Raw genomic sequence first — 72,089 nt, 5'->3', positions numbered from 1 at the left:
AGGGTTAACCAACCGGCTACTTTATCCGATCTGTGGTCAACTGTTATTCAGCTGGACTTCCGCATCTCAGAACGACGGTCTGAACGTCGAAAACAACGTGGTTTTCCTGCTACACTTGATCCTGGACTGCCGCCCTCCCCTCCCGCCTGTACGTCAAAAGAGGAACCAATGCAGATAGGTACTACCCGAGGGCCACTCACCCCGGAAGAAAGAAGAAGACGCAGAGATCACAACCTGTGTATGTATTGTGGATCCAATCAACATATGCTAAGAGACTGTCCTAACGTGCCTCCCAGACGTTCGGGAAACGCCAGTCCTCGGAACTAGTTGGGGCAAGTTACCGAGGAGGATTACCTGGTCCCTTCGTCTCTTTATCGGTCACACCCACGCCGTCCACAATAGAAGACAACCGTCTTATGGTGGTTGGAGTGGAGTTGAGCCTCTCTCACCAGTCCTATGAGGTTTTGGCACTACTGGACTGTGGTGCTGCCGGTTGCTTTATGGATTTGGTTTGGGCTGAAAAGGTTGGTATTCACCGTTTGCAAAAGGACGAGGATCTAAAAGTGGAGGGCGTAGATGGTAGGCCACTCAGCTCGGGACTTATCACCCATACTACACCGCCTATGCAGATGAAGATCCTACATCACAACGAGACCATTCAATTCGACCTCATCCGAGCCGCACATTTTCCGTTGATCCTAGGAATCTCGTGGCTTCGGAAGCATAATCCGACCATAGACTGGACAAGGAATCAACTGTCCTTTGCATCAGCATTTTGTCGTGGTTCATGTTCCTCGCAGACCCAACAGACTACGGTTCATGTTTGTCCGGAATCAGACTCTAGTTCAGAGGCACTTAAGGTAAACAGTATTCCCAGAGAGTATCTTCGCTACCAGGAGGTGTTTACGGACGATGGTCCTCAGAAGTTACCACCTCATAGACCAGAGGACTGTCAGATTGTTCTCCAGCCCAATGCTGTTGTACCTTTTGGAAGGATGTTTTCTCTTTCTCTTAAAGAAAAGAAAGCACTCAAAGAATACCTGGATGCTAATACACAACATGGCCTGATCCGGCCTTCGTTTTCTCCTGCTGGGGCTTCGCTTTTTTTTGTCCCAAAGAAGGGTTCCGATGAACTTCGCCCTTGCATTGACTACAGGGGTCTTAACCAAGTCACCCTCAGAGATAGGTATCCCATGCCACTTATCGGAGACATCCTAGAAGCCGTTCAAGGGGCGAAGATCTTCTCTAAGATTGATTTAAGAAGAGCCTACCACCTTTTGAGGATACGATCCGGTGACGAATGGAAGACGGCTTTTCGCACTCCCTTCGGACACTATGAATATTGTGTTATGCCTTTTGGGCTTGTCAATGCTCCGTCTGTATTTCAGAGATTCATGGACCGCATTTTCTCCGATCTACTTTTTCATTCTGCTGTCGTCTACCTCGACGACATTTTGGTGTATTCTAAAAACACTCAGCTTCATGCTAAACATCTCCACCAAGAACTTCAAAGATTGCAAGACAATCTACTCAAGGCCAACGCTGACAAGTGCATTTTTCAGGTCTCCGAGGTCAACTATCTTGGCTTTATCCTGTCTTCAGAAGGTATTCGCATGGATTCCACTAAGACCGACGCCATCTTGCAATGGCCAACACCCAATACCATCAAAGACGTCCAAAGGTTTTTAGGTCTAGCCAATTTTTATCGCAAATTCATCCAAGGTTTCTCGGATCGAGTACTTCCCATTACAAGGTTGCTAAAGAAGTCATCCATGCCCTTCTCCTGGTCTTCTGAGGCAGACCGAGCTTTCCAACTTCTCAAGAAGGAATTCTGCTCTGCCCCGGTACTACATCAACCAGATCAGAATCTGAGATTCATTGTGGAGACTGACGCCTCTTCTGCAGCAATCGGAGCAGCTCTCCTACAGGAACACGGGGAGCTAGAACATCCCGTTGCCTACATGTCCAAAACACTGAACGACAGTCAAACGCATTATTCGGTGATTGAAAAAGAACTTCTGGCCATGAAGTCCGCATGCGAAGAATGGCGACATCTCCTACAGTGAGCTACTCATCCTTTTGAGATCAGAACAGATCATAAAAACCTTAAGATTCTGCAGAAGATGGAATGCGTCAACTCACGTCAGGCTCGCTGGGCCCATTTTTTCTCCCAATACGATTTTGTACTTACTTACTTACCAGGTTCCAAGAACATACTTGCTGATGCCCTTTCCAGAAGACCAGTACCAGACAGGGTTCTGAAGGAATTTCCCAGCCTCATGCTACCAGACGTCAAAGTGATCGGTTCTGTGGATTCGTTTCTGGACAGAGTCCGTGAGGTCACACGATCCACTAACCCTCTTCCGAAGGATTCATCCATGCAAGGTGGTTTATGTTTTCAACAACAACGTCTATTTCTACCAGACGGTATCTCCCGTCAGGCAGCATTAAGATGGTGCCATGATGATCCAACAGCGGGACACAGAGGTATAAAGAACACCTTGGAGTTGCTTCTTCGCAGGTTCTGGTGGCCTGGGATGGCCAAAGAAGTTACGACCTACATCGAGTCATGCCCGGTATGTTGTCGATCAAAGTACAGCACTCAAAAGGCAATAGGGCTTCTCCAACAACAGGACCTTCCGAAGAGACCCTGGTGCGTTATTTCTACAGATTTCATCGTGGAACTGCCACCTTCAGAAGGTTGTTCATGCATCATGGTGACGGTCGATTGCTTCACCAAGATGGCACATTTTACTCCTTTGGCGGGTCTTCCTACTGCAGCCGAGATGGCGGCAGTGTTTGCCAGAGAAATATTCCGCTTACATGGTATTCCGGACAAGATTATCTCTGACAGGGGATCTCAGTACACCTCGAAGTTCTGGAAAGAACTTTGTGAAAGACTGGGTATGGAACGAGCTTTGTCATCCGGTTTCCACCCACAGACCAATGGGCAGACAGAAAGAACGAACGCCACGCTGGAGCAATATCTTCGATGTTTCACTAATGCCCAACAGGACGATTGGGTTAGTCTGTTGGTTACTGCAGAATTTGCCTATAACAATGCAGAGCACAGTGCCACTGGTCTCAGTCCTTTCTTTTGTTCCTATGGTTTCCATCCCAGCTTTATTCCTTCTCTCTCTTTTCTTCCTTCTACTACTCCATCTGTCGATGCACTACTTACCAATATCTCGGAATCTCACAAGTCTGCCACGAGTTGCTTACGAGCTAGCAGTCTCCGGTACCGATCTTACTGCAACCTTAAGCGACAGCCGGTTCCGGCATGGCGTAAGGGCACCAAGGTCTGGTTGTCTACTAGGTTTCTACCTCGTTGGCTACACCCCTCTAAACTTTCACCTCGCTATCTGGGTCCTTTCCCTATTCTACGCCAGATCAATCCTGTGGCCTTTCGTCTCCAGTTGCCGAAACATATGCACCGTCTCCATCCGGTGTTTCATTCCTCCCTCCTTAGGGAATACAAGAGTGATCCCTACCTTCGCACCTTGCCGCATGATCCGGTTCCCAAAGTGGTTCCTTCTGATGAGTATGAGGTGGCCTCCATTCGGGACTCTCGCTATCATCAGGGCCGCTTGGAGTATCTTATCCACTGGAAGGGATATCCGCACTCAGAGGACTCCTGGGAACCGGTGTCTCATGTTCACGCTCCAGCATTGATTCAGCGGTTTCACCGTATATTCCCGGGTAAACCGGGGGGGGTGCCGCTTGGGAGGAGGCATACTGTCATGCCGCCGTCCTTTGGTGGCCGCTGGCGGTTATGGAAGGCTTGGCGTTGGCGGCGCCATTAGTTGTTCCGCGTGTTTTTTCTTTTCACTTCCTGGTTTGGTGGTCTAGTCTTTTTCTTCTGTGTTGTATTTTCCTTCCGCTTCCGGGTTATCGGTCTAGCCTTTTCTCTTGTTTCCGTATTTAACCACGCCCCTCTCTGGGCTCTGTGCGTTGCAACTTGTTTCTTTCGTTTGTTGCCGTGCTACTGTGTTTCCTTCACTACTCCTATTACTCGATTCTTTCAGTAACTACAGCAGTGTGTACTATCTACTGCTTCTTCCCTTCCTTTTATCCTGTTTACTCCGTTCTAAAGCTTCCTGTGCTTTTCGGGGCTCTTCTGTTCCTCCCTGTTTTCCGGATCTCGCTCCGGTATCTGGCAGTGGTGTGTACTCCTCCATCCCGAGTTTTCCCGGCTTCTCATGCTACCACTTCTAATCCGACAGCTTGACTGCTTCGGAAGGACTATCCTGCCTGTCACCTGCACTCCGGACTCTCCAGTCAACTCCTCCAGCACGCATCGGTTATCATCAACATCCGGCGAGAGGTTTTTTAAGCGGCTGCTTTTTCCTCTCTTCCTGGCGTCTTCGGGACGGGGCCGGTTGTTTTCCTGTCTATCAGGGAATCAGGGTGGCTTCTTCCCGCGGACGACCTTATCTCTTCACAAAGAAGAAAAGACCAAAGAACAAGTCCTACAAACGAGGAACTCTTCTGGAAGAAACAGGTGAGGAGAAAGGGGAGGAGGACATAGACATATCTGAATCGGAGGAATCTCCGTTACATCCCTACACTTGTGACACTGGGTGTCGCTTACTATTACAAGTATGCAATTTCTGTTTACTTACAGTTCCTGTCTTTGGCAGATGCTGGTTGTGGCTGACGTGCAGAAAGAAGACAAATTGGATTACATCCCCCAAAATATCCAGAGGCCAATAAATGGGCTCTGTGCACCTCGGGGGCAGCACCCTTGGGAAACCCTTTTGGGGAAGAAAACCCAATGTACTTGAATCAGGGCAAGGCTCCAGGTTCAGGTGGAAGCGTTTGGGGTACTGTTGTAGAATTGTAGAGGAATGGAAAGGTAGCAATCCAATTGGAACAGGTAATCAGCCAGAATCCAAGTTGCCCAGAAGTAAACCGCTGCGGTCTTAGAGCGCCGTGTAGTCGAGATCCAAAAAGAATGTGCCGCCGAAGGGAGCACAACGGACGTCACTAGAATAAAGTGGAGAAAAGAGAACAGCGGAGACAGAGTGAAGGAAGGCTGAGAATAAGGAGAAGTCTAGCGGAACAAACAAAGGCAGGAAAGGCAAAAATAGAATAAGGGAACCGCAGAGGGAAAAGTGCGGTGAAGAGAGAGGGTGGGGGGGGAATAACAGAACCACGAGGTGGCGCAGTGAAGAAAGGTAAGCTGGAAAGTATTAAAAGAGTAGAATCAGCAAAGAAATAGGTGATAAGAAGTAGAACTGAGGAACAATGCTGAGGCAAAAAGCATAGGCACACGGAGCGAAACAGAAGCGACGCACCTACCTGTACATAGTGTTGAAAGATATAGAACGGGGAAGGTGCAGGTCACCATTTTGAAAAAGACTAGACCGCTCATTGGGAATCATGGTGATGGAACCGAGGAGGCACCATCTTGCCTTCCATTGTCCATAACGTGGATGGTGCTTCCTCCATCTTCTCCACAGCAATCCTGAAGGAATCCTAACAGTATAGTGCATTTTAAAGCACATTTGTTCAGTAGCTTAGTAGTAACTCACCAAATTGCACTAAAACTGGCCCACTCTAGCATGTTGTGCCTACTCTTCGGAAATTGACCTCCATAGGCCATTCCAAGCCTGCCTCTCATCTTAGCCTCTGGATGTTTAATTCCAGGCAGAGGTGCATAGGCGTGGATTTCCACAACACTGAGCATTGAAAATTAAAGAATCTACCCAGAAGCAGCTGTACCTTACTGGTTGATGGGTAAGTTGGCTTTGTAGGCACCTGGCCCTCATGTGGTGAGGTTAATGTCCTGGCTTCATGGATGGGGAGATGTCCTCACATCTCTTGAATCCAAGAAACTCGGTAGTTCGAGAAATTATGGTGTTACATTGCGCCGCAGCGCAAAAACAAGGAGGCGTAGAAAGGTACTCTTCATTAGTCCTAAATGGAAGAACAGTGATGGTTACAATACTATATTTGTTGTGTGAGTCCTATGTTTTTGGGTGTGCCTAATGTTATCCACACTCTTTCCATCCCGCAATGTGGGAAATCTCCTGTCCATAGGATTCAATGGTAAAATTACTCCTACCGGGCGAAGGGATTCCATGACCTTACTGGAGACGGGACTTGTGTGCGTCAACTTCCAGCCCCACTTCCTGCTGCTACCTGGGCCAAAATGTATAGTGGGTTCGGAGCATAGTGCGCGTGCAGGGGGATGGGGTTGAAGTGTCTTTTGTGTGTGGTGGTGCAAGGGTGTAATCTTGCAAAGTGTAGACGCTGCAGATATGGGCAATGCAATCACAACTGTTCTTACAGTGGGCAGCTACTGATATTTTGGAGTAAAGCCATCAGAGGTGTGGTCTAACAGGGGCAAGAACTGTCCTTTTGTGGCAATGCCAACACAGATGTTGTCTTACAAAGGCTTGGGGCAAAACCATCATAGACGTGTTCTTAAAAGGGCAAATTCTGACATTCTCAGGCAAAGTCATCACAGAAGCATTATGACAGGGGCAAGTGCTGCAATTCTTGGGCAAAACCATCATAGGTGTGGTCACAGCCACCACCAATGTGTTCTGACCAATGTTCTCTCTAAATATTTGTCTCTGTGCGGAATGGGTTTGCTGTTGTGCGCACATTATTTTCCATGTGCGCAACTGACTAATGAGGTAAGCCACTTTGTGACCATGTGCATTTAGTGAGCTACCATCGCACAAGAGAGTTGGAAAGGAATTTCTTCTTCCCAGCCACTGCAATTCTCAACAAATCTTACAACACTTTTTCCAAACACATAGGCTAAAATGAAACATGTCATATGTGATTAAACAGAAAACTCATCTTCAACATCTGCCACAGTACCTTGCAAATGTTTTATGCCGCTGGAAAATCACTAATATGTACTACAAAACATAAATATCTCTTGTCATGAACTGATGTGGCTGTCACGAAATTCAGACAGAATACATTTGCCAATTAATTAATGGCAATTAAAAGCAATGTGTCAAAAAACATACTGATAGCAGTTCAAGTGCCACTTTAATGAAGTAATTCACGGTCCAGGAGAACATGCTTCTAATAAATGTGTGTAAGGATGATTATTGCATCGGAATAACTGCACCTCAGAATATGATGAAAAACAATTCCTGTGCCTCTGCTTACCATCCTGTGAGTAGTGATAAAACCAGCCTTACAGCTAAGAGACATATACACCATCCATTTTTACTCCCTAAAAAAAATGAAAATGTGCCCAACAAAAATGAGAAACCATGAAAATGTTGTTGCTTCAACCCACAAAGCTCCACTGATCTTTTTTCGAATTAGTGACCAATAGAGCAGTGGCATAGTAAGGAACTCTAATAATATTAACAACTGATCTCAACAGGAATTTTAATGGGAAGAACAGCTTTTAATAAGCAGAAAGTATACCTATTGGCAGAGCTAATTACTTTTTTACTCCCTGAAACATCGTTTGATTCCAAGTAGGGAGCAAAATCTGATTAGAGCCCTGCTTATACCCCTGACACAGGAAGTTAAATGACAGGGCACATAATAAAGTCTATAGTTTTGCCCACCCTTCCGCACCACAGCATAGATAAAATTAAATAAGTGCCTTACTGAGGTTTATTACGGAGATATTTGCAGAACCACAATACTTTGCAAGCAAGGCATATTTAATGCATCAACATATTATGTGCATTTTAAGAATGTCACGACTTTGCATGTACGCAATTATTTTGCAGCGCATACAAGATTGTTTTCAACATACTCCACCCTTATATCACTGTGTAGGATTACACAGTGCTCAGTGAAACAGTTTTTGTATAGCAGCGAGTTACCATAAAATGTGTGAAGGTCTATTCCCAAAGGAACTCTAAACACTTGGAAACGAGGCAGATTGTGTGAAAAGAATTCTCCTATCTGAATATCCGGTGCCCTGATACTATGGACGAGCAATCCCAGGCATAGTCCATACCCATAAGTCAATTATATTGCAATGTTGCTCTCCACGTATAGGGTAATGTTAGTAATACAACAGTAGGAGACACTGAGCATCACATTTGTCTTCTCAAAATCCTTACAGGGCAAATTCATATTTGAGTTTTATAATGTGTTAACCTGCAAGGGGGAGTGCTTCAAAACACTTGTGTGACACATTTACAAAGAAGAGGAAGTATGGGATAAGGTTACACATCCAGGTAGCCTGCTTACTTACAGTCAGTAGCCGATATTTGAGCAGGTAGTTCGAGTGTATCGTGTGGGTGATGCTTTTTGTAAGGCACAATGAGTAACAGAAATTCTGGCATTTTTATGTTATTCATATTTTCATATTGCAACAAACATAAAAAGTGGTGTAGGTACACATCTGCTAATCTTTCGCAGAGCCAAGAGAGGAAGAATCAAGGTTGTCCGGTTCCATCTTAATGTGTTCTGGGGCAGAAGTTAGAGTCATAAGGTAAACGTATGGTAGAATCAAGCTTAGGAGTCATGGGTAGGGAGAGAACATTATCAGGTTAAGGTGTGCAGGAATATCTTGGTTAGATTCTTCTGTTCATGGAGCCAGTTTTTCATATTAGCTTTTCACCTCTTATGTGTGTATTTTGCTGTTAGGGATTTTGGGTGTTTACAGTCACTCTTGCATAGCAGTGTAATGCAAATGAGCAGAATATCAAGACTAGTTGCTTATTTTAAGAGAAAGAACATTTCAAGTAATGGCTGTGACTTGTGCCTTATTACATTTTTTTTAATAGGTGAGAATTGTCTGTGTGCGCTGCTAAAAATCTTCTGAGCAGCGCCCAGAAGGAAGCTGGGCAAGCGCACATGCGCACAGCTTAGAGGGAGCACTGATGAGGACTACTGCCAATAAGCCTAAATCAGAACTACTGCAATAAGCCTAAATCAGGACTACTGCCAATAAGCCTAAATCAAAACTACTGCCAGTAAGCCTAAATCAGGACTACTGCCAGTAAGCCTAATTCAGGACGATTGCCAATAAGAAGTCAAGACTAATCTGAACTACTGCCAATAAGGTTAAATCAGGACTACTGTCAATAAGCCTAAATCAGGACTACTGCCAATAAGCCTAAATCAAAACTACTGCCAGTAAGCCTAAATCAGGACTACTGCCAGTAAGCCTAATTCAGGACGATTGCCAATAAGAAGTCAAGACTAATCTGAACTACTGCCAATAAGGTTAAATCAGCACTACTGTCAATAAGCCTAAATCAGGACTACTGCCAATAAGAAGTCAAGACTAATCAGAACTACTGCCAATAAGCCTAAATCGGAAGGGCTATTGTCAATACAAAGTCAAGACTAAATCAGGGCTACTGCCAATATGCCTAAATCAGGACTACTGCCAATAATAAGTCAAGACTAAATCATAACTACTGCCAATAAGCAAAAATCAGAAGGACTGTTGTCAATTAGTAATCAAGACTAGATCAGAAAGACTAGTGTCATTATGAAATCAGTACTAGATCAGAAGGATTACTGGCAGCATGGAATCAAGAGCAAATCAGGACTACTGTCAGGAAGAAGTCGTGGGTAGATGCGAAGGACTACTACTGATAGGAAACCAGAATATTCATTAATGGAAATATTAAGCATGTTATGGTGGCTGTGGTGCTTTGCTTTAAAGAGGGTCTTATTGTCGTCCCATCAGTTATTATAGCTGCCTTCACTTGCCACCCGTATAAACACATATTACATGCCACGTGCAATAGTAATCACGGAATGCCTTTTCCCAGATGGAGCAGATTTTTAGCGTTCTCTAATATTAAATTAGAAAATCAAGTACAATTAGATCATGTGAGGTCATCCATAAGCCCCAAGTTTTGAATATTGCAAAGAAAGCTCAATGGGCTAGGTGACTCTTAAGGAAGGTGGGACAGGTGAGAAAAACATAACAAACATCACTAAGTAGGGATTATAATAATTTCACCAGCTATTTACACCACTTCAAAGCTGGCGGCACGTTGCAGTAAGCATTTTATATACGTATAAATGTCACAATATAACTAACTGCTCTTTACAACTCTGACGGATTTGCGTCCCAGCAGGCCTTTTTCCACCCACAGGTCTTTGAATCCTATGGCACTGTTAAGATGGATTTCTGAACTCTGTCCTGGAGGGGCAGAGGTTCAGAAGGGCAGCCTAGTTTCTTGGAACAGGGTAACCTCTGGACAAGCCAGACCAATCAGGGTAGCGATGGAGGCGGTCAAGACTAGGTCTCAAGAGGGGTGAGGGTGACTGAAAGCCCGCAATCAGCACAGAAAGCAAGGACGCTTACAAATTACTCCAGACAGGTGTTATATTAAAAATATAGACACATTTATTACAAGGCCTTTGTGACATCGACCATAGTAAAGAATCACGGAAAAACTCCAATAAACCAACACATCACAAGCAATACAATGTATATGCAAGACCAAGGGGTCTAAAGAGTTAGAAGCATGAAATATGCAGACCACCTAGATGGGGAGGAAAGCAGGCGGTGCAAGTAATTGTTAGACCCAGTTCGACATCAGAGGCCACCTAATTAGAAGGAAGTCCGAGCCCTACGAAGAGTGGAGCCTTGTGCTCAAAAGAACCTACACACGCGGGTGCCAACGGGCAAAGGGGAGTCTCTTCAGGGAAATCAGGCAGTTCAGAGAGGTGAAAAAATGATGAACAGTTACCCGCTACTCCAGCGTGGCCTCCACTTGTGGGCAGAAGCAGGGCGCGAGAGTGGAAAAGGGTTGCTGTTTACGACAGCGGTGGAGAGCCACAGGCTCCTGCGGGAGTGCGACCGGTTAGGGTATTGACTACTCACCGGTCCCCGATGCAGGCAGACCCAGGCTTCTCCGGTTCCATTTCGGTACTGGCAGGTTCAGATGCGATCAGCAGGATGTCTCGACGCCGTATAGATTCCGCGACAGCAGGAGTCAGGGTCGAGGGTGTCCCACATGCAGCGAACACGCACAGGTTTGTTACCACAGCAGGGCAACTCGGCAACTGCAGGTATTCCGGTCCCAAAGCACACGTCTCACTTCAGATCTGGGAAGGCCACGTGTACGAATCGTGTGAGAGTGCCGAGGACACGGGATTTGCAGTAAGCCAAATGGCGGTGACAGAGCAAGGTTCTTGTGTAGGCTGGTCAGTCCACTGGATGGCCGAGGGACGCTTCCGAAGGCTTACGTACAGGATTTGGTGAAGATGCCGAGAATAGTTGTTCCCACTATTCTAAAGGGTCGAAGGACCAGTACAGGCCTTCTCGTTCGATCAGAGGCAGAGGGGTCTCATAGGACGACAGCAGTGCAGGGTGCCAAACCTTCAGCGGGTCACCAGCTATTCCTCGACTCAGCTTCTTAGTTGCAGGATACTTGGCTCCTTTATCCTTTGTTCGTGAGAACTCAGGAGATCGACATGGTAGTAGTGTTTCCAACCTCCTCTTATCCAGAGTTCTCTTCGCGCCAAAACGGAGAGGACCCAATGGGAGATCTGCTCACAAAACACTCACACCATACTTGGACCTATCACGGACCATGGTGGTCCCAGGCATTCAAGACACTCTAGACTCTCTGTCACCCAGGATGTGTATTGGGAACAGACATCCCAGCCCACATCCTGGAGGCACACACAAGGCATGCAGAAGCCCGCAAAAGCGCTGTGTTTCGCGGGAAAGTGCATGACCAAATAAGGACTGCCCCGGGTTGGCTCGACCTGGGGGAAGGTGAAGGGGCAAGACGGTCAGTGGACAGGACAAAGAACCTCGTGGCATGGCCATTTTGGAGGCCAGGCCACCCATTTGGGCCAAACGCGGGAAGCGCGGTTAACATGGCAAAAAGGGGTTCTAAACACAAAGAAACGATAGCTGCCACCAGTCCCGTCTGTGACACACTTGCACATTTCATGATAAGTCCAGCGAGAGTTTCTAGGGCCATTGGAATGACTAGAGACCCAAGAGCGCGGTAATGTAAGTTACGGTGCACTCTTGTTTCATGTTGCTCAAAAGCTGCAACATGAGGAAAGGACTAAGGGAAACGAGCCTCCCGGTACTTACGGTCTTAAGGGCATGTCAGTTTCCCTGTAAGAATGGAGCGAAAGCCCAGAGGAGTGCGGCGGAAGGCTGCACTTCTCTAGCAAAGTCTAGATCAGGGTGTAAAACAACAGCAAAAAGTTTGGGGGTTGCCACATGGAAGGAAAATTACCTACAATTATGAAATCTTTCCTAACAGGCACATTAGGTGAACTTACCTTTCATCTGATCCTTTGACCTATATTAATGTGTTGACCGTGTGGACTTCAAAGCCTGTATATTAAGTAGAATATCCCACCTCATTGAATGTTTGATTTTGCAGGACAGCAGTGGGCCATGTCCAGTAGCGGCAGCAGTTTTAAGAACAGGTGTGTCTCGGTCCTATACTGCGCCTTCTGCCGTAATGTGCTCAGCGCCAGGGGGATGAAGGCTGTGCTGCTGGCGGATACTGACACTGACTTCTACTCCACCGATATTCCTCCACAGAAGTGAGTGTCATGTGTACAGATATCCCTCCGCCCAGGGCAGGGGACAGGTCTCCCAATGCTGAAGACTTGCTATCACAATCTGGCAAGTTTCTCCCGAATCTTGTTCGGTCATCAGTACGCGCCTACCGAAACTTGTGAAAATCCACTATGGGCCACTTTAAAGATTTTCAGCGATAGGTGTGTTTTTTTCAAAATTAGTCTCAATGGGCCTCATTACACGTTAGGCGGTAGGGATTTACCGTTACCGGTAAGGGATTACCGGTATCGGTAAATCCCCTCCCCAATTACGACCCGGACATATCGCCATTAGCGGCACCGCTAAGTACGGTGGCACTATTAGCGGCAAGTCCGTGAGCGCGCGCCCCCTCAGTCCGGAAATAGCGGCATAGCGCTAATAGCACGCCATCACGAGCCATGCGGACATGGCAATACCGGCATGTAGTAGACCCAAAAACCCCTTACCGGCAAGGCGCTAATACCGGCATCGCGAACCACACGTTAAAAGAGCACAGCAGTGTTCCCACCTGCCACAGGTTGACAAAATCAACACAGGTGGAGGCAATGGAGACTGGCAGCACAAAAGAGCACACCACACCCCTTCCCACACCCATTCCCACACCAAGATGGATGCAATGCTAGCAGCATTACATGGGCTAGAGGACATGATTGCAGTGCAGCAGCTACAACAACAGGCAGCACAGAGGAGACGCAGGAGGAGGAGGAGGAGGAGGGCAAGACAGGCACAGCAAGCACCACCAGTGCACCTAGTGATACCACAGAGGCAGCCACCAATTCCCAGGATCAGAGCCAGTCCAGTCAACCTAACCCCTGAGCAGATACACACCCTGTACCGTCTGGACCGGGATACCATCACCACCATTGTAGACATGATATACAACGACATTGTGAGTCTCATTGACATCCGTACTGCCATCCCCCCTCTACTGAAGGTGGTAACTGTGCTCCACTTCTTGGCCACAGGCACCTACCAGCATACGGTAGGTCAGATGCATGGCATATCACAACCAGTATTCTCACGCACACTGAACCAGGTGCTCGATGCCCTCCTGAAGCACACAAGTCAACACATATACATGCCACGGACTGCTCAGGAGATCTCCAACACCAAAGTTGGCTTCCATTCACTGGCAGGCATCCCAAGTTGCATCGGGGCCATCGACTGTACCCATGTTGAACTGGTGGTCCCACATGCCAATGAGGTAGTGTACCGTAACAGAAAGCAATACCACTCCATCAACGTCCAAATGGTATGTGACTCCAACAAGATCATCACACATTGCTGTGCCCGATATCCCGGTTCAACCCATGATGCAATGGTCCTGCGGAACTCGACAATACCACGATACATGGAGCGACATGCTGGACAACGTTCGTGGCTACTTGGTGAGTAGCAGGCCAACCACATGGCAGTGTGATGTGGATTGTGAGTGGGGGGGTAGATGCATACTCCAACTGGGCGTGATTGGGGGGGGGAAATGCATACTCCAACTGGGCGTGATTGGGGGGGGAGATGCATACTCCAACTGGGCGTGATTGGGGGGTGGGAGATGCATACTCCAACTGGGCGTGAACTGGTGTCAGGAGAAGAATGGACACACATATTTGCATCACTGTACAGTGAGGCAGCCCACAATGGACCAGACACAAAACCACATGCTAGAAGTGAGTGCCACGACAAACATATCAATCCATTACGCCAAACAGGCCATTCCAAACAACATGCACACCGCACAACACACCATTCCCCCCATTACACAAATCAGCAACATGCATATAAAAATCACATCTGAAATTTACGCTGAACAACATCAGAAATGATCCGCGCACATGAGTGCATACAAATGGATCTCCTGTAGCCATCGTAGTGAGCCACACCCGTAACCCACCACTGAATTGCCATTGAACAGCATGGGGACATCAACTAAGGAATGGCAGTGTGCTAGCAGTGTGGCACTAACGTTGCCAGGGCCAGGAAACACAAATGACTTAAACTCAGGCGGGACATGGCAATCCCTGCTGTATGCATGCATGGTGCATTCCACTTACAAGGACCACCTCACCTTCCCACATTGCAGTTACCCTGATTGCCATGCGTGCTTGGATCAGTGGATGTCGTTGAAAATGCTATGTTTGTTTGTGTGAGATGTGCAGGCTCCACTTTATGTAGACACTTACACATACCCATTGTTGGACCCATGCAGGTGATGCAGGTTATCCCCTGAAGAGGTGGCTCCTTACCCCTGTGCGGAACCCACAGAACAGGCACGAAGAGGACTACAATCATGCACACACCCGTACCCGCGTGGTGATCGAGCAGACATTCGGCCTATTGAAGGAACGCTTCCAGTGCCTCAGCAGGTCGGGCGGGGCACTCCTGTACGGGCATGAGAAGGTGGCCAAGATCACCATGGCATGTGTCATGCTGCACAATATGTGTATCAGACGGAATGTGCCAATGCCCCCTGACATTGAACTGCAGCCACCGTCTGAGGATGATGACGGGGATGAGGATGGAGGAGAGGGGGCTGCAGGTCATGCAGGTGGCGATGCCCATGAGGGACGTGCTGTGCGGCAGCACCTGATAGACCATTGTTTCTGATGCACATGGATTAGGAGGGTGCAATTGATGTGGAGCTCAGGGCACGGGGTGTATGGAGGACATTAACACAGTGCACCCTTCAACAATAAAGCACACATACACAATAATCAATGTCCAGTCATGTGATTATCCATGCCATTACGTGTGTATTGAGCATTATGTCATTCAAACGTGCATGTACCCTCCACCCCAAACACCCTCACCCCCCTCCCCCCACAACTCCACCAAACACCCTCACCCCCCTCCCCCCACAACTCCACCAAACACCCTCACCCCCTCCCCCCACAACTCCACCAAACACCCTCACTCCCCTCCCCCCACAACTCCACCAAACACCCTCACCCCCCTCCCCCCACAACTCCACCAAACACCCTCACCCCCCTCCCCCCACAACTCCACCAAACATGGTGTGCACATCAGTGCTGCATTACTCTCCAAGTGTCAACAGTGACAGGCTGGCCCTACTTCCCTCCTCCACTACCACCATTGGGGGGTTGTGAGTCTGACCGCCGCAAGGACCGGCTGGACCTGCGCAGGATGGTTGTTTGGTCGGAGCTAGTAGACGAGGGGGTGGCTGGTTGATCTGCTCCTTGTGTGTGACGCATGCTCTCCATCGCCTCAGCAATGCGCGTTAGGACCTGCCTCACAGCGGCCATCTCGTCACATAGGCGCGTCGTGTTGCTGTCTAAGGCAGCTTTCATGTCCCTTGATAACCCCCGGATCTCCTCCCTGGTCGAGGCAGCCTCGCTCACTTGCCGGGCAACCAGGGCATTGAGCTCCTCCTGGCTGTCGCGTTTCGAGGGTTCCACGATCAGTCTGAGGAATCACTTGGGTCAGATGCCGCTAAAGTAATTCAGACTTCCTTCCTGAGAGCACAGCTTGCAGGGAAAAGAAACACCTGTCAGGCCAAGGGCTCAGGCAAAAAGGCAGAACGCACAGCGGAGCTAGAGGGAAGAAAACAAACAAAGCAAATATTACATACCGTTTGTTGACAATTCCAGTCCCTCTACCCCCTCCGAGCCCCACAAGCTTACCTGTGTATTCTTTTCCTTCAGGCGGAATACCTACTTGTGACAATACACAAGAATGGGAATGCGTGAAGGTCAGAGGAAATTTTCTTGCTTGAATGAAGGGGGACCATAGAGTTCCCTCAATGATGGATTAGTGATGTCAAAAGTAGAGCGTCCCTCATTCCAATGAGTGAAAACAAAATCAAATGTTCCAAGAGCAAGTAGGCAAAAGAAAACAGCAGAGCGTCCCACTATCCAAGGAGTGAAGCCAAGTGTCTCAAGATCCAAGAGGGCGGAGTAAATGATGAGCACAGCGAAGCGTCCCAAAAAATTCCACAAGTGATGAACACAGCAAAGCGTCCCAAAAAATCCCACAAGTGATGAGCACAGCAAAGCGTCCCAAAAAATCCCACAAGTGATGAGCACAGCAAAGCGTCCCAACAATAACCAAGAAGTGAGGTTTCTCCACTCGGGGAGCGGGTGGCCAGGAGTGATGACTACGGGGTTGAAGGGAGCCGGAAACCAGACATGAGAAGCAGAATCCAAAACAAGTCCGAGGTGTATTCCGTGGTCGAGCAGGGGAGTTGATCAAACGAAGGTCTAAGGCAGAACCAAGGAGACGATAACAAGGTCCAAGGTCCAAGGTAAGCATAGAATTCAGGAACCAGAAAGGCAAGAAAAAGGGGAGAAGGAACTTATTCCAAGAGCGTAGCTCGCGTAACGCAATGGTTTAGGAGCACCGGCTTACTGGGGGCGTGGCCAATTATAGGAAGTGAAATGCAAGCGAGGCGTGGAACGCACGCAAAAAGAAAGTAAAAAACGTTCCAAAGGTTCCTTGCGGGCATCGTCCTCTTGGGAGATGTAGTTGATTACCGGCGGTGGCGTCGGCGTTGTCGCAAACGCCAAGTTAAACGCCACGGGCTTCTCCCCTGGGCATAAGAATACCCTAAGAAACCGGGGGACGTGACAGTACCCCTCCTCAAAGATGGGCCTCCCCCGGGTCTCGAACCATTAGACCGGAGAAACGCCCGCAAAAGACGCGGAGCGTGAAGATTTGAGGCGGGTTCCCAGGTACGATCTTCGGGGCCATAGCCTTTCCAGTCTACTAGATAATGCCGGGTGCCCCGGATTACTCGAGTATCTAATATGGCCTGAACCTCATATTCCTCTTCCCCCTGAATCGCAATGGGAGCGGGACGATCACCCAAACGTGTACCGGCAACATAAGGCCGTAATAGGGAGACGTGGAACACGGGGTGGATCTTCCAAGCCGAGGGTATGCCCAAACGATAGGCCACTGCGTTGATGCATCGCGTGATGGTATAGGGACCCACGTAGCGGGGATTCAGCTTACGTTTGCCTGGTATGCGAAGGTGCACAGTGGATAGCCAGACCTTGTCCCCCAGGTGATACTCCGGGGCTGTCCTACGATGCCTATCAGCATTTCGTTTCGTGCGATCCTGTGCTTGGTGTAGATGCTGAAGCACAGCGGCACGGATAGATCGTAAGGACTGGGCTGTTGCCTGAGCTGCGGGTACTCGTGCCACCGAAGGAAGGGTGGATGGTAGAACTCGAGGATGTAATCCATACATGGCATAGAAGGGTGAACAACCAGCCGATGCATGGCAGGCATTGTTGTAAGCGAATTCCGCAGCCCCCAATACAGACAGCCAGTCCGATTGATATTGTAGACACAAACATCGGAGATACTGCTCCATTGTGGCATTGAGACGTTCTGTCTGCCCGTCCGTCTGAGGATGGTATGCTGAAGATAGGCGAACGTCAATGCCAAGAAATCGAGTGAGAGCCACCCAAAAATGCGAGGTGAATTGGGATCCACGATCTGAGATAAGGATCAGAGGGAGGCCGAATAGGCGAACCACCTGTTCGAAGAACAACTTGGCCAATGTAGGAGCAGAAGGAACACCATTGCAGGGGACAAAGCGTGCCATCTTGGTGAAGGCATCTACCACCACCAAGATAGTGGTAAACCCCTGGACTGGTGGTAGCTCTACCACAAAATCAAGTGACACAGTGTGCCATGGGCGTGATGGGATGGGCATTTTCTGGAGAAGCCCCACCGGTTTTCCAGGTACCGTTTTGCATTGTGTACATACGGCACATTTAGATACATAGTCTGCCACATCTCGTTTCATATTGGGCCACCAACACCACCGGAGGAGTAGATCAGTAGTCTTAGTTTGTCCTGGATGGGCCGCCAGGCGAGTATCATGGGACCAGTTTAGGGCCTGTAACCGAGTCCGAGCATCAGGGATATATAGACGTTCCTGTACATAAGGTAATCCCGATATCAATTGTGCTTTTAGCCCTTGAAGTACCTCCCCATGGTCAGCAGCCCAGTGACGGATCCGTTCTAATAAGGAACCGGTTGCAGCACAGACACACATAACCGTGTTGTGTGGCAAGACAGGAAGAACTGCCTCCTCGAAGGGGATATCAACTCCGATACGAGAAAGTGCATCGGCCTTGCCATGCAAGGGGCCCGGTCGATAAGAAACCGTGAAATTGAATTGTGCAAAAAACAAATGCCATCTGATTTGTCTAGAGTTGGTACATTTCACCGTGGATAGAGCTTGTAGATTACGGTGGTCCGTGTAAACCGTGACAGGGTGTCGACCCCCCAGTAGATGGTGTCTCCACTCCTTAAAAGCAGCTCGAATAGCCAATAGCTCACGTTCCATTATAGTATAATGTTTCTCCGGAGAAGTCAATTTCCTGGAAAAGAAGGCTACTGGGTGTAGTTGCCGAGTCGTGGGGCATTTTTGAGATAAGATCGCCCCAAGGGCAAGGGCAGAGGCATCAGCTTCGATGATGAAAGGTAATAGGGGGTTTGGATGTAGCAAGACCGGAGCCGTAGTGAACGCCTCTTTCAAGGCCTGAAAGGCGTCCTGAGCCTGAATGTCCCAACAAAAGGGAACTGAGGGACTGGTAAGGCGTGTCAATGGGACTACAATGGCTGAAAAGGATGCAATAAAGCGTCTATAAAAGTTAGCAAATCCTAGGAAAGATTGCAAACCCTTAAGCGAAGTAGGAGCAGGCCAATCAAGGACTGCTCGTATCTTTGCATCATGCATATGAACACCCTGAGAGGAAATCACGAATCCTAGAAACTCCACAGAGGAAACATGAAAGACACATTTTTCAGCCTTTGCATATAAGCCATGTTCCCGAAGACGGAGTAACACCATCCGGACATGGTTCTCATGTTGTGATAACGTTTCCGAGAATATTAATATATCATCCAGATATATCACAACAAAAACATCCAACAGGTCTCGGAAGATGTCATTGACAAAGTGTTGGAAGGTTGCGGGGGCGTTACATAGACCAAACGGCATTACTAGGTATTCAAAAAGGCCGTATTTGCACTTGAAGGCAGTCTTCCACTCGTCGCCCGCACGCACTCTCACCAGATTGTAGGCCCCCCTTAGATCTAGTTTCGTAAAGAGTTTGGCGGTAGAGAGACGATCCAACAACTCCGAAATGAGGGGTAATGGGTACTGGTTTTTTATTGTCACAGCATTAAGTGTACGATAATCTACACAAGGCCGGAGATCCCCTTCCTTTTTTGGGACAAAAAAAATCGGAGAAGCAGCTGGAGAACGGGAAGGTTTTATATGGCCCAATCTCAGAGATTTCTCAACGTACTCCTTTAGGAGTTCTTCCTCAGGCCGAGCCAAAGAATATATCCTTCCATGGGGGAGAATGGCATTGGGTACCAAATCAATCGGACAGTCATATTCCCGATGTGGCGGCAGTTGTTCAGACAAACCTTTGTCAAACACTTCAATCAGGTCCTGATATGCAGAAGGGATTTCCACCGTCATCCTAGTAGTAGCGTTACAAGTGAGGATACTTGAAATCAGAGCCTTACATGGAGATGGGTGAGATGTCCCGTGAAGTGGAAAGCAGTCCCTCAAACACAGGGGAGAAGAAAAAAGCACTGTTTGCTCCACCCAATCAATGATAGGGTTATGTTTGCGCAACCATGGGAGGCCCAAGATGACCCCAAATTGTGGTGTGGAAATGATATCGAAGGACAGGTATTCTGCATGCCCTTCCGTTGTGCTCATCCGCAAGGGTTGTGTTTGTTTTACAACATGACCCGAAACCAAACAGGAGCCGTCTACTGCATAGACAAGTTCTGGTGACTCCTTAGGGTCTACCGGGATACCATAGGTTGCTGCCAGATGTTCATCCATATAATTACCTGTTGCCCCGGAATCTATCATGACTGGACTAGAAAAGACTTGAGAGTTGGGCAACATAAAAGACATATCTAAATATATGTGCGCGGCAGCTGTTTGAAGGAATGAGCCGTTGGAAGGCTGACCCGTCACGTCGGCTCGATTTAGGGACGGGTCGTGGCGTTTCCCGCCCGTTTAACAGGGCGTTTAGGGCAGACACGAATGAAATGTCCCGTTTGTCCACAATACAGACACAGATTGTTTTGCATTCTTCTCTCCCTCTCTGCTTTTGAGAGGGGACCTTTTACTGCCCCAATTTGCATGGGTTCTACCTCTCCAGAGGTTGGAGAAGATCCTAATTCGGATTTGCCAGGGCGAGGATCAAGGTGACGGCGTTCTCCACGCCTTTGTTGCATCCGAGCATCGACCTGTAATACCAAATCAAGCAATTCAGGAAATACTGAAGGGATAGAAGGGACAACGGACAATGCGTCCTTAAGTTCGTCTGATAACCCCTTATAAAAGACTGCCGCCTTTTTTGATTCAGGCCAAGAGGTTTCTGCGGCCAGCTGATTAAATCGGGCTAAATACGCCAAAAGAGGTTGTTTCCCCTGGGATATTGCCAAAAACTCTAAATCCGAAGCCTGAGCCTTATATCTGGTGTCAAAGACCAGATTCATGGCGACTAGTAGGGCATCGAAATCGTACAAGACCGGGTCATTGGACTCCAACAATGGATTCGCCCAGGCCGCAGCCATACCCCCTAGATGAGAGAGCACAAAAGCTGCTTTTGTTTCAGAATTAGGGAATGCCAAGGGACGGCATAGGAAATGTAAACGACATTGATTGACAAATGTCCTATACGTTTTTGGGTCTCCCGTGAAGCGTTCCGGTGGTGCCAATGGAAAAGGACCCGGCAACACCACAGGGGCTAGGGGTGTCGGAGGAACTGGTGGTGGTACAGGAGCGGGAACATCCCCAAACTCCTCATCCACCGGCAAGGGTTGCACAAAGCTTTGCATGACATCCATGCGTTGGTGCAAAGCGGCATGTGCTGCTGCCATGTCTGTGCGTAACGTGGTAAAGGCTTGCATCATAGCAGCCATAGGATCTGCATTAGGATCCATCTCGGACAGACAGTATTGGGCTCCTAAATCTGTCGCGTTTCGAGGGTTCCACGATCAGTCTGAGGAATCACTTGGGTCAGATGCCACTAAAGTAATTCAGACTTCCTTCCTGAGAGCACAGCTTGCAGGGAAAAGAAACACCTGTCAGGCCAAGGGCTCAGGCAAAAAGGCAGAACGCACAGCGGAGCTAGAGGGAAGAAAACAAACAAAGCAAATATTACATACCGTTTGTTGACAATTCCAGTCCCTCTACCCCCTCCGAGCCCCACAAGCTTACCTGTGTATTCTTTTCCTTCAGGCGGAATACCTACTTGTGACAATACACAAGAATGGGAATGCGTGAAGGTCAGAGGAAATTTTCTTGCTTGAATGAAGGGGGACCATAGAGTTCCCTCAATGATGGATTAGTGATGTCAAAAGTAGAGCGTCCCTCATTCCAATGAGTGAAAACAAAATCAAATGTTCCAAGAGCAAGTAGGCAAAAGAAAACAGCAGAGCGTCCCACTATCCAAGGAGTGAAGCCAAGTGTCTCAAGATCCAAGGGGGCGGAGTAAATGATGAGCACAGCGAAGCGTCCCAAAAAATTCCACAAGTGATGAACACAGCAAAGCGTCCCAAAAAATCCCACAAGTGATGAGCACAGCAAAGCGTCCCAAAAAATCCCACAAGTGATGAGCACAGCAAAGCGTCCCAACAATAACCAAGAAGTGAGGTTTCTCCACTCGGGGAGCGGGTGGCCAGGAGTGATGACTACGGGGTTGAAGGGAGCCGGAAACCAGACATGAGAAGCAGAATCCAAAACAAGTCCGAGGTGTATTCCGTGGTCGAGCAGGGGAGTTGATCAAACGAAGGTCTAAGGCAGAACCAAGGAGACGATAACAAGGTCCAAGGTCCAAGGTAAGCATAGAATTCAGGAACCAGAAAGGCAAGAAAAAGGGGAGAAGGAACTTATTCCAAGAGCGTAGCTCGCGTAACGCAATGGTTTAGGAGCACCGGCTTACTGGGGGCGTGGCCAATTATAGGAAGTGAAATGCAAGCGAGGCGTGGAACGCACGCAAAAAGAAAGTAAAAAACGTTCCAAAGGTTCCTTGCGGGCATCGTCCTCTTGGGAGATGTAGTTGATTACCGGCGGTGGCGTCGGCGTTGTCGCAAACGCCAAGTTAAACGCCACGGGCTTCTCCCCTGGGCATAAGAATACCCTAAGAAACCGGGGGACGTGACAGTGGCGCTGTCGTATCAGGCTCATGCTGTCGTCTGCGGCCCTGCCCCTGTTACTCCTCGGCGCAGCTTGCTGCATGTGGCCGACATCAGGTGAGCTCGCCACGGGACTGAATGACCCATCCATTGAATCTCCGGCATGCACCTCATGGATGCTGCCATTGGATGTGTTGCATGGGCTGTGGTGTGGGGACAGCTGGGTGCTGGGTGTACGCTGCCCTTCCGGTGTCGGACATGGGTCGTCCACATCACTCATGGGTGCCGTGGCTGCTGCTTCCCCGACGGAGCTATTGGCTGCGGACGGCGTGCCTTCTGGCACTGGCTCCTGAGTGGTGGGGGTGGGTGGTGTGGGTGCTACCACAGTGTCGGATAGCATTTCGACCCTTGGTGTGGTCGGTGCGTGTGTGGCTTGTGAACGCTGGGCCACTCCAGATTTCCCAGTGCCCCTTGATGTACTGGGCCTGGTGCCTGCATCCTTTCCCTTGGCCTGCTTCTTGGGTGGTGGGGCCTGCGTTGCAGAGTCCAGCTCCTCACTGTCAGAATGTGACCCTGTGGGGGAGCAAGACAGGGATAGCATCAGTGATGGGTCAACGTGCATCATGCATATGTTGTTGTTGCTGCAGTTCTTTGGATTTGGACATCTAGTTTGGACATGCAGGTTGTTGGCCAGATGGGTGGGTCATCCGGACATGAGTCAGGGTGACACGTGTGTGAGGTGCTGCATGCATGTGGTTGTGTGGGGATGTGCACGGCATATATGCAGGGTTGTGTACATGTGTGTGTGATGACCCCATCCATTAGCTAATTCCCATTTCACATTTGGGGGAGGAACTCATGCTTTGCATTGCAGTGTTTTGCGTGGACACTCACCTCCGTCTGACGTTGTTGCCACACCGCACTCCATTTGGCCCACTCCCTCGATGGATTCAATGCCAATGGTGCTGGCACATGTCTCCTCCCACTCCTGCATCTTCATCGGGGATCCTCCTCCGCCTCCTGTGCCCAAGGCCAGATTCCTGTTGGCCGATAATATGCTGCGTACACGGAGGCGCAGATCCTCCCACCGCTTGCGCACGTCCTTTACGGTGCGGGGGGTGGAGCCCACCGCACTGACTTTCTGCGCCACCTCAGCCCAGATCTCCTTTTTTCGCAGGAGTGCTGGGCGCCGCATGTCGCTAGCAAACACTACGTCTGCATTTGCAGCCAGGGTGTCTGCCAGCATTTTCAATTCTTCGTTTGAAAAGCGTTCTTTGCGCTGGCGCGCATCGGCTTTCTTTAGGGCCTTGGGCATTGTTTGTTATTGTGGGAAGTGGTTTTGCCAGTTGTGGTGTTGCTGCAGGTCCTGAGTGCAGGGGATGGCAATGGATTGTGTTTTTAAAGATGGCCGCCGGGCTCTTTCCCGTTCCTGTGCGATGACGCTATTTCCGGTTCCGGTGTTTTACAGTGACCGCTAATAGCAGTGACCGCTAATAGCGGTGACCGCTAATAGCATGCAGCATGAGGGCGGAGGTGCTATCAGCACTTTGGTCGGAGCCGGAAAGGTGCTTTTGCGCCATGGCGGTAGGGTCATTTACCGGCATGGCCCTATGCGCGTGTCCGCTTACTCGTAATGGAACGCTATTAGCGGTCTCCTGCGAGGGCAGACACGCTAATAGCGCCATGCCGGTAAATCGCATTTTTTACCACCTAACGTGTAATGAGGCCCAATGTACCTGATTTTTAAAACATGTTTACCCATTTGTAATGGTATGAAGTAAAATTTGTGATAAATCATTACCAGATTTGTTCATGCACCGTGCAAAACTCATAACAAGGCCGGACATGCAGACTGTTTTGAAGTAATCTATTTTGCGCATGTCTTTCCCGCACTACAGCACTTGTGAGAATGTTCATGGGTGGATTTGGTGCTTGTAAAGGGTTCTTTTCTTCCTTGAGAGTACATTGGGCAGAAGTTCCCCTCAGCCCCCTCCACCTACTCCCCAAAAGCATGGGTCACTCTGATCAGCAGTGCCCATCCCTTTTGGTCAGACGGGTACGACGGAGTCTCGACTCCACCCACACTCTTGCAGGATTCAGACCTCTGACAAGGAGGTGAACGGCTCTCCAAATCAAGGGTAATCCACATCACTTCCATGTTGCCAATCACTCAACATCGGCAAAAGTAGAAATCTGACTCCAATTATAATTATTGGTGTACTGTTTAAGTAAGCTTATTGACACGTATGAGAGAGAAAAAGACACCTCAGAGGGTGGTAAGCATTGGAGGGTTTCAAAGGGCATCATGGAGGCAGTAGCTACTGACACCAAAAGGCGTGAGGCCCTGAGAGCATGACTCCCTTCTCCTGGTCTATCTGGAAGAGCTTTGGAGACTGTCTCTGGATAGTTCTTTGTACACATTTTTAAAAGTCTATTCACTTCCTTGCAAGGTTTTGCAAACAACAGAGTTAAGGTATTATCACTTCTTTGTTTTATTGCTGGCACTTTATCTGGACTTTTTATGTTTACCAAAATATACTTCGAGCAGGAGAATGACTCTCTTCTCCTGGTCTAGCTGAAAGAGTTTTGGAGACTATCCCTGGATAGCCCTTTGCACGAGTCTTCAGAAGTCGATTTACTTCCTCCCAAGGATTTGTGAACGATGCTGTTGGGGCTGAATCCACTCCTTTTCTTATTTCTGATGCTTTATATTCTATCCTGACTTTTGGAGAGCTTGCTCCCTGACACTTGTGTCTCCTTTTGGTATTTTTCACATATGCAGTTTCCCACTGTGACGAGGGAGAGTTGGCCATGAAAAAAACAGATTTGCAAAACCAATGGGCGAATGACCGAAATCTTTAAGTCGAAAAAAAACAAAGTTCCTACTTGCTTTTTTAAATAATGCAGGGGGAGATCCCTGCTCCCTCCTCTCACCCCCTACCTTAACTAATACCCGCACTTCACCCCACACCTTATATATTAATGAAACTGTGCCAACATTTTGAAACAAATCAGCCAAATAAATTTGAGCCTTTCTTCCTCGATTTCTTTCCAGATTCGTTTTTTCTATGGATGCTACAAGGGAGTTCACTCCCAAGGGCCTCTTGAGATTTATGGTTTCATGTGTCACCACTGTGATGAGGGAGATTACTCCCGAGAAATACTTGACTCTTGATTCTCTTGGTATCACCACTGTGATCAGGGCGATTACTCCCGAGAAATACTTGGCTCTTGATTCTCTTGGTATCAGTACTGTGGTGAGGGAGATTACTGCTGAGTAATACTTGGCTCTTGATTCTCTTGGTATCACTACTGTGGTGAGGGAGATTACTGCTGAGTAGTACTTGGCTCTTGATTTTCTTGGTATCACTAATGTGGTGAGGGAGATTACTGCTGAGTAGTACTTGGCTCTTGATTCTCTTGGTATCACTACTGTGGTGAGGGAGATTACTGCTGAGTAATACTTGACTCTTGATTCTCTTGGTATCACTAGTGTGGTGAGGGAGATTACTGCTGAGTAATACTTGGCTCTTGATTCTCTTGGTATCACTACTGTGGTGAGGGAGATTACTGCTGAGTAATACTTGGCTCTTGATTCTCTTGGTACTCCTGCTGAGTAATACTTGGCTCTTGATTCTCTTGGTATCACTACTGTGGTGAGGGCGCTCACTCCCGAGTGTAAGGTCTCTCTGCCCTTGAGATGTGATGCCCTGATAGTACAGTTGCTGTTGAAGAACATGTTATGGGCAACCTGTACAGAGAATGTAGGTTCAGGCATACACCTTACCACGCACATGTGCGAGTTGTGAAATTTGGGAGGGGGTTTATAAAGAAACTAGTCCTGTCACTTGAACTTAAGTGCCCACCCCAGGGTTAAAAAAAAAAGTCTGGCCCTCAGATTCCCTCTTTTTTTCTTTTTGTTCTGTGAGAAGCGACACCAGGCAGTGCCCTGATTTGGAGTTTATGAACTGAGTGAATGTTCTATTGGTGAGGAATGAATAGTCTACACAAATGCAGTCGTGAGCCTGTATGGGCAGCTTTACATCACCATAGCAATAAATAAATCTGTCAACACCACCTTGGCAATGCTATGTACATTGTAGTTATAAATAATACTCTCTGAACCTACAATTCAAGCACACAGTAGAATCGTTGTGTACATATTGATCCATGACCATGGTACTAGGTGCTAGGCAGGGCTCAAGTCGAGGGTACACGCGGGTGGACGGCGTCCACCCACTATTTTCAGAGGGTGGACTCCATCCCCCCTGTGTATTTTAGATGCCTGGCCATGTGCATAATAATATAAATTACATTTAATTTTTTAAATCTGCCATCCCCAGGACTCGAACCATGTTCGCAAGATTAACAGGCTGCAGTCTTCACCATTGCACCAAGTATGCAATGCTCAAGAACAGGCAGGCAAACACAGTGTTAAAAGCAGACAGGCCAGACCTGGATCTGCGTAACAGAAATACTTTAATTTCATTGGCTGTTTACCAGCCAATTAAATTTGTCAATCACTGAGTGTGGGTGGGTGCAGTGGCTCACGAGAGCCAGAAAGGAGAAAAGTAGACCTGTGCGTGCGTGTGGCCTTCCTTGCCTGCTGCCTGGTAAGCAAACACCCCTTTCCTTTGTTTCTTTCATACTTCACGTTTTGTTTGTAAAACGTGTGTTTTTTTTACTGTTTTGTCCCCCCTGCATCGAGGGGACCGAGAGTCAGGTGGGGTACTAGGCCCCAGTCTCCCAGGGAGAAGTCGGGGCCTACAAGCTTCAAGTTCAATTTAAAAGTTTCAGGCTAATAATATAATCGAGCCCGCACTGGCGATCGTAGCCTGAAGCTTTGCCCGCACTGGTGATGTAGCCTGAAGCTTTGCCCGCACTAGTGACCGTAGCCTGAAGCTTTGCCCGCACTGGTAACCGTAGCCTGAAGCTTTGCCCGCACTGGTGACGTAGCCTGAAGCTTTGCCCGCACTGGTGACCATAGCCTGAAGCTTTGCCCGCACTGGTGATGTAGCCTGAAGCTTTGCCCGCACTAGTGACCGTAGCCTGAAGCTTTGCCCGCACTGGTGACGTAGCCTGAAGCTTTGCCCGCACTGGTGACCATAGCCTGAAGCTTTGCCCGCACTGGTGATGTAGCCTGAAGCTTTGCCCGCACTAGTGACCGTAGCCTGAAGCTTTGCCCGCACTGGTGACCGTAGCCTGAAGCTTTGCCCGCACTGGTGACGTAGCCTGAAGCTTTGCCCGCACTGGTGACCGTAGCCTGAAGCTTTGCCCGCACTGGTGACGTAGCCTGAAGCTTTGCCCGCACTGGTGACCATAGCCTGAAGCTTTGCCCGCACTGGTGACCGTAGCCTGAAGCTTTTAAGTTGAACTTGAAGCTCCTAGACCCCGGTCTCTCCCTGGATGCAAGACCCGAGCTGCACTGAACATAACGTGAGGAGACAGAGGTGGGGGAAACATGAGGAGGAGGTAGAGAAGGATGTGGATTGGCGGGGTCAGGAGAGGTGTTCAACAGGGGGAGGTGGCAGGGAGTGTTCAGACCCACTTTACACTGGCATAGCTAGTGCTCCTATACGTCCTTCAATTACGTTTTATTGTTCCTATACTCTTATTTTAAAAAGAAACCGTTCTGGAATGGTTTCGTTTTAAAATAAAAGTGTTGGAAGAAGTGAAACTTTCACTTTCAGTGCTCGGCACTGAGCGTTCCCCTAAACAGCAGGATCATGTGTTTTGGGGTTTGTATTCTGCGTGTGAGGGTTTGGGGGTGTGGCAATGGGGTTTGCGACGAGCGTTGTCGGTCAGTAGGGAACACAGTTCCACTACTTAATTTCGTACACTTTGACCACTGACTAACTTCCTATAATTAAAGGTGCTGCACCTCTGTGCAGTAGGATTTTCTGGCCCTGGTAAGGACTTTTTCAGAAGATATTTATCGCCCACAGTGCTTGATTTATGGGAGTCCAGTCCTTTTTTCTATGGAAAGTCTCTCCTGGGGTTACCTGGCCAACCGCATTTATCCGAGGAAAGAAATCGCTGTGGCAGGATGAGAGCAGAGCAGGCCTGTTCCCTTGCAGGGAAAGGGTTGCCTGAATACACCACTGCACGTGAGAGGGGAGCACTGAGCATGCAACTGCAAAACAAAGGGGTGCATGGGGGATACCACCACAGGAAAGTAGCGAGAATGGGCTTTGCCACTGCAGGCGAGAGGGGTGCACAAACAATGACGGGGGGCGGGCAGGGAGGGGGGCCTTATGGAATGCTACAAACGAGACATGATGACATGTCACTGCAAGGATGAGGTACAGCTCTCATCCAATCACGGATTTGTTGGGGGTTGCCTGATGTTGAATTGCCTGTTCAACTTCAACTTTGAATTAAATATATTGCACAAGGTGAACTTTGTGCATGGTTTCATTGTGAATATGATGATAACTGTACAAACCTGGTATTTTAAATAGCACTGTTTTTTTGAAAAATACCACTGAATTGTGATTTTCAATTGCATGTGATATTTATGGCACAGTGGTTGAAAAGAGCTGTACGGAGAAATATGGATTATATACTTCATGCAGCGCAATCTATGTACCACGTGTAGTAAATAGCCTGCGTTACGCCAATTCACTATAAAATGCCATATCCCAACTCATAATAAGGGGGCATTTTAAAACCAAGAGCTTTTCAAAATATATTTCTTATCAAAAACTTCTGCTTGCCGGGTGTCATTTATTAGTAAACAGCAAAGCATCCGAGCAGCAGCACCAGCCTCTGCTAAGCAACACAAACCCACGTGCCCAAACCCAACGCAGCACCTCCGCTTTCACAACTTCACTCGTCCCCTTAACTCACCCCCACTGTTCCTTTCAGAACCAACCACTAAAAGGTTGCCAAAATGGCAGCAGTCGGCCCATAAACTGCCCTGTTGAATACATCACTGCTATGTCCATAATGAGCCCTTAGCTGGCAAAAAAAGAAGGCCCATTGAGGGGCAGGGATTCCAATGGGGCTCCAGCTATGAGTGATGGCTAGAGGAGGGTAGAAGACATCACTCCTCAGTTCAAGAGAGGGGTGATAGCATTGAAGGAGAGAGGGTGACGTGGGAAGGACCACTGCAGGGCAGTGAAGGAGAAGATATTTCATCAGGGGAACGGGGTACATGGCAGATAACCCTGTAGTAGTAATTTCAGTTTAACTGATTCATTAGTAAAGCGCCTTTACATAAGGAACCACCCTGGAGAACCTGCGTCTAGGCGCAGATCTATTAGAAGCATCAAACAGATAAGAAGATCCAGCACACCAAACGATGAGCACAAATTATAAGAGACAGGTTTGAATTTGTTCTGAAATACTTCCAAAGAACTCACTACGTGAATTTCCACAGGCAGGTGATTCCACGGGTTGGAACTTGCCACAGAAAAACATCTGGATTGGACAAGCTACCTCTATTTTCTGATCTAAGGCTTGTAGTTGACTTGTCCCATGTTAAGAGGGAATACATGTAAGATGGAGCACAGGCATGCTTGCATTTGAAAACCAAGCATAATATCTTGAAGAAAATCTGTTGATGCACAGGAAGTCAATGAAGTTCTTGACGATAGGGGAGATGGAACAGAACTTGGGAAGGTGAAAAATAAGACAGACTGCTCAATTTTGCACCAGCTCATCAGTTAATCCTATATACAGCACGTTGTCATTTGTTTATTTATTGTATGTATTCAATTGTTTGTTTAAAACGCGCTTAATACCCGAGTTTGCGCTGATCTGGGATTCAAAAGACTGCTGCTCTTTGCCCATTGCCCCTGTGCTATTCTCTGTTCACAATCCCGGTAGCAGTTTATAACCCAACCTCTGAGACATACTCAGGGTTGACTGGCCCATTGGGAACTCGAGAGATTTCCCGGTAGGCCTCTGCACCCTGGGCCTCTTTTGTGTGGTATTTCTAAATTTTACCATAGGAAAAGGGTTGGGCATGCTGAAAATATGTAATACGGGGCACTTTAAAATTATTTCCAGGGCCTCTTTTGGTTCCCAGCCCAGTTCACCCCTGGCTATGGCCTGCCATCAATTGTCACACGCCCTTCCATGGACTCCATTTTGCGGAGGAAATCAACGTCTCGAAGCACAGGCCTCTGAGGCATGGGTCGGGGCGCGCAGAGCAAAGTGAATTGGAAACATTGAATTCAATTAACGCGCAAGTAAATGAAATGGGGGGTTGATAATGAAATTGCAGTGATGTTATATATTCAATGGTTCACGCCAAGGGTGACAGAATCATGTTCAGCCTGGGGTTGCTGGTGTCTAGGGTCATCTCACAAAACTCATAGGATTTGTAAGCAACCGTTGCTACCAAGCCCAGAGGTGTACAATAGCAAAGACTGTGCTTCAGCTTCTATATTTCCCTAAGGTACTAAATGAGTGCCAAGGCCCTGTGACATTAGAACGTTGCCCACCCCCAACCTTTAAAAAGTTATTGACTGATTTTTGGAGGGTGCAGCTCATGTTTCAGACTTGTAAATAGGGTGGGCATGGTACAGAAAGCCGTGCAACAGGAACAGGGGACCAGCAGTGTACAGAAACCCACTCCCTAGATCGTAAGTTTCTAAAAGGCCACTTAATTGCAAGGCAAAAGAGCTCAACTTGAGGCTCTGCCATATAATCCAAGGGTGCCCTAACCAAGAAAACTGTGCAAAATTCACCCAAACTAGCCTCCTATCCCCCTTAAACAATTCAACCTTTCCTCCATGATTTCTCACCCCCTACCACCCTCCCCAAAGTCCCCTTTAATGTCTTGCTGTCCAATAGGATCTCCTGTAGGGCGGAAAAGGTTCCTGTTCAGAAACCATGAAACTATGAGGCCAATTCATAAAATGGCCTCCTGGACATACCCTGCCTACTTGCAGTTTTTTTTTAATGCAGCATGTGTACTGTGTGCTTTTGTTCCTTGAGATTCTGGCACGTACATTGCTGGGACTCATGCTTCACGCCTGTGAATCAAGAAAGAGGTGAGCAGTGTGACCGAACTAGCCTGTAGGTAAGCAGAGTCTCGGGTGTGTAAGACAAGGCCCACGCTGCCTGGAGGTGAGGCTAAACATGTTGGCTGGGAAACCACGGGAGTGAGCAGAGTAAAGTTTGGGACTCACCACCACTGTGCGGAGAGGGGTCGCAGCTTCCACCCTACCCGTACTGCCCACCTATACCATTGGGATGCTTCCACTAAAGCAGCAGGAGACTGCCCCCTGGGGGCACAGCCACCCTTGTTGATATGCTGCAGACAGACCGAGTGTCATGCCCGCGCCGCTGGCACACGCATTGGCAACCATCATGGACTACTTGGTACTCATTTATCCTCCTAATACTCCTTGAACAACTCCTTTTCACGCCTTGGTCTTTTATTTCCATTTGCTCAACTTTGGTTCTTTCTTATTTTATTCAATTAACTACATTTACCATAATGCACCTGGCTACAGTCCTCAATTCCTGGCTAGTCTCATTCATCGTTATTGGGACCACAATCCCCAGAAGCCCTAGCGGCCAGTGCTCCTTCCACCTGCTCAGGACCAGAGAGGGAGGAGGCAGATTGTCATCAGGTGTGGTGCCCCAGGTGCTGTCAATTAGCCTGCCTCAGAACAGGGCAGGGCTGTATATAAGCAGCTGCCTGCAGGAGCACAGTGTCTTGCATCTTGAGATCTCCCCGCTCCTGTTTGCCTTGACCCGCTACTTTGTATGCTGTTCCTGTCGCTGCATTATCCTGTTTTGATCCTGTGCCCTTTCCGGGCTCCCTGCCTTGCAGCCGATCACTCTCCGCTGCCTTCTACCTACAGCCCTTGTCCTCTGGGCCTCCTGCATCGCAGCCTACTACAGTCCTCTGCAGCCCTCTACAGCCAGCGCCCTGCTCCTCTGGGCTCACTCCTTACTGCTCTGCTCTTCTGGGCTCCTTGCCTTGCAGCCTGCCTCACTCCGGCTGCCTACAGTCCTTGTCCTCTGGGCTCCCTGCCCTACAGCCTGCAACCCTCTGCTGTCTCCAAGCCCTTGTCCTCTGGGCTTCCTGCCCTGCAGCCTGCCTCACTCCGGCTGCCTACAGTCCTTTTCCTCTGGGCTCCCTGCCCTACAGCCTGCAACCCTCTGCTGTCCCAAAGCCCTTGTCCTCTGGGCTCCCTACCTTGCAGCCTGCACCTCTTCGCTGCCTACAACCCTTGTCCTCTGGGCTCCTTCCTTGCAGCCTGCTCCCTCCGCTGCCTACAGCCCGTGTCCTCTGGACTCCCTGCCTTGCGACTTGCTACACTCCTCTGCAGTACAGCCTGTTTACTCTTAGCTGCCTACAGCCCTGCTCCTCTGGGCTCCCTACCTCGCGGCCCTATTCTTTTGGGCTCCCTGTCTGTCGCCTCCTACTAATCTCTCTCTGTCCTGTTTCTTCTGGGCTCCCTGCCTTGCAGCCTACTACAGTCCTCCGCAGTCCACTACAGTTTGCCTGCACCTAGTCCCACTCTTGACTGCAGACCTGCTTCCTACTTTGCAGCCCTTCTGTTTTCCTGACTGCTGCTCCCTTGTTCTCTTCCTTGAGTCCTCTGTACTCCACCTTAGGTTATCTACTTCATTCTAACTGCCTTTCCTTCTGCTAGATTGCTCATTGACTTCCTTTTGGCTGGATATATCTGTTCTTGTCTTCTCATTTGTCTTATGTAATCCCTTTGTACAGAGCTTGCCTGTTGGTTTCCGGCAGGCAACCTCTGCCCCTTCCCTTGTCATGTTTTCAGTGTTACAGACACCCAATGCTGTTGTTCCCAGACATGAGCATACAGCGTGGGCCTCTGTTATAGCAATCTGTGCAGAAGGCTGGAGTTTCCTAAGGTTCGTGGAACACTCTTTCCCATTTCAGCATACACCCCAAGAGGGAATCCAGTTTGTTTGTACCTTTGTATCTTTTACCCCTTTTGGCTCACAGCTACTGTTTCCTACTCTTCTTTCTTGTTTTACTCCCTGCTGTGTGTGCTTATTTGCTACCTTACTTCGGCACAGCCACCCAAAATCTACCTGGCTACCCTGTGCCACTCTTGACAGAGTGCCATTCCTGACAGAATGCAAGACCAAAAAGATTCTTGTTCCATAGGCAGGAAAGGCACACACAGACCAAAGATGCCTTCTTTTCGGTTCAAGAAACCTCTACAAAAATCTAAAGTTTTCCCAAGGACAGCAAACAAAAACCCTAGTTTAAAAGACAGACTCGCCCTAGTAAACAAAGGTTTACAAGCACAGTACTACACTCACTGGCTCTCTGACCCTTCTATGTATAACTACTATGACATTTGCAACTATGATCCACAGTCTCTATCTGTAGAAGAACTACAACAATATAACAAATTCTTGCAGATTTTGTTAGCCCAACCAGTGGATAACACTCATGCACTTTCTGGCATTACTTTTGACACTGCTTCAACCAATGATGTTGCACTCATTGTGGCAAACTCTCAACCAGAGTACGTTATTGCCAAAGTGACATCCTCAAGATCAGCTTGGCAAGCTACACAACCTCCCCATACTACTGATACCACTCATTTAATAGTACAAGACATTCAGTATCCTGAAGTTAGAGCAGCTGGTCCTGGGTACAAAGGACCAATACTGACCCTCGGTTGTCTTAATGCTTCCCCAGTAACTACTAACCATGATAACTCTAAGGTCAGTCTGCCTATTGCAACACCGACATTTTCTGCTACACCAGATTCTGAAGCTGTAGAACAGGCTAATGGTACATACCTGTTACAAGAACAACTCTTAAGCCTTAAAAGACAAACCGAAGACCTCTATGATGAATTTGTCTATCTGTATTATTAGAATCTAGCTAAGGGACACAATCTACCAGACCATCTGACACTATGTCCAACACCCGACATCCTGTCTTTAGAGTTTAACAGATTAAGGCCTGCACTGGTAACACAGAAGAGGATACAGACTTATACAGAGCAGTTGGAAGACCTGAACCTGACATATACATACCAGTTAAAGCTTGACACCGCTCATTCACTTACTAGCCACAGTAACACAGGCTGTCGTTTAGATAGTGAAGAATGGACTCCTCCAGTTGGCCAGATCGCTCACACGGCCATTACACCAAAGATCAAGTGCAATCATCTGACTGGACATTCCACTGAGTCAAAGGATTGTTCCATTCTTGCCTTTGATGTCAGTCCTTTACTCCCACTTACAGCCTCTACTGAAGTGACCAGATCTGAGATGTACTTTCTTTCTATGAACATTGGCACTCCTGACCATGAGTCAGATCCTGAAACATACCCAGTACCTGTCTGGAATCCAAATTTGCCTACTGTCAATACCCCAGATCCATGTATCAACTTGTGCACACAAGACTTTGCAGGTCAGCCTTCGGAAGGCTTACCCTTTCCTGGTCCTACATCCACCATGCTAATTGTTACAAGATCTGCTAGCCCAATCTCTGCTGCTCCCCCTGCTAATACTCCTGAATCTGCTGCTGATGCCTCATCTCAGATCACTCCCACTGCAGTCGAAGCACCTCTCTGCCTGCAAGGACAGTACCTGTTGCAAAGCCAGTTAAAGGTTCAACTATTAAGGCAACAGCTCCGGTAGATCCTGTTGGTGCCTCTGCAGCACCTAAACTACCAGTCACGACGCCATCAGTCTCAGTTGCGTCCCTGTCGGCTGGTGCTCCTGTGACACTTATACTTCCAGCTGTAACAGCATCTGAACTTCCTACTGCCATTCCTGATCTTCCTGCAACTCATGGTGTTCCTGCAACTGTTGTCACTCCTGAAGTCTCTGTCGCAAATCTTCATGTTGCCATTGCTGCTTCTGACAATTGGGACGACTGTCCTAGAGCAACCAATTCAGCTGAATCTCTGGTTCCACCTTTCAGCACTGTATCATTGCCAGTCCTAAGGAAGGCCACTTCTTTCAAAGCAATATATGCCATGGAGCCTGCAGCACATCTCCACAGTTCCTCAGTTCATGAACGCACTGTTGGATTTTGGGTCCATAAGAAGTTGTCTTTTCTGAATTCCACCTCAAAGGTTCAAAACATTGGTAATGTCTCCTCCCTTCAAGATTCTCACCTTGCAGCATTAAACAGTTTTTGGTGCTTCGTGATGTGCCTTTTCGGTATAAGACTCTCTCGCGGTGTGACAGGCCTTGGACGTGCTCTTCTTGTTGGTCGGTCTTCAGGGGGGCTGGAGAGGGGCATGGAGAGGGTGTTACTCTTTATCTTTTTACTCTCTGGAATAATCCCCACATGCGACTTCGTCGGTAAAAACAATACAACAAGGCCTACCTTGTCTTCGTCCAAACCTGAAGAAAGGATAGATCTACCTGGAACCTGCTTCCGACCCCTTCTAACTCAGGTATCGAAAGGAGACTCCCGGGAAACCCTCGTGGGGGGAGAAAACCCGGCTGCCGGTAGAGAGCGTTGGGTGCAAAGCTGGTTTCCACCTCTCAACGATCTTGCGGGATGAAGTCTTCTAATGGTAAGTAAGTCGTTGTCTATGAAGTATCAGGCTCATTAGAGATCTGGGAATAAACGTATAGAAGTTAGCGAAGGTAATGGTGTCGGACTTCCTATGAGGGTTGGATGAGACTGATGAGACTGATAATACCTGCAAGTGGTAGGGACTGGGTGTCGGCAGGGGATTTCCGATCGCTGTTTGTTAGAATGTGTGCCTTTAAAGATGGAACCCAGACGGGGTTCCGATAAGGAGCAGGACGGTAAGCTGAAAAACTGGGTTTCTTTGGGGGGAATAAGGAAAGAGTAATTAGAAAGGTCTGAACTATATCTCTGATAACCGGGGGTAAAGCGGAAAGAAGCTTACATGAATGAAGGCTGAGACACACCGATGGTCGAATGGAGTCGATAATGCAAGTGTGGTTGACAGAGGAGGAGGGGCTTCTCTGCTCGAAAAGGAAAGGAGAGAAATCAAGGGTTAGTAGATGCAAAGGTTCTAAGGCAATAGTAATGAGAGGTACCTAGCGACAACTCACGAAGCAAAGCCTCTGATAGCAGTAGCAATGCGTTGTTGTTCAGGAGCCGTGGATTCTTGTAGTGTTTCTGGGATGGGAGGCGGAGCTTCGCTCCCGTCTCCTGTCCTGACAACTAGACCATTGACACCGAGTATAGGCGCCATGTTGGAGGAACACAGCCGCAACTTTGGTTGAAGCCGCCAGCGGTTCCATAATAGACCGCGTCGGAGACCCATCGTAACAGTATGCCCCCTTCCAAGGGAGGAAAATCCTGGTTTACCCGGGTGGAAGCGGTAAAAAGCACGAACCAACCGCGGAGCATGAACCGCGGATGCAGGTTCCCAGGAGCGGTCGGCGGGGGTGTAACCCTTCCAGTCCACAAGGTATTGAAGAACCCCTCTGTGGTAACGGGAGTCACAAATCCCCGAAATCTCGTACTCCGGACCTGAGTCCGTCATCACAGGAGGGGGAGAACCACACGTAGAGCGGTGGAACTGGTTGCGCACATCTGGCTTTAGTTGTGAGACGTGAAAGGTGGGATGAATGCGACTCCAAGACCTAGGGAGTTTCAGTTTGAAGGCTACCGGTCCGAATCGGGCAATGATGGGAAAAGGACCGAAATATTTGGGTGACAGTTTAGAGGGAATGAGTCGTCTGGGGAGAAACTTGCTGGCCAGCCACACATGATCCCCGATGTGGAATTGTGGGGTAGGAGTTCGATGTCTGTCGGCTTGTTTCTTGCTCCTGGTCTGGGCTTCTTGTAGGGCCAGACTTGCTTTGATATGACCCTGGTGAATGGTATCGATCAAAGCGTCGATGTCCGGGAATTTGGTAAGGGTGGAGGTCACATGAGGAAAAACTGAAGGGTGAAATCCATATGTGCAAAAGAAGGGACTGGTCTTGATGGAAGAATGTGCCGTATTGTTATAGGCAAATTCTGCTAAGGGTAGCAGATCCTTCCAGTTGTCCTGGGCCGACGAGACATAACAGCGAAGGTACCCTTCCAGGGTCTGATTCAGTCTCTCCGTCTGTCCGTTGGTCTGCGGATGAAAGCCGGAGCTTAATGCTCTCGAAATTCCCAATGCCTGACAGATGTGTTTCCAATACCTCGAAGTATACTGTGGTCCTCTATCAGAAATTATAGTTTCTGGGAGGCCGTGAAGAGAGAAAATACGTTCCAAAAAAACCTGTGCCATAATGGCTGCTGAGGGAATAGTAGGCAAAGGGATAAAATGAGCCATTTTAGTTAAACTGTCCACGGTGACCATGATGGTGCTACACCCCTTAGAAAGAGGTAAGTCCACTATGAAATCAGTAGAGATTATCTGCCAGGGTTTGACTGGAAGTAGAGGTTTCACCAATTCCCCCAAAGGGGAACACCGAGGTGTCTTGGTTTGTAGACAGACAGTGCAGGAAGCGAGATAGTCTCGCACATCAGTGCGTAGCGAAGGCCACCAAAAATGTCTCTGAATGAGTTCCAGGGTATTAGTAAACCCTCGATGTCCTGCCGCTTGAGAATCATGGCATAATCGTAACACCTCTTTTTTGAGTTCGGGATCAGGAATGTAGACTTTTTCTCCTTTGAACAGAAAACCCTGACTTCTTGTTAATCCATAAATCGATAGTAGGGTAGAGTCTAGGATCTCGAGGTCTTTGGATTTATTTTCCAGTCGTTGTAGAAAGAGACGAACAACAGATATGGACATTGTCCTTGGAAACATAGGTTCGGGTTTAAAAGGGACCTTTTCTTGAGGAGTCTTTCTGGATAAAGCATCCGCCTTCAAATTGGAGTTCCCTGAAACAAAAGTAAATGTGATCCGATACGGAAAAAGAAATAGGCCCATCGGGCCTGCCGACTATTGCAGGTTTGTGTGTACTGTAAAGATCGGAGGTTATGATGGTCAGTCCTGACCTCTATAGGGTGTTGGGCCCCTAGAAGAAGGTGACGCCATTCTTGAAAAGCCCGTTTGATGGCTAGGAGTTCTTTCTCCAACACCGTGTAGTGCAGTTCAGCCGCTGAGAGAGTTTTAGACAAATAAGCCACTGGTCTTTCTATGTTCTGCTCGTCTGGTTGAAGTAAGACGGCCCCTAAGGCATATTGTGATGCGTTTGACTCCACAATGAATCTTCGACTTTGATCTGGTACTTGTAAAATAGGGGCCTGAGTAAAAAGAGTCTTGAGTTGTTCAAATGATCTCTGTGTCTCAGCGGCCCAAACGAATGGGATGTCTTTTTTCAGCAGATACGTTAAGGGTTTGGTCATCAAGGAGAAATGAGGGATGAATCTTCTATAAAAGTTGGCGAAACCTAGAAATCGTTGAATGTCTTTAATAGATCGAGGAGAGGGCCATTCTGTGATTGCCGATATCCTGTCAGGATCCATTGCAATACCTTGTTGAGTAAGAACGTAGCCTAAGTAAGAAATTGTGGTTTTGTGAAACTCACACTTCTCCAGTTTACAGAACAGATGATTCTGTTGTAGTCGTGTTAACACTTCCCTTACATGTAAAACATGTTCTTTCCAGGTAGAAGAGAAAATCAAGATGTCGTCCAGATAAATGATAACAAAATGTAAGCTGATGTCTGCAAAAATGTGATCCATAAATCTTTGAAAAACTGCTGGGGCATTCATAAGTCCAAACGGCATGACTCGATACTGATAATGACCAAATGGCGTGCGAAAAGCCGTCTTCCATTCATCCCCAGCCTTTATTCGAATTAGGTGGTAGGCTCCTCTTAAGTCAAGCTTGGTGTAAACTTTGGCTCCTTGTACTGCTTCTAATATATCGGGAATGAGAGGCATGGGATATTTGTCCGGGATGGTGATTTTGTTTAAACCCCTAAAGTCGATGCAAGGACGGAGCTCGGTGGTGTCTTTTTTTGGTATAAAAAACAATGAAGCTGCTGCGTGGGAAGTGGACTCGGAAATCAGACCGTTCTTGATATGTGTGTGTAGATATTTTTTTAGTACTTCCTTTTCTTTGGCTGATAGGATATACATTCTCCCGAAAGGGAGTGGACGATCTGGGATGAGGTCTATCGCACAATCGTCTCTCCGGTGAGGGGGAAGTTCTGAAAACTCAGACTGAGAGAAGATAGAACGGAATGAACGATATTCTGCTGGTAGGGAAGAGACTTCATTTACAATAGTATTGGCAATCCCTGCCTCCTGCTCCGAATTTGGTGAAGGGGGTTTCGGTAAAAAGTGACCGTGAACACAATGTTCGGAACCTTAGAAAAGAGTACCCGCCGTCCAGTTGATGTAGGGGTTGTGGACCCTTAACCACGGGATACCTAGAATGACCGGATAATGAGCGGTCTTAATAATGTCTAGCTCAATGTTCTCATGATGGGAGACCACCGTCATCTTTAAGGCTCTTGTGTGATCCTTAATAGGCCCAGATATAAGAGGGCTACCGTCGACGCTTTCCACGGGGATGGCTATGGTCTTAGTAGTACGTGGGATAGCATGTTTCTTAGCCCAAACATCATCAATAAAGTTGCCCGCGGCTCCGCTGTCTATTAAGGCGGGCACGTTAACAAGACACATGTTATCCCAAGCTAATGAAACACTTAAAGTAATCATGGTGTTTCCATCTGCTAGGGTAGAAGGACTGATAGTGTAATTTGGAAGGGGACTAATAGAAGTTAAAGAACCCGAAGCCGTTGTCCCCTTTACGGTCGGGTATTGGCGTTTCCCGGTTTCCTCGGGGGTGCAACCGTACATTCTTTAACAGTATGACTGTTTGATCCACAGTACATACACAATCCTTGTGTCTTTCTCCGTGTACGTTCTGCAGGAGAGAGAGGACCCCTTGCGTTACCTAATTGCATGGGCTCCTCGCTAGTATACGATTTATGAGGAGAAAAAAAAGATTCCATATGGTATCTAGGATTCTTTCCTTTTCGTTTTTCTCTGTTCCTTTCCTGGAGTCTATAATCTAACTGCATCACTAGAGCAATAAATTCAGTCAGGTTGTGAGGTCTCGGAACTCGAGACACTTCGTCTTTTAGTTCTTCCGATAACCCTCTTCTAAAGAGAGTAATCAGTGCATCGTCTGCCCAAGAGGTGTCAGCGGCCATCTTTTTAAAAGTAGTTATATAGACTAGGATGTCCAGGTTCCCTTGTTTTAAGTCAAGGAGCCTTTCCTGAGAGGCGACAACCACCTCTTGTCTGCTGAACATGCTGCGGATACTGTTGCAAAATGCCGGATAAGAGTCCAAAATGGGGTTGTTATTGATGACTAAAGGAGTGGCCCATGCTAAGGCTGCTCCTGTCATTTGTGCAATCATATGGCCCACTTTGTCTCTGTCCGTGGGAAAAAATGCTGCCTTAAAGGCAAACTGCACTGTGCAAGATTCAAGGAATTCTTTCACGGCTTGGGGATTGCCATCAAATCGACCGCCTGGTAAAGGCCCTGGAGGGACTTCCGAGCTTCGGGCTGTCTGTCCCCCTTGCTGTCGTAATGCAGTATTTTCTAATTTTAACTGCTGGACCTCTGCAGAAAGGGTCTGCATGGCAGCCATCATTTGTTGTAGCTGTTGTTCCATTGTTAATGCCCGTCGAATATCCCCTGTGAGTCCTCCAGAGCTTTATTTTTCAGGCGTTGCTAACTGTTACTCTTTATCTTTTTACTCTCTGGAATAATCCCCACATGCGACTTCGTCGGTAAAAACAATACAACAAGGCCTACCTTGTCTTCGTCCAAACCTGAAGAAAGGATAGATCTACCTGGAACCTGCTTCCGACCCCTTCTAACTCAGGTATCGAAAGGAGACTCCCGGGAAACCCTCGTGGGGGAGAAAACCCGGCTGCCGGTAGAGAGCGTTGGGTGCAAAGCTGGTTTCCACCTCTCAACGATCTTGCGGGATGAAGTCTTCTAATGGTAAGTATGTCGTTGTCTATGAAGTATCAGGCTCATTAGAGATCTGGGAATAAACGTATAGAAGTTAGCGAAGGTAATGGTGTCGGACTTCCTATGAGGGTTGGATGAGACTGATGAGACTGATAATACCTGCAAGTGGTAGGGACTGGGTGTCGGCAGGGGATTTCCGATCGCTGTTTGTTAGAATGTGTGCCTTTAAAGATGGAACCCAGACGGGGTTCCGATAAGGAGCAGGACGGTAAGCTGAAAAACTGGGTTTCTTTGGGGGGAATAAGGAAAGAGTAATTAGAAAGGTCTGAACTATATCTCTGATAACCGGGGGTAAAGCGGAAAGAAGCTTACATGAATGAAGGCTGAGACACACCGGTGGTCGAATGGAGTCGATAATGCAAGTGTGGTTGACAGAGGAGGAGGGGCTTCTCTGCTCGAAAAGGAAAGGAGAGAAATCAAGGGTTAGTAGATGCAAAGGTTCTAAGGCAATAGTAATGAGAGGTACCTAGCGACAACTCACGAAGCGAAGCCTCTGATAGCAGTAGCAACGCGTTGTTGTTCAGGAGCCGTGGATTCTTGTAGTGTTTCCGGGATGGGAGGCGGAGCTTCGCTCCCGTCTCCCGTCCTGACAACTAGACCATTGACACCGAGTATAGGCGCCATGTTGGAGGAACACAGCCGCAACTTTGGTTGAAGCCGCCAGCGGTTCCATAATAGAGCGCGTCGGAGACCCATCGTAACAGAGGGGCATACTGTCATGCCCGCGCCGCTGGCACACGCATTGGCAAGCATCATGGACTACTTGGTACTCATTTATCCTCCTAATACTCCTTGAACAACTCCTTTTCACGCCTTGGTCTTTTATTTCCATTTGCTCAACTTTGGTTCTTTCTTATTTTATTCAATTAACTACATTTACCATAATGCACCTGGCTACAGTGCTCAATTCCTGGCTATTCTCATTCATCGTTATTGGGACCACAATCCCCAGAAGCCCTAGCGGCCAGTGCTGCTTCCACCTGCTCAGGACCAGAGAGGGAGGAGGCAGATTGTCATCAGGTGTGCTGCCCCAGGTGCTGTCAATTAGCCTGCCTCAGAACAGGGCAGGGCTGTATATAAGCAGCTGCCTGCAGGAGCACAGTGTCTTGCATCTTGAGATCTCCCCGCTCCTGTTTGCCTTGACCCGCTACTTTGTATGCTGTTCCTGTTGCTGCATTATCCTGTTTTGATCCTGTGCCCTTTCCGGGCTCCCTGCCTTGCAGCCGATCACTCTCCGCTGCCTTCTACCTACAGCCCTTGTCCTCTGGGCCTCCTGCATCGCAGCCTACTACAGTCCTCTGCAGCCCTCTACAGCCAGCGCCCTGCTCCTCTGGGCTCACTCCTTGCTGCCCTGCTCTTCTGGGCTCCTTGCCTTGCAGCCTGCCTCACTCCGGCTGCCTACAGTCCTTGTCCTCTGGGCTCCCTGCCCTACAGCCTGCAACCCTCTGCTGTCTCCAAGCCCTTGTCCTCTGGGCTTCCTGCCCTGCAGCCTGCCTCACTCCGGCTGCCTACAGTCCTTGTCCTCTGGGCTCCCTGCCCTACAGCCTGCAACCCTCTGCTGTCTCCAAGCCCTTGTCCTCTGGGCTCCCTACCTTGCAGCCTGCACCTCTTCGCTGCCTACAGCCCTTGTCCTCTGGGCTCCTTCCTTGCAGCCTGCTCCCTCCGCTGCCTACAGCCCGTGTCCTCCGGACTCCCTGCCTTGCGACTTGCTACACTCCTCTGCAGTACAGCCTGTTTACTCTTAGCTGCCTACAGCCCTGCTCCTCTGGGCTCCCCACCTCGCGGCCCTATTCTTTTGGGCTCCCTGTCTGTCGCCTCCTACTAATCTCTCTCTGTCCTGTTTCTTCTGGACTCCCTGCCTTGCAGCCTACTACAGTCCTCCGCAGTCCACTACAGTTTGCCTGCACCTAGTCCCACTCTTGACTGCAGACCTGCTTCCTACTTTGCAGCCCTTCTGTTTTCCTGACTGCTGCTCCCTTGTTCTCTTCCTTGAGTCCTCTGTACTCCACCTTAGGTTATCTACTTCATTCTAACTGCCTTTCCTTCTGCTAGATTGCTCATTGACTTCCTTTTGGCTGGATATATCTGTTCTTGTCTTCTCATTTGTCTTATGTAATCCCTTTGTACAGAGCTTGCCTGTTGGTTTCCGGCAGGCAACCTCTGCCCCTTCCCTTGTCGCGTTTTCAGTGTTACAGACACCCACTGCTGTTGTTCCCAGCCATGAGCATACAGCGTGGGCCTCTGTTATAGCAATCTGTGCAGAAGGCTGGAGTTTCCTAAGGTTCGTGGAACACTCTTTCCCATTTCAGCATACACCCCAAGAGGGAATCCAGTTTGTTTGTACCTTTGTATCTTTTGCCCCTTTTGGCTCACAGCTACTGTTTCCTACTCTTCTTTCTTGTTGAACTTCCTGCTGTGTGTGCTTATCTGCTACCTTACCTCAGCACAGCCACCCAAAATCTACCTGGGTACCCTGTGCCACTCTTGACAGAGTGCCATTCCTGACACCGAGGCACTCTGCCCGCACCCTGTATACAGCTTGAGTGATTATTCCTTTGCATTCCTTCATTCGTACAGACATTTATGTGGACTCAAAACCCTCATTTTAATTGTCTTTTTAAACAGCGGGGTACAACATTAATTTATTGACTCTAATCACTCCTTTCCAGGGCAAACTCCTGGAAAAGCTGGCCATCTCCTAGCTTAATCCTCACACTGAATCTGTTGGTGTCTCCATGACCAGTCTGGCTTCGGAGCAGCCAGAAGCACGGAAACTGCTCTCCTGAACATCCGTGAAGACCTGCTCTCTAACCTTGATTCTAATCCCCCCTCTGTCCTCATCTTACTCGGTCTCTCTGCTGGTTTTGACACGGTCAACCATGCCATCCTGCTCAATCACCTCCGTGATAACCTGTGTTTCACCGATCAGTCCCTGGCCTGGCTGACCTCGTTCCTCTTGGATTGACCCTCCCAGGTCTGACTTGGGTCCTTCCTTTTCTCTATCTCACTCTCTACCTGTGGTTTTCCTCATGGGTCTAACCTCTATGCAGGGCTGTTCAACCAATATGTGGAACCTCTCGCCCACCGCATTGCCGCTCTCTGCTCCAACTTTCAGTGCTATGAGGATGACACTCAGCTTGTTTTCAGGCTTCCCTCTGCCACCTCTTCCTCTTCTCGGACTGTCTGTCTGCTATCCAGGAGTGGTGTGTTGCCAACGATATCTGCCTTAATGCCAGTGAGATGGAGATTCTCCTCATCGGCACACCTGCACCCTCCTTTCCTGTCACTCTGGCAGGCCTCCCTTGGCCCTCTTCCTGCTCCCACCTGTGAGGCTAAGAACCTCTTCGACTCCACCTTCTCCTTTTCTCCTCACATCTCTGATGTCTTTAAGAAGTCAAACTACCAACTTCATCTCCTCAGAGGTATTCTTCCTTTCCTTCCCCAAAAGCTCACTGTCTCTAGAGCTCTGGTTCTCTGTAGGCTGGACTACTGCAACATCCTCTTTCTAAATCTGCCTGCTTCTACTCTCCGCCCCGTGCAACTCATCCAAAACAGGACTGTGAGACTTGTCCTTGGCTTCAAACCCAGGGATCGTATATCTCCAGCACTGAAATCTCTGCATTGGCTCCCAGTGGCTGCAAGGATTAGGTTCAAGACCCTCTGCATTGTCCACAAGGCCCTCTGGGGCCTGGCTCCTCAATACCTCCAACTGTCTCCAATTGTGCTAAGCTTCTCATCTCCTCTTCAGCGTTTACTGGTCTGTTCTACTGTTCTTCTCTTCTTTTTGGTCTTCCTGCATCTCATCTTGCTCCTTTTCGCTTCATTTATCATTCTTCTAATCAAGTTCTTTGTACTCTTGCTTCTCGACACTCAATCACTTCTGCCCTCCACTCCTTGCATTGGCTTTCCTTTGAAAATCACGTATTTTCTTAATTTTCTTTGTATTGTTTTTAAGTGCCCCACATCTTCTGTAGTTTCTTGTTATTCTCGAGCTTGTTCACTTTGTTCTGAATCTTTTTCTGTTGGCTGTTTTGTTCGTTTACTCTTCTTGCCCCACTTCCCTTGCTCTTCCTTCTATTTCTTCTTTTCAAGTCCTGTTTAAAAAACATATCTCCTTGTTGATCTTTGGTTTTCTGTTTATCTGTTCATGTAAATCGTACCATTATTAACTCTGTACAGCGCTTGGGCGATGAAGCGCAATAGAAGTTCAATAAAAATACACAAAATAAAATAATGAAATAGGTATTTTCTTCTCCTGGGTGAGTGTTTTTGTCTGCTGAACTGTAATAAATACCATAGTCTCAATTCCTGCATAAAGCCTTTTTTTGGTTTGGGTGAAACAAAACAGAGTCTGTGTCGACTATGTTTTCTCTGGCTTGGATGCACCACAGGAAATGCAGTGTACTGGGCCAGATGTGTATAGTAGCCTGTAACAAGGGCACATTGCAACGGATGTCACTTCTGGCAATAGCATTTCCGGTGATGTCACTTCCGGTGATGTCACTTCCCGTTGGCTATGCTAATGAGTCCCCCCCACTTCTTTTTTTAGGACTTGACCCCTGGTGCTAGGAACTGGAATAACGTACACAACCAGCAAGGCCCTGTTAACAGATGCCGTGGGAAATAAATAAATATATTAGTGTGTTTCATACATTCGATTTTCATTTGCACATTGCGAAGGCATTGTGCAGCAAGACACAGACAACAGACGTAAAGTTCTAACAAAAGTTGTTTATTAACCTTAATGTCAGGATGGCTGAAGGCCTAAATTGCCCTATGCTAAGGTGGGAATACCCTGCCTGAACAACACTAAGTAAAGTCTGAGTCAAAGGGCCTCATTACGAGGTGGGCGAAATGGGTTTAACGGCGCCGGTGCCGGTAAACCCATTCTGCCTATTACGAGGTTCCCTTGCGGGACCCGCTCTGATGCGGTCAGACCAGATGCCCTTTGTCAGTGAGGGCGGGCAAAACCTGGAACCTACTGCCACAACATCTGAGAGCAGACCAACCCTACCCACACTTTAGGAAAAATGCTATCAAACATATCATCTCCTCTGACCCCTAGTGTCCTCTCCTCCAGACTGCGACCCTATCCTGCCTTACACATCCCGCTTCCCATTGAAATACTTGTATATGACTCTGTGAACAATTGCATACTGTCATTTATTCTCATCCTACTTTTTCAGGACTCTACGAATATGTATATATTGTAATTTATTCTTAGCCCACTCTTTGACTTGCTGCAATACTCTATGCCTGTACATCTTGATGTAATACTCTATGCCTGTATATTTAGTAACCCTGTAAGCCTTGCATTTCTTACTGCTGCACCCTTACCCCCGGGTCTGGTGCGCATAAAAAGTGAATCAAACAAACAAACAAACCAGGGAGCTAATAACGGTCCCGTTAATAACGGGCCCGTTATTAGCTCCCTCCCCATTCCCATTGAGCGCTATGGGGGCTCAAATGGGAATGGGGATGGGTTTTTTGAATGAGGAATTACCGGGTCCTCCAAGGTTTGAATGGCCCAGTAATTCCTCATTCAAGGAACCCGGACCCGAGTTTGGAGGCAGCCATGGTGCTAATAGCACCATGGCTGCCTCCAAACTCGTAATGAGGCCCAAAGAGTTCAACTTAAAAGTCCTTCTGTGTCCAAAACCCATTCTTGCCCTCACAACTAACGCTAACCAATGTGTAGGGATGTGACTAACAAAATAAACAGTGTTCAACTCAAAGTCTAAGCTTCTCCCAGCTCTCAGCTTTCTTTCGGCTTCCCTTCCCAAGTGCAAGCAAGTACCACAAAAAGTCTCAAAATTACCTTTTTCATATTCATGCAACACAGTTCCAAAACTCCTTGGGGTTCCCTTTCCCAAGTTCCAAGCACCTCAGTCCATGAAGTAAAGGGGGTTTGAGGCTTTGCCCTCAAGACAGCACAGACAGTTCTGCAAGTCTCAGGGTGCCGTTCCCCTAGATTTCAACTCTGACAAAAGCTCGAGGTCAACTTGATTCTCCTTCTGGTTGACTTCAACAGTTTTTTCACAATATTTCTCCTTGGTTTGTTTAACAACTCACTCAGGGCTCACTGGTCTATGAGCAGTTGTCAGACCACACGGTCCACCCATCACAGGTCGCACAACCAGGATCCCTGGGCTCTTGGTCCACACAGGTTCATCAGCTACTACCCCTGTGTACCAAGTCACTTTCACTTAATTCCACTTTGTTGGCCTCTTGGCATTATGTGCAAGTTGAAATTTCTTTGACTTCTCCTTGACAACCTCTTGACTCTGCTGCCAGGTGTCACACACCTCTCGCCAGTCTGTGGCCTTGCCGTATTGCATTCATTCATAAAAGTTCACCTTGCTGGGGCTTTATTCCTGTCCCACCTTCTGTGGGACTCTTCCACACTTATGCCCCTTTTCTGTAGTTTATTTTCGCATTGGCACTTTGATTGTCCTTCAAGGTTTGCTTTGTTCATAATGTTTTTATGCACTCAGTATTCAATGGATTTGGTTTCAGGGTTTCATTCAGTTCGGTAGTCAATACTCTTCTCTTATGTTAAATTTCAAATGTTCATTCAGTTCGGTGTTAAAAATGCATTCTTTAGGTTTCATTTGAAGTTTGCATTCAGGTCAGCTATTACGATGTATCCATTATGCTTAATTGTACGTTTTCATACTGTTCGGTATTCATAATGCATTCGTAATATGTAATTTGAATGCTCTGCTCGGTTAGTTATTCAATAGCATATAGTGTACTTCTTTCAAAGGCTGATACCAATTCCGATCAGTTCGCAGCGTCCCGTTGCCCACTCACCGGATTATAGCATCTCCCTCCGACGGCCCTCGCAGCTCACCTCTGTTATCCGAGGCCAGCAGACCTTCTGATGAAAGCCCTGCTCGCCTGCCAGACATTCTACCCTGCACACCGGCACTCGGAGACCTCTCTCTCCTGGCTTCTCCTGCAGCTCCTGCTTCTCATGCAACACCCTGGAGGCTCCCACACCTGTGCCACAACATGGCCCACGTCTCTTGGGCTACAAAAGGTCTTCGGGGCCTTTGCCGGAGACCTGGCTCCTGCCCTGAGCCCCCACAGCGGCCTCCATACATGAGGGTTCCTCTTCTGGTCTCTACCAAGCAGCATCCCTATTGCGCCTCTCTTCTTCTCTGACCCTTAATGTATACACATGCATCCCGTTAACAGGTTGCAGGTGTGTGTATTCACTTGGGTTTGCCTGACCATGATTAAAAGGACATGCCTGTCTGCCTGCAGGCATCTTCTCCTTCCCAGTACCAGAATGGTAAATGGAATGTATAGTGTTTAACACTCTCAGTCTCCTCTGCGTCCCAATACTTTTAACAGTCAAATGTGGCAAAATGATGGGAGCAGTCTTGCAGTAGCCTATAAAGGTGAGGGTAGGTCATTATTAGGGAAAGGGGGATACAATGTTTTGCCTGAGGGCACCCCACTCCCAAACTTGGAGGACCCTTCACCCGGGTGATCCTCCCTCTACCCCCAGGGTTGGGATCCAAGAGCGATGGCCTTTCCTTGGCCACCTGAGAATAGGATCTAGGGGGTTTAGGAGTGAGAATACCCTCAGGTTTCCCACAACATGATTAGACCAAGTCATGGGTAAACCCCAAACCCACAGCTAAATGAGAAACATTATCGATGTTGTATGTGATTCAATAGTAGGAATGCTGCACCTAGTTGCCAGCTTAGAATCTATTGCCTTTGCATACCATTTGTTTATACATGTTCTTACATGATAAGCCAACCTCATTTCCTTGTTCCCAGGAATGATTCACCCCCTGGGGCGAAACCAGATGTTACCACCTGCCTAGTGGCAGCTGCAGTCTGCCATACACCCAACAGGACCCCCACAAACACAGATAGACATAAAGACGCTGGACATCCAAAGAACATGGTTTGGGAAACCAAAATGACCCTATGCCTGAATGTGCAACGGGACTACCCAAGCTCAGTGCTATATACAGTGAACAAAAACGTCCTTGTGTTGCCACTAGGTAACCAGGCCAGTGCTCTGAACGTTGTGTTATAAGTCCTTATCCAACCGTATAAAGTTTAGCCGAAGGTGCCGTCTACTTAACGAGTCGTGAGGAGCGCATTTATCCTCTAAGGGAAATCAGCCACGAATGAGGAATTTTCTCCAGAGTAACGCTACAGTTTTATTTTCTGTATTTATTTATTTATTTTTTACATTTATAGCAGCGCACCAAGCCCTAAGGCATCGGGGCGCTAGTTACAGAAGTGCAGGTAAGTAAACTTTCTTGAAGGGTACAAAATAACATAATCAGCATAAACAGACTAAGCCATGCCTCATATTGCTGACTGACTAGAAGTAAACGGTATCCAATGATTTTATCGACAAAACACTGGTTTAAAAAAAAAAATTAAATATATATATATATATATATATATTTGGGGGTAAGGGATTAAAACTAGTGGGGAGGGTGTTGTGGTGCAGTTAAAAACATAGGGAAATGGAGGCTGGGGGGAATCCCCAAAATAAAAACATTTTTTAAAACTGGATCTGAAAATTTGTTTCGGTAATATCACAGTGAACCGAAGTAAACGTACCTCTGACTCCCCAAAACAGCTAACAGGAACAGAATAAAAAGATCCACCAGTGACTTGATTCATGCCACAAAATACGCCCCGCCCCCTGCTTTGATCATGTTGTTCGTTTTGCTTTTCTTGGAAAAGGTCCCATGAGTCTCTTAACACCAGGAATTAAGAGCTCATACCGCACCAGGACCCTGGAAACACAGGTGACAGGAGAAGGCCGGGCTGAAAGGAACGAGCCGTCCAGTCAACCCCCCCAGGAAGGACAACCAAACATAATAAAACCCACGCGATTGTCCCCTGAAAATTGCGTTAACCAGATGCCTTGTGTGGAAACACAAAACGTTTCACCTTCCCCTACACAAATCCTCTTGTAAAGTTCAAACAAGGACCAGCAGGCGAGTTGTCCTTCTGCTGTCTTAATAAGATAAAGCCATAAAGTTGACTATATATATTTATATATCATGTATTTTTTCGTTTCAAAAACAGTAGTAAGGTTTATAACTGAAAGACCGGAATCTTATACCATGAGTCTAAGTTAGGCGCGATGTACGCCGTGAATCTGCTGAGTAGAACTGCACATTGCCAGCGTCCTCTCCTCCTGTCAGGAATTTGACCATCCGCATGGTCGGTTGCTCTCACCTGGGCTTTTTTTAAAAATTGTGTATGAAATTGAATGATGGTAGATCAACCTCTGGACAATGTGTGGGGCTGTCATCATTCGCAGGCATACACGACGAGACCGGTGTGGTCCACCTTGAGGCGTTGGAAACACTTCCACCCTATCCATCATGGTGGACGGCGTCCTGTGATCCCTGCCTAGCGCGTCATGACGTCACCCGCCCAGAAGCATAACACCGGATAAACAGCCAGGAACGGCGCGTTGCAACATTACTCCATTGCGTAGGCTTTGCATCCTTTCCTCTTCTGCCCCCTGCTTGCTACTCCCTGGCCCTTCCTGGTCTTCTTCTGCCTTCTCCGGTCTTCGTTCTCATCCTGTTCTCTGTCCTCGGAGCTGGTGTCTGTCCTGGTTGGGTACCGCCTCCTGTCGGACTTTGGTGAATATTTCCTTGACTGCTGAGCTCCTGAATCCCGGCAGGCAGATTTTTTTTTTTACCCAAAAGGTTTTTTTCCTGCATCTCTTTTGGCTCTGCTTCCCTGGGCAGACCCAATATACAGTTTCCATCTGTGGTTGCAGTGCCTGCCAAGGGGCCCAGATGCCGCTCTCACTAGAAGACCCCCCGACTTGTAGCAAGGTAAGGCCCGATCGTGACAGGGGCTAATCCGCACACATTTTCTCTATGCCCACTGCACGACATACACATAGACCGTGTACTCTGGGTGGATAAAGCCTACAGGCGCATCCCTGTCATATTTAGTTGGGATCTGACAGGTGGAGTACAGGATGCATCTCAGAAGGGGGAGGGCCAAAACTTTCCCCCTGCTATGGCCAACCTAATTAACTATCAAAAGCTCCATGGATCCACCCTGTCCGTTTGTTTACCCAATGCAGATGGTGGCAGCAATTAACATAATTAACATACTAACAGAGTATACTTCAAACAGCCCCACATGGGGCCTGGCTGCAGAAGCTAAAACAAAGGAGACAGGACACCCAAACACTGCTTTCATATGCACTGTGTCCAGCTGAAGCTAGCTCCCATCCTAAAGTATCAATGACAGTGACCTGTCATGTCTGGGACTATGTTTTTACAGTAGGCAATCCCTGTAGGGGACCCCATTCAGAAGGTACAAGTATGTGGATTGATGGAGACAGAAAGTCGGTTCTCGCTGCAACTTCAAAGGAAACCTGCCACTTTAATCAGGAACCATAGAGAGCTCAATTAACCTGAGAGTCCAGTTCATCCACAACAGACAGGAAGATGGGTGGGACTTAGTATTACATGTTTTCACCCCTTTACCTTTTCTATTGCAAAGCACTCTGGTAATGGCCTCATGCATACATGAGATTGTTGGTGGGGCCCCAGGATCGGTTCATTAAGGTAGGCTTAACCTACACCAATGACTGTGGTCATTTGGCTTTAACAGAGGGCTGAGCCCCTCTTTTGGGAAGACCATCTGAAGACTTTGCAAGGAGTAACAAGTATAACTCATTTGGACCCTGGATGAAGGTACAGTCTGCCTTACATCTTCCACCAGTGAAGGAAGGCCACCACCTCCAAGAGGGAAGCAAGAACCCTCCTCTAAACATCTCCCAGGAAACAGAGGGAGATACTGAATCCAGAGGACCCCCCAGCAGCTCCAGAACCGGTACCCAGCCAGCACACAGCGTGCCCTGCTAGGCTCTGCAGCAAGCTTCCTAGGTGGGAAGTGCCAGAGTGTCTCTGAACCAAACCCAGGACCTGCACCACTCTCCTCAGATTTGGGCCGTCCACCTTAAAGCATGAGCCCAGTGAGAAAGATAGGAGTGCATCGACAAGTATCAACCAGTGTCCACCTTCAAGGACATTTTCTAGCCAGTCGAGCCCCTCAAGCTGCAACCGACTGCACTGCTGACTGTTGTCACGCTGCAGTCGCTAACGTTATCCGAGATGCCTCGACCAGTGCTTCAGATCCACCAACCAGCATTGAGACAAATATTCCTGACCCTGAGCTGCCGTGTAAGCCAGCCTGCGGACATCAGTCCAGCCTCGCTCTGCTATCTCCCATCTTGAACTCTGGCACAGAAGCTACAAAGCGCTCAGAAACCGATGCTACAATGTCGAGCACCAGTCGCTAACGTTATCCGAGATGCCTCGACCAGTGCTTCAGATCCACCAACCAGCATTAAGACAAATATTCCTGACCCTGAGCTGCCGTGTAAGCCAGCCTGCGGCCATCAGTCCAGCCTCGCACAGCTATCTCCCATCTTGAACTCTGTCACAGAAGCTACAAAGCGCCCTGAAACCGATGCTACAATGTCGAGCACCAAGAACGTCTACAAGCACAAGGCAATTGTGGTTCTGTGCCCCTGGTCCTACTGCGACGGCCCCTAATGACATTTTATGACCCATTGCTCCCTTTGTGCAGAAACCAAGTATTCTTGAACTTTTGCGATTAATTACTTTACGACTACCCTCCTGTCGGTTTCCAGAGTGCACCCCTTTTCCTTCTTGCAACTGTCTGTCCTCTGCATTCCTTTACAGGGTGGGTTGTATGTTGTAGTGTTGCTATAACTGTCTATTGAATAATAATAAAGTAGATATGTTTATACAACCTTGACTGGACAGTCCCTTTCATCATTGGGTAATAATTGTATTTTCGCTGTGTTGCAACTAACCTACGATCCACGACCTTGCAGAGATAAGCCTGCTGTTCCGTCCACGTTACCAATATTGGACAAGAAGGTTTATAATTTACTTGTGTTTCCGATCTGTTCGGATTCCTTATGGTGTACTAGAGGTGTTGAGCTGATTGATGGTTTAGAAATCGATATTCAACCCATAACCACTGGTACCACGGAAGTTGATTTGTCACTCCTCCCACACTCATAGCTCCCCTCCTACCTCTCTGCTGCCCGATTGCACCAGACACAAGTTCCCGACATGGGAAAACCAGCGAGGCAGTTAACCACTCGACCTCGGTGGTCCTTGGTTGGCGCACTAGCCACCTCACAGAGTAAGGCCGTGATCGCCACACACCGCCAGCAGGACCATCTGCCACCTTCGAGCATGTGCCTCTACTTGTGTCATTGATGACCCTTCCCGAAGCAGCAAGGGGATAAACTGTGCACAGGCCCAGGCAGGCCCTGCGGTGCATACAGGTGGCCAAACAACCCCCCTGATAAGCTGGCGTCTTCCTCCACGGCAGGCTCTCTTTCTCGCTGCGCAGCGCACACTACTTTTATTCCCTTGTGGGAACTTCCAACCGTGTTTCCCTGCGGAGAACTCTAATACACAATGAGAAAAAAACATCTTAGCTACACAACTACTCCTGACGGGATGAGCCCACCCGTATCGATGTTGTCAGTTAGCACCACACCAGAGCCCAATGTGACACAACATCAATGACAAAAACGCAGGAAAAAAAATGGGATTACATTTCCCTGTAGGTGCACAAACACAAACGAAACACAACATCCAGCCACAGCACATTAGACACAACCCACTCAATTTTACCATATGAGTTTTGTTTATTTTATACAGTATTGGGTTTTTCTTTTCACATGTCATAGTCACTTTTAAGAACTAAATCATCCAGCATTAGGTAACGGCTACATGAGGAATATTTGACTCTTGAAGCTCTGTGTATCCCTATTGTAACGAAGGAGATCAATCTCTAGTACTTGACTTTTGGTTCTTTGGGCATCACTACTGTGACGAGGGAGATCACTCCAGAGGAATACTTGACTCTTGAAGCTCTCTGTATCCCTATTGTAACGAAAGAGATCAATCTCTGGTACTTGACTTTTGGTTCTTTGGGTATCCCTACTTTGACAAGGGAGATCACTCCAGAGGAATACTTGACTCTTTGGGTTCCCTGGACCCCACTCAGCTTTCCCACAACTCCCGTTACCTATATCTTCACTGGGGAGTGCTACTGGTTCTTCCCAGGGTCTCAAGTCCCTGTTGGTACTGCACACGTTCAGTGCTTTTTCCTGTTTTCCTCTTCTCTGGTTTGTGCGCGTCCACAGAGCTGTTGCTGCAGCAGTGTGCATGTTTTATGCACCACACGGTCAACCTCGGAGAGGCCACGCCACAGCTGGATTCTTCCTGCTTATGCAGCAAGTCGGGTTTCCTCTGGCTCATGTAATTCCTTTCGGCCTCTTCTTCAGAGACCGACTGTCTCTTGATGCCTCTTGCAGTGCGGGCTTCAATTTCCCAGTCCCTGCAAGATGGACACCAGCTTCCCTCGCTGCTCTCCCTACTCCTGAAACACTCTTTTTAGTCCTTGCTCAGTTTTTACTTTATACTGCTGGGCCTGCCCCAGCGTAGCGTCAATGTTTGTTGTCAAAGCCTTTGACGTTACCTTCATGCCTTCTAGGGCCCACCTCCTAACCATTTTTGGGTAATCCTTTCTACTGTTGTTCTGTATGTTTCTTTGGTTCTTCTTCGTCACAGTCCTATATGGTCTTGCAGATGCAATAGTCGAGACTTCACAATAACACACAGTAGTAGTTTTGGTTGGGAGGGAGAAGGAGTCAACCGGGCCACAGCTTCTGGGAACAAGAGTTTAGGCAAGTTTTTTATGGGACAGGAGTCCTTAACCCCATGAGAGAAGTCTCTCTCCCTATGAGGTTCTTCCGCTTTTTTCCACCCCCGGAGGGCTATTGGGTAGCGGCCTCACCTCCCTAGCCTCATAGGGAAGGGACAAGAGCCTGGGAATTGTCACAGGAGTTACCTCTTCATTTTGTACTATGGGGTGTTTTTCATGTATTTGTTTTCTTGTCCTGTGCCTTTGTTCCAAAACTCCAGGAGGGGTACCAAATCTTGGGTATGGGGGCAGGAGGCTTAGTGTCAGTTCTTTGTACTCACCTGTGTGCAGTATGGCCTCTGCATGCACTTCCGTCGAAGGGATAATGCGCATGGAGAAAAGTGCACCTTGAAGATAAGTTGCCGGGCGTGATCTGGGAAGCTTTTTCATCCGGTGCCAAAGAGCTGAGTGAACACTTCCAAGCGCTTGGTAATCTCAGCTACCCAGGACCTGCCGAAGGATGGATCTAGGAAGGAACAAGAAATGTTGCCTGCCTCTTCATAGATGGCAAGTTTCCCAGTTCCATGCATGATACCTCGAACGAGTCCTTCTTTTTTCCACTGCATACTGGGATTTGTAGGCCCATGCTTAAAATGGAAAAAACAAAACTATAATCCCCAGCATGCAGTGGGAAAAACCAAGGGGGGGTTGAGGTGACACGCAGGCAACTGGGAACCTTGGCAGCAGTGGCTCTGAAGAGCCCAATTCCAAAGTGAGGGAGAGCCTAGAAGGTTTGGCCATTCCATATTCAGAAAAAGCGCGAACAGGCTCTGAGCCCTGGCGGAGCCGGCTGTTCAGATATTTAGATAGCGACGGTTTCCAAGACAAAGGCATGGATGGGTGCCTACATTGTGGTTGTCCCTCTTCTCCCCTAGGCAAGGGAAGAGTTGAGGCTAGGGCGCCCCATTTTGGAGCACCACAATCTTCAGCGTCCATGAACAGGTCGACCTGGCAAAATCAGTGGCCAACGCGAGTCACCTTTTCAAAGAGTGACGTGGAGCCGCATCTCTGTGAGGAGGCAATTGTGGCGCCAAGCACTGTGTCTATATATATCTAAAATGTATATTGTTCCAAAAGTCGAGACTGTTCTGTACAGTGCAACACAGTTGTATGTTGATGTTTTTAGACGCGGGTTTCTTCCGGGGGCAACTTCTCAGCCCTCACTGGCAGGTATTTTTTTTATAAAAGGCACAGAATTCAAACTCATCTCATTGACATAAGAAAGAGCTACTTTGTCCTCTCAAGCCAAGGGCTTCCTTCATAGCAGGCATCTGCAGGTTTTTCGAGGCTATTTGGTTTCTTGTGCAGCAAAGACCTTTCTTCAATTTTTTTCTTTCTACAAGCTCGCAGCCTACTTCTGGCAGGGGCAGCCTCTTGTGTAGAGTGAATTCTGCAAGAGGAGCGGGTGGAACTCACTGGTCACTCACCGGCATTAAAGGCCTGTTGATTACACGCTTCAAATGCAGAATCTTGGCCGATGTTAAAAGTATGGCAAAGGAGCCGAATGCCAGGCTCGGGCTGGTCTGGAGGGTAGTGCCTGGAGTGCGGGCCCAGCATGCTAGTGTGGCACAGTTTTTTTGGTCAAAGTGAGACTGATTTTTGTTGGTCGGAATGGGCCAGTTTGATGAGATACTGTGCAGCAAGTCATTTTGATCAGTGTTACTGAACAAATATGCTTTGAAATGCAAATTTTACCCCCAAACTCTTAAGTAAGTCACAAAAGCAACTAGTTTCCATTTGAAAATGTGGGCCACTTTATAAACTGGTGCCCGAGCCAATTTGATGCCCCAGTCCGGTCCTGCCAAGTGTCCTCGTTGGCCAAGCCAAAGACCTGTGAAGAATCCTGCGGATCCCTCACTGAAACCCTGCGGATCCCTCACTGAAACCCAGCCTAAACTCTCCTCCCAGGTAGCCGGGGAAGGCAGATGCTTCCTGATCCCAACCCTGGGGGTGTTGTGTACTGCGGGAGGATTGCCCGGGTGGCGACAAGGCCTGGGGAAGTGAGGAGATTCCCTGGGATGAGATGCTGTATTTTTCATCAGAATGGGTGATTCTTACCACTGTGCCAAAAGAGGTTATGGCTTATTGTCATTTTAATGTCTCTCAATCTCATATTAAATCTAAGGTTGTAACCTCAAAGCACAATATACCAAAAGAAAGACCCTTTTTGTTATCTAAAAGTAAATGCCCTCCTAAATCCCAAGGCTGCAGTGCAAAGGATTGTGAAAATGTGGTTTTCTTTAAACCATCTTCCTTTTGTAAAAGCTAAAACCTACAGCCCCTCTGTTAAAACATTTAAGGGATTTAAATCTACCCTTATAACTAATAAAAAAAGTTGAAAAACCTAACTTTTTTAAAAAGAACTACGTTTCCCAGAATCCTAGAGGTACTGAGACAAAGAAGAGAGCTGAAGAGGCATACAGGTGCAGTAGTCAGGAAATTAAGCCTAGTAGCCATTGTAGTGAACAGGCAATTAAGGCTATCAGCCTGCACCTGAAGCCTAAGGCCAAACCTGTAAGGCATAAAAAGCTCCAGCAGAAAAGCAGGCGCAGAAGGAGCTGGAACGGGAGTTGGAAGGCTGGCAGAGAAGAAGCACAAGGCAGTCACGAGGAAGTGGGAGCACAGAAGGGAAACATCAGATTTCACCTACAAGTACAGAGAGGGTCCTGTTCTCTGAAAACATGTATAACAGAGGCTGCGCAGAGGAAGACATGCTGGGAGCCCATTTATTTCCATCTAAACTGAGTTGCTGTGATTGCAGAGCCGTGTCCGTGCAGAAGCCCAAGTCCAGAAGCAGAAGGCAAGCTGAGGGTCTCGGGAGGAAAAGAAACTCCCAATTGAAGTGGGAGACACCTGTGTTGGAGAAGGGTGTGGGTCCCAAGTTAGCCCGAAGTAGTAACAGCGGTCGAGGAAGTCTGGGAGGCAGAGAAACCTGCAAAAGCAGTGTCGCTGAAGCCGGTGAGTGAAGCAAAGCGTTCAGACACACTTCACGAGCCTTGCCGGTACTGTATCCAGCTCCTAAGTAACTTGCGTGCTGTTTAAGCGAGTATAATTTTTTTGATATACTTGAACTGTTTGTTAACAATGTGATTGTGGCACACGCCCTAATTCTGAAAACTTGAACACTGGCGTGAGGAGTGAAACACAGTTACATACATGGTTGAACTCTTTAATGGCTAACAGAGTGGTTGTGTATCCTTAATTGTGAAGAAGGGATGCTTGCTAAACCAATTCCAAATAGCTATTATTCACGTTGTACAAGTTGCAAGTAATATCAAGTGAAAACTATGTCAAAAGAAGTTTGCGTGTGCCTTATTACGTTTACCAAAGGAAGTAAGAATCGCATCTTTTAACATTGCACGGGAATACAATTATATTCACAACTTTAAACTTATAAATCTACCTTAAACAGTGGTCACGTGCGCCCAATTGTGTTTTCACTTTAAAGATTGAACCTTATTCTGTATCCAGAATTGACATTCTTTCTAATTCCAAGAAGTAAAGGGTATAAAACACGGAAGAGACAACAGCCAACAGGCAACCTCTTTTCAGGGTGAAACAAGCCTTGTGGGGAGTTGTACACCTACACTGTGAAGTGGCCTAAGATACAAGAGTGGCATTGTTACCTGAAGCTGAAAGAGTGGCACTACAGCTTCTGGGTGACTACTTGGACAGAAAAGGTGCCAGTAAAGCTTGGGAAGGGGAGCTGGGTGCTCGTAACAGAATATTCAGAAGTAGATTGTAACTTGTGGTGCAAAGGACTACTGAAGATGGAGAGAAGTACGTCTTACGGGTAGAAGCAGGTTAGCCTTGTGGCAGTCAGACAGATGGAAGAGGCAAAGAGACTGCCCCTTTTAAGAAAGTTACTAAAAGGAAGAGTGCTTTGCCTACTTGAAGAGGTCAAAGTGTCTTCTCAGATTTTGCCTGATGACTCAAAAGTACAAAGCTGTGGTAGTAGTACTTGAATTGTGGTGGTATACAAAGTTGTCAGCAGATGTCACATTAAAGTGGGTGGAAGTAGTGGCGTACTGTGCTACAAAAGTGACTGTTCTCATAGGGTGGTTGTTGAAAGAGAAGCAGCAGCCCAAAGAGAAGCCTCCTGACAAATATACCAAATGTACTGAAGAAAGTCCTACCCAAATGTACCGCTGTAGCTGACCAAGTCCTAAAGAAACATGTATCATTGTCATTCATGAAATATTACACCTTCGTTTGTACCGAAACACATCATATTGAAGAAGAGACATTTTGTCATCATAACCAGGATTACCATTGGTGCTATTTTCTTTGCTGGAAATTGGAAGGGGGTCTTTTCATCGAGGAACAAAGAGTTGTTACCAGTGGAATTTAGTTTGATGCACTTTTGGCTTTGACTTGGAACCGACAAGAACTGATCCCAGGCTTTTCTTTTCCTTTTAACATTTTGGAGTTGACTTTAAAGCCTGGAGAAGGGACCATACCCAGGACAGGTGAAGAATCATTTCCTTTGTATGTTTTGTTGTTTAAGAGTGAGGGCCAGTCTTCCCATGCTAGAGAATGCGCCGTTGGCCTTTAGACTGGGTAGGAGGAAATTCCTCAGTAGAGTATGGCAAGCAAGGTTTTGGTTTAAAACATTGACTTTGATAAAATGTCATATTTTGAGAAAACGACAAGCAGTTGTCAGCCTTGCATTACTGACCCCTCACAGACCCCCGCGTGAATGTGAAGAGATCAATGGAAGTGACTGCTCAGGGGGCCTCACCGAAGCCGCTGTTGTTTACACTGCAGCAATGTTTGAACAGTTCAGCAAATAGCAAATGGGAGGTAAAAGGCCACAGTGGGTGTACTTTGGTTTAGAGTCTAATACATCTGTAAGCAGATGTGACTGGCCTGCAGGCGGAGCGCAAGTTTTGCCAGAGAAGCTAAGATACATAACTGACTCTTCCCCAGCTTTTCCGACTCTGTAGCCACTTTGAAAGTCTCCACCCACCCCCTCTCTGAATACGAACATCGACGATGAAGACTAGACGGCAGAAAGAGGCCTTTTGGGGTGGGCCCTCATTTTTCACGAAGAGCTTTGCTGCAGCATGGTGACAAGTCACCAGCAGATATTGTGGAGTGCCCAGGAAGGACATGCATGTACACTTGTGCATCTGTCCAGGGCACAGGGGCTACTACACGAAGGGCCCCTTCACACATATGGGTATGTTTGTATGGCACCAGTTGGCCTGCAGAGTCAAAAGAAGCTCCTAGTTGCCTTCTTTTTCCATCGAGATGGGGTAGAGCACCAAGGGTCCCAAAACTCTGCTTAGGAGATTAGGCATAGGGACGCCTCACCTGGAAGCTGAGAATCTCGTGGGAGGTACGGCCTCTATAGGGGTGGCTAGGAAGAGCCTTGAGGACGCCTCTGTGATCTTTGGTTACCCTGCTAGTATACTCCTGATTAACAGAACAATATATACATTACACCGTGTGGTGTTTAGATGTCTGAAAAGTTCAAAACAGTGCCTAGTGCAGGGGATCTGTCTGTTTTTTCAGACTACGACTCCCATGATCCCTCGCTGTTGACTTTGCTGACTACGGTTAATGGGAGTTGTAGTCCCCTGGGCCCGTTCACTGATTTTGACCCATTCAATATCAAAGTTCTATGAGGGAGAATTGTATTTAATAGATGGATTAGATCAGTATTCCATTGAAGCATTTTGCTGTTACTTTGTGTAAATACTTTAATAAAAATATAGTGCTTCTAGGATCTGTTATCTCATTTCTTTGGGGCAGCAAGCTCTCGCTCTTGGGGTTAATCTACAAGAGAACAGACAGTGGTCTGCATTGCTTCAGTATGTCCCATTGAATAACTCTTTCAAACTACCCCTTTCTGCTTTGGGGATGAGATGTTGGTCTAGTTTCTTTTGGGGGGATTTAAGAAGTTGGGGTGAAGTTTAAGGTGAAAATAAACCTCGATATTTTATAATGACACACTGCCTTCTACCACACAAGAGGCCTCATTCCAGAAGACCTTCTCATGCAGTAAATGTCCGATGCGGTGTCTTTACCTCCCTGCCCGGTGGTGGCAGTATTGTGATTCAGTTCTCTGGCTGTGGTATGGCATTACTTCTGGTTGTAAATGCTGCAGTGGCTAAGGACCACGATTAGTGTCCATGTTTTTCTGAATCTCCCGTAGCACCATAAATGGTAACCCCGGGGGTCAACCAGTCCAGGGATTTTACCATCCTGTAGGTGGCAGTATTTCCCCTTTGGCCAGTGAGTCAATTTACAGTGTTGGAACTGCATCCCTTTCTGGAATGAGGCTCAACGTGTGCAGCTACAACAGTGGGAAACACGGGTGTAATTCCTGTTTGATGGTAGTGGGGCAGGGCGGCGGGTGGAGAGTTCTGTGCCTCACCATTGCAGCCACAGAACGCAGTTTTGCAGATAGTTGTAAACTAAGAGTATAGTTTGACTTTGCGACTCGCTGTTGATGCCGCCTTGCAACCCTTGTCCTTCACGACACTTCCCCTGCAGGACAGAGGCGTAGCCAAGATTGTCCAACAAGTGGGGACTGAAGCTAATGTAGTTGTGCCCACCTCAGTGATATTAACATCTGTAAATGCCCACACAGCACTCCAGAGTGGGCATTTCCAGACTTTGGGCGGGCCTTGCCCACTCAGGCCCTACCCTGTCTAAGCCTCTGCTGCAGGACAGAGGCCTTGTGGGAAGCTGCTATTTCACCAACGTCTGCCAGTGCCGAGTCCAGGACGGGGCCTGCTTAAAGTGGTGAGTAATGGCGGCGCCCGTGGCACTGTCAGTGGGCCTCATGCAGGGAGCTGGGGGTAGGAGGAGTACCCAGAAGGCACCCAGTTTGTCATATTCAATGTTCACACCATGCACGTTTGGCAAACTTCAGTCTGTTTTCCCACCTTCGTGACGAAAAAAGCAGGTGGCTTTGTTTAAAAAAAATGTATACATGCAGAAAGCTCAATTATCTGCTGAAACTGGGGCGACTTTGGGTTTTTCCCCAGTGTGCAGTGCTCGATACGTTCCAATTATTTGCACATATATACAATATGTATTTTGCTGATCTAAGAAATTAGTTTATTTTCTCCAAAAATGTGCCAATGGTACAAGGAGAGACAGTGACCAGGATTCTTTCAGAAAGGGTGTGTGTCCATAAAACCATGCAGAGTGAAAGACACTTGGTCTCCATGTGTTGAAAAGTCTGTTTTTCTAAGCCAGGGGAGCCTCTCTCCCCCAGTGACTGCTTGGACAGCTGTGGGCCGGTCAGGTGCCTCAGCCCATGCTGCTGGGCCCGCCTGTCTTCACGCCTAACGTGCGGCCTTTGCTCCTGCAGCGGCAACGTCGTGGGATATCACGTGACCGCCCCCTGCGCGCCATGCCTCCTGTCCTGCAACAATGGCCATTTCTGGATGTTTCTCAGCAAGGCGCTGCTTGCTATCAACAGGATGGACCCCTCTGGTTCGTATCCCGCCGGGCGCCAGGCCCGGTATCTGTCCACTCTGAAGTTGGACATGTTTGTTCCGGATGTCTCCGAGTTGAGCGAGATGTCAGGCGTCCCTAGCCTGTGTCTGATTACATTGCCTAGCAAGCACTTTCCAGCAAATCTGCTCTCTTTGATCCACACGTCTCCTGCTTCTAATTCCTGGGAATTGCTACACCAAGTGGACAAAACAGAAAAATGAGCTTGCCCTTCTTGTAGAGAGGTCAAAGAGGATAGCTCAGGGGCAACGCGCTCGCCTTGGAAACAAAACGACACGAAGCTTGGAAACAAAACGACACGAAGCAACACCGGTTCGATCCCTGGGTCCGAGCTTAGAAACCTCTTGCGCAACTAAGACAAAAAAAAAATCCTGTAACAGCGCCACAATGCCCCCGGGTTGTGTGAGCGCTTTAAAAATGCAAATAAATAAATAAGGACGAATAAATGCCTTTTGCATTTACCTGTTAAGTGCTGAGGACGAGTATGTTCGTCGTATTTGAATACACATGCATAATAGCCCAGCAGGTAAGGGTTAACAACTGCATTGCATGCCTTGTGGCGGTCCAACCAACATGTGACACAACTGTACGTTTCAAAGACCTCTATTAACTTTGTCAAGATGGGGTTGAGATAAACGCTCAAGGGATCAAGGATTCGACCACAACAATAAGTGATATTCTTCTTTCATTGGAAATGAAGTAAATAGGGTCAGGACGGGGTAATTTATAAGGTGCCATCGCCCCATATCTAATAGGGATTCTGTTCTCCTTCAGGTTCTCTAATGTATTAGACCATCCATGGGATCTATTGCCCATCAGGCTTCTTGGCTCCTGTCCACCAATAGGAAGGGGTTGGAATAAACGGCCGTGGGCCATACAAGGGATCCCGTCCGCGCAAGCAATGCCGTGTTTGCAGTATTTCTCCCTGCACTCAGCTTCTCTAAAGCCAACACCGCCTTGGGATAGTAGACCCAGCCTCTTGCCCACTGCACAGGGGTATGTGTAACCCACGCGAATGATAGTGCCTGGAGCATTGCTTCCTCATCTAGGGGCTAGAGGGCTCCAGGTTACTGTGAGGGCTGGTATGCCTTCCTGTCCTTAACTAAAGGGATCTCGTCTTTCAGCTCTCTTGCTTCCTTTCTCTCGCTCTCCCCTTTCTCTATTTCTCTCCCTCTGGATCTTTCTCTCCCTTTCTGTCTCTCCCTCTCTTTTCAGGCACTTAGCTGCCCTCAGTAGTTTCCGACTCCTTACCTGTCTCTGGCTCCTCATGTGTCTCTGGCTTATCTGCTGGCTCCTCATCTCTTCCCTCCGCTGACACTGGCTCATCAGCTGACCCTTCTGCTGATACTGGCTCCTCATCTCATCCCTCCGCTGCCACCGGCTCCTCATCTAACCCCTCAGCTGATACCTTCAGCTGAGGCTGGCGTCTCACCTGCACCGGGTCCTCATCTCCCGGTGCAGGTCTGCTTCCCCAGCTCTTCCAAACACGTGTGTGCTCCTGCTTCCCCTCAGCCAGACTGGGGAACTTGAGGTTTTTTTTATCATCCTTGATCCAGCTCCCCGGTCCCCGATTGAATGGGCCATTCGGCCATTTTGGGGCTGTGATCTTCCTGACCCTGAAGTCTTTGCAGTCCAGGACTGAGAAAGGAGGGCTTTCAAAGTACTGGTGGCCATGTTGGATCTCCACCGGTTGCTTCCAGTGTTTTTGTTGTTTAGCAGCCTGTGTTTCTCTCTTCTCGAATTCCTGCTTTCTTTGCAGGTAAAAGTCTAAAAAGCCGGGGAATTGAGGGTTGTCCTCTTCCCCTCCTCCTGGAATTATTTTTTCCCCGCTTCCTACTTTGGAGGTTGGTATCAGTGAGTTTGGCTTAATCCCTTATTTGAATTTGAGAGGAAGGGTAATACCTCTGCGGCTCATGGAAGAGGGGAGCTGTCTCCAGTGGTCAGTGATCCTGTGGGATGTGGGTGTGGCAGGGATGGGGTTCAATGTATTAGTGACAGCTACCTCTGCTGGAGCCTAGGGTTGCCTACGTCTAAACCCCCAATCATAGGGAAGATGACTCTGTTGAAGTCTACGTCTACAGAGGTGCCCCATTCTTTTACCCTCTGACTCCCAGGATCTCTCTGTACTCTGTGAAATGTGCCAGGATGCTCATTCTGTCACAGTCCATCGACAGGATTTATTTATTTATTCAGATTTGTAGAGCGCGCAGCAGCCCAAAGGCATCGTGGCGCTTGTTACAGTGAAAGATCAGAGCTTAGTTACATATAAGCAACAAACATGCATACATATTGTCCTATTTGTATAGAGCAGTTTGTAAGGCACATGGATAGGGTGGAGGATGAGTGGTGGAGGGAGAGAAGAGTGGTTAGTTAAAGAGAGCAGTTTTGAGCTTTTTATCTCACCCTTGTGCATATTTTGTTTTGTGCCAGGGCCTGTATGCACATTTTCTCACAGATTCCTTGGTGCCATTGTGAAACCATGCATTCGACCAGTCAAACTCTCCATTTCAGCTTATCCTAAAATGTTGAGATGTTTCTACCTTGGTCTATGGAGACTGCAAAGCTTTCTTCATGTATCTGCTACCGGACTGTGTCTCTTCCTTGCGCAGGCATCTTTTTTCTCACTACCATAACTTGGAAATGCACATTGGGGCTATCATGCACGCAGCGGCAAGATTTGGCCTACACTGTGTTTTTCAAGCACCATTTAAGATAACCCAGTGAATAATAATAATATTAATAATTTAGCATTTATATAGTGCTACGAACCCTCAGGTATCTGAGCGCTGCTTATTATTACCCACAGTGAGTGGTGCTCATTTATCGACCTCGGAAGGATGAAAAGCTGAGTTTGGCTCTGCCGGGATTTTAACCTGCATCAGCAGGTTCTGCCCAGATATCAAAGCGAGCGCTCTACTCGCTGTGCTATCGGACCGGCGGAAGACTGAGGTTATCCGTGTAGAAATGACACAAAAGATGCGTACCTTATTGATTCAGATCAATATAGGCTTTGATTTGGAGTTTGCAACGCAAAAGATGACTACTTGGAGAGGAAGTTCAGAACATCCGACCCGCCCCCGCCTCCTGACCCAAATGTGTGTATGTGTTTTGCAGTAAATTGAACTCCTGCTCTGTACAGATGTCTATTCGCCTGACACAGCACCGCCCCATCTTAGATTGGCAATGACCATCTCAGAGTCAGACCAGCTGCAAATAACTGTTCAAGTCTGACACCTGGAACAACAGACATAGTTGACAAGCATTGGTAACGGCGAAAGTTTTGACTTTTGTCTTACCATGCGGAAAGCATTTTTCAGAATCGCCCATACTACCTGGTGTGGCAATTCGCCAGGTATCATCACTTCGCCCTAATGGGGAGCCCTTTCACATGAGGTTAGGGAGGTGTGGCTGCTACCCAACAGCCAACCTATGACTGGTTTAATGTGGGAGGACCTCATAAGGAGGGACTCCCCCGCTGGGAACAATAACGATCACCCTGCGTACAACCCATTGAGCAACATCACACCCCCACACGCCTTAGCCCCAGTCCATTTCAAACCACTATATTGAAAGTAAATTGATGTATTTCTGTAGTGCCATGGGTACAAGAAAGACAGAAAATAATAGGACGAAGAGGAGCATTGAGAACATGAGGATTACTGACTGTGCTAGTACTGAGACGAGGTGGCTCACAGGAGGCATGAGGAATACCAAGGAGCCATTGACAAATGGTGTTGACGTTATGCTGGGGAGGAGCAAGCCCCATAACATTGAAAGAGAAGAAGAACTCGAGGTCTTCTTCCTCCCACCTCGGAGAACCCAGGAGTTTCAAAGTCTGCACTCGGCCCGAGAGAGGGCTCTGTAGAGGACACCGGCGAGTGGCTGAGGGAGTCCATGACGGGTCCTGTGCCGGAGGAACTGAGCCCAGCTGGAAGCAGGCGATGCAGTGGCACGACCTACAAGAGGAGACTCTGCTTGAGACTCAAACCCGGGATATAGGCCAGTAGCAAGAAACTCCCAGAACCCCCCCTTACTTATGAACTGTATTGGAGCATGCAGACCAGTACCAGTAGAAGGGAGCCATTCTCCTGGTCTAGAAAGTTGACTTGACAAAGTGCTGAAACTACCAGCCAGGGGAAGGGAGTCATTCCTCCTGGCACCTTATCTGCAAGAGAGCATTTTGGAAACGCCACTCGTGTAGCAGGAGAATTGAGTCCTTTTCCTGGAGAAGGAACTTCCTGTTGGATTATATTAGTCTTTAGTTGTAGTGTAAGGGATAGAAGTAGGCTTTGTCACAGGACAGTGACCCTTTCATTTGGCTGGACAGTCCAACAGAGCCTATAGTGTTCGTTTGAGGCAGGGAAACTTAGGGATAACGAGTGTTACTTTCTTTACTCATTAAAAGTTAACCACAAACCTGCCACCCTTGTGTCAGCCTCCTTCTCCAACACCCTTACACTGGCCATGAATGTAACAACTTAGTACCTGGGCATATTATGGCAGAGCCTGTCAAATGCCCATACGTGACCCAACATGGTTGCCTTTGCAAATGCTTGCTTTTAACATGACTTCAGTGCAAGGAACAGATGCAAGAGCACACACATTGCTTAGAAATCAAGTGGCTGAGGTCCCACTTGGTTAAGACCATATTTTAATACATCAGGAGCTGAAATTAAGTGATTACCTTCCAGAAAGAAGACAGCTTATGTATAACATTGGATTCTCCTTAACAGCACAGAGCTAGCTCAGAGGGGTCCTGAGGTGGGTGGGGAAAGGGTGTTTTGGGTGGGGAGGGGCAGGTAGTAGGTGGGAATACCATGGCCAAAGGCCGACAGTGAGTTGGTAGAACATCTAATAACTCCTACATGTTTTGTGTCTGTCCTCACATCCCATCTTTCACCTATCTTCACTTGCGATTCCAATAGTTTTTGCATATAGGTAGCGCTCAGAGCGCCACCCATTGAGCAAAACGAAACACTCTGTTGGCTTGTCGGTCTGCCTCAAGGTGATTCAATGGGAGACCGGCCACCCCACAACCGACATTTTAGTAAAGCAGGAAACTGATGGCATTTTAAAGCAATTGGACATTTCGTTTGTAGTTAAAAAGAACAGACGTTGAAACCTCTTAATGTGGGATTTTGGGTGCACCCAAAGGAATTTGTAAATAAGATGACAAATATAACTTTCTGAAAGCCGAACTCCTACATGAAAATATGTAATGTTTTGGAGAGAGTTGTTAGGGGAAGTTGGGATTTTTTTTTTACCAATGTTTGGCAATAATTAATGGACATTATGCAATTTTTAAAATGCCTAATGACTCACTTTTTAACAAGTCAGCCTTGCCAATGAACATCCTTTACAGGGGAAATGGTCTCAGCACAGCGGGCTCCGAGCATTTTTAGGTTTCACAGAATAAAAGGCGATGTTTTATAGGTGGCCAATACTCCCACCCTGAATACTTTCTGCCAAAAAGTGGACCATTGTGTATTCTGTATGTTTTTTTGGCTTTGAATAGTAACGAAAGTGCCCCATAAGCATCAAATGGACTTTACGCCAGAAGAAGAGTTGCTTTCTTGCGTGGCAGCGCTCATATAGTGACGCACTATGACGTACACCAGGCAGCGGCACCTCCTTTTGGATAGAATGTGGCTAATAATTTCTGCTGCTGTTCATAATCTGGGGGCAAGGTCAGGGGCGCAGATTTCGACCGCTGCCCGTGGCCCATCACGGCGAAGACCCTATGAAACCAACCCTACTGTGACAAGTCCACACAGACCAAGAAGAATCCTAACCCATGACTATACACTCAACCCGAGAAGATGGACTAATGAGGCTCAAGCCTCGGTATCCAAAAATCACTGCTGATGGATAAAAATCCACCAGTAAGAAGAAGGCAGCCAGGGACGCAGGGAACTGTTTCATAATCGCAAATGGAGATCCTCAACACACATGCCAAGTAACACAGTCACGGAACCCCACCTGCGCCCTCTTACACATGTCAAACCAAATGATCAGTTGTGAGAATTTGTTGAGCTGTTAAGGATTCTAAAGGGGCGTCACACACCAAACCACGACTCTTGATACTGGCCTCGGATGCAGCGCACAATTAAAACACTTTTAATTTATTGACTAAGAATTCAGATTGAAAAGGCACCCAACCCATCTCACTCACACCTTTACAAACATCCCCGGTCTCAATGGACCATGAACCAGGCCGGTGTGTAATAATACAATATTTATTTATTTTTAAATTTAATATAGGGCAGCAATCACCAGTATGGTGATAATAACACTGTAGAATGATGGAATACACTTAGTTTGAACTTCTAATATAACATACACAAGGCACAAGTGACTGACAGCAAGGTTACTTTTCGGGTAGATAGCACCCCAGTTAAGATTTACCCCTGCAATATTGCCTCAAACCCCTATTAACTAAATTTTGCATGGATAGAAAGGAGTAGCAAGGTGTTGGATTTGAAAACCTTTGCAATTGAACCAAATAGCACTCAGAATCAGTAGATATTTGTTTTACAGGTGCGGTTGAATGAATGAGGTACACATGAGTATGGCTGTGTCAAAGAAGTAAGAACACTATCAAACTACAAGGCAAGATCCTAGCAACGGGCATACAGTTCAGAAAATCAACTTTGGAATGAAAAGCACAGTGCAGCCAAATCAGACATGTAGAAATTGCATTTGCTTATGTTCACAGTTTTCAAAGTCACAACAGCTTGAAAAACGGGTGAAACAGACAGAATCGGATTGCAGTTGTTATGCTGAGGGACACATGCACATCACAGGGATAATATGAAAGTGAAAGGTTAACGGAATGGATGACTAGATGAGATTCTGAACAAGAAAGGAAACTCGGTTTTTAAATGGAAAGCAGTGGCACAGGGAAAATCGGTTTTGGAAAGGAAATGACAAGTTTTACTAAAACTATATTTTCATGGCTAGATTATTAACAATAGAAACGCTACCCGTGAGAAAGGTAAGTTTCAGTCTTAACCCTCTCACGCTGATTCCTCTCTATGTGGGAATTAATTAATTCCAAATATTACTAAGGATTTATGCAATGGACTATAAGGATGTGGAAGAATGGCGCTAACACTCGCAGATCAGTACTGATTTTCCTAACAACAAGCTACACAGGGGATTCGGACAGTTTTTAAGGATTTTTGCTAGAACAGTTATGGGATCTCAATAGGATTGGACCTAATGCAAGGCAATACAGCAAGGGATGCAGTTTGGGGTTGCTGGATAAGGGAAATACTCACAACAAGCACTTGAATGGGGTAGCTGTAGCAGCGGACCGGGTTTCTGGACAGCGAGGTAAGGTCTGGTCACTGCACACAGCGGCGGGCTCTCCTAGAAGGGAGCACCTGGGCCTGGTCTGGTCCCTGGACAGCGAGGTGCATCTGCTGGGCTCTCCTTGAATTATTGGGATTTTTTGTGGGGGTTTTCTGGATCAGTGGTTCTACCTGGGTAGGGTCAGCTAGCCCTGGCCTGGCAGTGTAATCTGGAATCTTGCAGGGTGAAGCTGGAATGTCTGGGTCCCTAGATATGCAGGAGCTGGAAAGTTCAGAAGAGTGTCCAGAGCTCCCCATGCCTCCCTTTTATATAAGGAGCATGATATCACAGGATTTTACTTTGGTGCTGGCTCAAGCTAGACACACCTCTTAACAATGGATAGGTCAGCTACGGATGTCACCGCCTCCCTGTCAGCCGATTGGACTGAAGGAGGTGACTCACTTTTATAGTTGTACTTTATATGATGTACAAAACCATCCCACAGTTACTTTTGCCAAAATCAGTTATGACACAATGTCATGAAAGGAGGTTCATGGAAGATGTGGTCCCGGTGGAAACTCCGCTAGTCCTGTTTCTATCTCTCTGCAACTATGTATCTCTTCCCCTTTAAATGCAGGGAAGCCATGCCCCCTCAGTGCGTTGCAACTGTGTTGCGGTTTCCTCGCTCTCTGGTTCTCTCGTAGTTCTAGCCCTCCTTCGTTTCTTCCTGAAAGCCCTCCGTAGCGTTCCTTCCAGAGCTCATTTCTTCCTGCCTATCTGTCTACTGTTGTTACCTTTATCTGCATGCAGTAATTCGAGGGTTTCTGACATTGTTTACTTTCACTTTCCGTCACGGCGCTCGCCGCTTTTCTTACTCTGCCTCTTTCAGTCCCTTTGATTACCTTACCTTCCTTACAGGAGTTCCCAGGTATCCTGACCACTTTGCTCCCGTTTCGGTGCCTTCATTCTGGGGGTAAGAAGTTTTCCACTTGCAGAGGTTTCTTTTTTACACGTTAGTACGGTGACCTTATGCGCTTGTACCATTCTCTCTTTCTTAAACCAACTTAACCTCCTTCTATCTTTTCCCCTGATATTTTCCCTGGTTTCCTTTCTCCTTCTATTTTTCCACTGAAGTTTCATCTTCCTGTTTCTGGTACTCTTCCGCCCTCCATTTTTGTTCTTCAGAACCACAATTCCCAGTTCGCATCTTGCCTTCAGAGTTTTGTCTCTTCTTCGTCCGCTGGATCTCCATCACACCAGCCTTCAGGATCAGATTTGCAGAAAGAACAGTTACTTTTCAACTTACCTGATTTATTCAAGTCATTCTACTGGATCGGACAAGCCATCCTCTGCACACCTTCTTGCCATTCCATCTATAGGGGTTTTTGTGCCACAGGCTTTTTCCCCTCCGTGGTCTGCACAGGGGGATTGTCATTTCTGTCTGTGACTGTTACTCAGCACGACAATTGTGGCGAGCTCCCGGAACAGACCTTACCTCTTCACAAAAAAAGGAACGCCTGATCTCGCGGCAACGACTCCTTCCGGATCCGACCTCTCCTCCGGCGAATCGGATCTCGAAGCACAGGTGAGCCCCCCTTTTGATGACAGTTTGCAACGCCAAAAGATGGCTACGGCAGAACAGGTCCAGGAGTTGCTGAACGCAGTTCAGACCCTGTCTATGGAAGTACAGGGGGTTAAGGCTGAAAATGCAACTCTTCGCCAGATAGTCGCTGCCAGAGACACCCACCAGACTGATCTTCCACCCTTGTCTTTAGCAGTTGGGAAGTTTGATGGAGCACCCAAGAGAGTCAAGGAGTTCCTGGATGCCTGTATGGTATATTTCACATTTAGACCGGCTACCTACGCTTCGGATCGCACCAGAGTGGGGTTTCTCGTCTCTAACATGATTGAAAATGCCCTGGCCTGGGCCACCCCATTGGTTACATCCAATAATCCGATTCTACAAGACTACAACGCCTTCACTACGCTTTTTCGACAGACTTTTGAGA

At 47.7% G+C, this 72,089-nt stretch overlaps 1 protein-coding gene across 1 annotated transcript; it reads left to right on the top strand.

The window, feature by feature from the left end:
* Nucleotides 1–12,328: 12,328 nt before the first annotated feature.
* Nucleotides 12,329–62,990, top strand: FAM72A (family with sequence similarity 72 member A). Its single transcript, XM_069632695.1, is given in 3 exon segments — nucleotides 12,329–12,486; nucleotides 61,996–62,067; nucleotides 62,642–62,990. Coding segments are annotated over 3 exon segments (579 nt in total).
* Nucleotides 62,991–72,089: the final 9,099 nt, after the last annotated feature.

The sequence above is a fragment of the Ambystoma mexicanum genome, chromosome 13 (assembly GCF_040938575.1).
Source record: "Ambystoma mexicanum isolate Mex_15411 chromosome 13, UKY_AmexF1_1, whole genome shotgun sequence".
NCBI lineage: Eukaryota > Metazoa > Chordata > Amphibia > Caudata > Ambystomatidae > Ambystoma > Ambystoma mexicanum.
Note: the sequence above shows the minus strand (reverse complement) of the source record. Positions and strands in the feature narration are given on the sequence as shown.